At 43.0% G+C, this 72,089-nt stretch overlaps 2 protein-coding genes across 10 annotated transcripts; both read left to right on the plus strand.

The window, feature by feature from the left end:
• The first annotated feature begins 26,641 nt into the window (after positions 1 to 26,641).
• On the plus strand, positions 26,642 to 32,388 carry LOC125508060 (factor of DNA methylation 1-like). 7 transcript variants are annotated; one of them, XM_048672629.1, is made up of 9 exons: positions 26,642 to 26,801; positions 27,070 to 27,108; positions 28,604 to 28,792; positions 29,344 to 29,525; positions 29,909 to 30,058; positions 30,461 to 30,691; positions 30,809 to 31,032; positions 31,753 to 31,798; positions 32,003 to 32,388. In XM_048672629.1, the coding sequence occupies exons 3-8, from the start codon at positions 28,621 to 28,623 to the stop codon at positions 31,757 to 31,759; spliced, it is 966 nt and encodes a 321-aa protein (XP_048528586.1). In that variant the 5' UTR covers positions 26,642 to 26,801; positions 27,070 to 27,108; positions 28,604 to 28,620; the 3' UTR covers positions 31,760 to 31,798; positions 32,003 to 32,388. The 7 variants fall into 7 exon arrangements, with proteins under 7 accessions (XP_048528586.1, XP_048528583.1, XP_048528582.1 ...); XM_048672626.1 differs by having other exon boundaries at positions 28,610 to 28,792; XM_048672625.1 differs by having other exon boundaries at positions 26,643 to 26,801; positions 28,616 to 28,792.
• Positions 32,389 to 64,728: 32,340 nt separating this feature from the next.
• LOC125555728 (factor of DNA methylation 2-like) lies at positions 64,729 to 68,925 on the plus strand. 3 transcript variants are annotated; one of them, XM_048718587.1, is made up of 8 exons: positions 64,729 to 64,884; positions 65,486 to 65,546; positions 65,930 to 66,160; positions 66,250 to 66,488; positions 66,943 to 67,143; positions 67,280 to 67,489; positions 67,582 to 67,820; positions 68,555 to 68,925. In XM_048718587.1, exons 3-8 carry the CDS (start codon positions 65,935 to 65,937, stop codon positions 68,631 to 68,633), a joined length of 1,194 nt encoding a protein of 397 aa, XP_048574544.1. In that variant the 5' UTR covers positions 64,729 to 64,884; positions 65,486 to 65,546; positions 65,930 to 65,934; the 3' UTR covers positions 68,634 to 68,925. The 3 variants fall into 3 exon arrangements, with proteins under 3 accessions (XP_048574544.1, XP_048574546.1, XP_048574545.1); XM_048718589.1 differs by having other exon boundaries at positions 64,730 to 64,884; positions 66,943 to 67,119; XM_048718588.1 differs by lacking the exon at positions 64,729 to 64,884 and adding an exon at positions 64,895 to 65,065.
• Positions 68,926 to 72,089: the final 3,164 nt, after the last annotated feature.

Here is a 72,089-nt window from a genome sequence, read left to right on the forward strand (position 1 = left end):
GTTTGTCGAGATCCGATGAATTGTGGGTTTATGATCAAGATTATCTATGAACAATATTTGAATCTTCTCTGAATTCTTTTATGTATGATTGGTTATCTTTGCAAGTCTCTTCGAATTATCAGTTTGGTTTGGCCTACTAGATTGATCTTTCTTGCAATGGTAGAAGTGCTTAGCTTTGGGTTCAATCTTGCGGTGCCCTTTCCCGGTGACAGTAAGGGCAGCAAGTCACGTATTGTATTGTTGCCATCGAGGATAACAAGATGGGGTTTTCTTCATATTGCATGAGTCTATCCCTCTACATCATGTCATCTTGCTTAAGGCGTTACTCTGTTTTTTAACTTAATACTCTAGATGCATGCTGGATAGCGGTCGATGAGTGGAGTAATAGCAGTAGATGCAGGTAGGAGTCGGTCTACTTGTCTCGGACGTGATGCCTATATACATGATCATACCTAGATATTATCATAACTATGTTCAATTCTGTCAATTGCTCAACAGTAATTTGTTCACCCACCATAGAATACTTATGCTCTTGAGAGAAGCCACTAGTGAAACCTATGGCCCCCGGGTCTATCTTTATCATATCAATCTCCTACTACTTAATTATTTACTTTGTCTTTATTTTACTTTGCATCTTTATCATAAAAATACCAAAAAATATTATCTTATCATATCTATCCGATCTCACTCTCGTAAGTGGCCCTATAGGGATTGACAACCCCTATTTGCGTTGGTTGCGAGGATTTATTTGTTTTGTGCAGGTGCGAGGGACTCACGCGTAGCCTCCTACTGGATTGATACCTTGGTTCTCAAAAACTGAGGGAAATAGTTATGCTACTTTGCTGCATCATCCCTTCCTATTCGGGGAAAACCAACGCAGTGCTAAAAGAGGTAGCAAGAATCATCGTAACAAGAAAATGAAGTTTCTACGATCTAATCGCGGAGGCGAATATTTGAGTTACGAGTTTGGCCTTCATTTAGAACAATGTGGAATAGTTTCACAACTCACGCCACCTGGAACTCCACAACGTAATGGTGTGTCCGAACGTCATAAACGTACTTTATTAGAGATGGTGCGTTCTATGATGTGGCTTACCGATTTGCCTTTATCGTTTTGGGGTTATGCATTAGAGACAGCCGCATTCACGTTAAATAGGGCACCATCTAAATCCGTTGAGACGACACTGTATGAACTATGGTTTGGAAAGAAACCTAAGCTGCCATTTCTTAAAGTTTGGGGATGCGACACTTATTTCAAAAGGCATCAGCCTAATAAGCTCGAACAAAAAGCGGAGAAATGTGTCTTCATAGATACCCTAAAGAGACTATTGGGTATACCTTGTACCACAGATCCAAACGCAAAATCTTTGTTGCTAAGAATGGGTCATTTCTAGAGAAGGAGTTTCACTCAAAAGAAGTGAGTGGGAGGAAAGTGGAACTTGATGAGGTAATTGTACCTTCTCTCGAATTGGAAAGTAGCACATCAGAGAAATCCGTTCCAGTGATGCCTACACCAACTAGAGAAGAAGCTAATGATGATGATCATGAAACTTCAAATAAAGTTACTACTGAACCTCGTAGGTCGACCAGGACATGTACCACACCAGAGTGGTATGGTAATCATGTCCTGGAAGTCATGTTGTTAGACAGCGACGGACCTATCAACTATGAAGAAGCTATGATGAGCCCAGATTCTGACAAATGGCTTAAGGCCATGAAATCTGAGATAGGATCCATGTATGAGAACAAAGTGTGGACTTTGGTGGACTTGCCCGTTGATCGGCAAGCCATTGAGAATAAATGGATCTTCAAGAGGAAGACAGACGCTAATGGTAATATCACTATCTAGAAAGCTCGACTTGTCGCAAAAGGTTTTTGACAAGTTCAAGGGGTTGACTACGATGAGACTTTCTCACCCGTAGCGATGCTTAAGTCTGTTAGAATCATGTTAGCAATTACCGCATTTTATGATTATGAAATCTGGCAAATGGATGTCAAAACTGCATTCCTTAACGGGTTTCTTAAAGAAGAGTTGTATATGATGCAACCAGAAGGTTTTGTCGATCCTAAAGGAACTAACAAAGTGTGTAAACTCCAGCAATCCATCTACGGACTCGTGCAAGCATCTCGGAGTTGGAATATACGCTTTGATGAGGTGATCAAAGCATATGGTTTTATACAGACTTATGGTGAAGCCTATATTTACAAGAAAGTGAGTGGGAGCTTTGTAGCATTTCTGATATTATATGTGGATGACATATTGCTGATTGGGAATGGTATAGAATTTCTGGATAGCATAAAAGGATACTTGAATAAGAATTTTTCAATGAAAGACCTCGGTGAAGCTGCTTATATATTTGGCATCAAGATTTATAGGGATAGATCGAGACGCTTAATAGGACTTTCACAAAGCACATACCTTGACAAAGTTCTGAAGAAATTCAAAATGGACCAGTCAAAGAAAGGGTTCTTGCCTGTGTTGCAAGGTGTGAAATTGAGTCAGACTCAAAGTCCGACCACGACAGAAGATAGAGAGAGAATGAAAGTCATTCCATATGCCTCAGCCATAGGTTCTATTATGTATGCGATGTTGTGTACCAGAACTGATGTGTGCCTTGCCATAAGTTTGGCAGGGAGGTACCAAAGTAATCGAGGATTGGATTAGTGAACAGTGGTCAAGAATATCCTGAAGTACCTGAAAAGGACCAAGGATATGTTTCTCGTTTATGGAGGCAACGAAGAGCTCGTCGTAAAGGGTTATGTCGATGCTAGCTTCAACACAGATCCAGATGACTCTAAGTCGCAAACCGGATACGTGTTTATATTGAATGGTGGAACTGTCAGTTGGTGCAGTTCCAAGAAGAGCGTCGTGGCAGGATCTATGTGTGAAGCAGAGTACATAGCTGCTTCGGAAGCAGCGCATGAAGGAGTCTAGATGAAGGAGTTCATATTCGATCTGGGTGTAATACCCAGTGCATCGGGTCCAATGACAATCTTTTGTGAAAACACTAGAGCAATTGCCTTAGCCAAGGAGTCAAGTTTTCACAAGAGAACCAGACACATCAAGTGACGCTTCAACTCCATTCGTGAAAAGGTCGAGGATGGAGACATAGAAATTTGCAAAGTACATACAGATCTGAATGTGGCAGACTCGTTGACTAAACCTCTTCCGTGGGCAAAACATGATCAGCACCAAGACTCCATGAATGTTAGATTCATTACTATATAATCTAGATTATTGACTCTAGTGCAAGTGGGAGCCAGTTGGAATGCCGTACAGGCAATAATAATGTGGTTATTATTATATTTCCTTAATCATGATAAAGGTTTATTATTCATGCTAGAATTGTATTGACCGGAAACTTAAATACATGTGTGGATACATAAACAAATATTGTGTACCTAGTAAGCCTCTACTAGACTAGCTCATTGATCAAAAGATGGTTAAGGTTTCCTAACCATAGACATGTGTTGTAACTTGATAATGGGATCACATCATTAGGAGAAAGATATGATGGACAAGACCCATCCGTTAGCATAGCATATAATCGTTTAGTTTATTGCTATTGCTTTCTTAATGTCAAATACATATTCCTTCGACCGTGAGATCATGCAACTCCTGGATACCGGAGGAATACCTTGTGTGCTATCAAATGTCACAACAGAATTGGGTGATCATAAAGGTGCTCTGCATGTATCTCCAAAGGTGTCTGTTGAGTTGGCATGAATTGAGATTGGGGTTGTCACTCCGTATGACGGAGAGGTAAATCTCTGGCCCCTCTTAGTAATACAGCATCACAAGAAGCTTGCAAGCAAAGTGACTAAGGAGTTAGTTGCAAGATGATGTATTATGGAACAAGTAAGGAGACTTTACGGTAACAAGATTGAACAAGGTATGGAGATACCGACGATCGAATCTCCGGCAAGTAACATACCGACAAACAAAGGGAACTACGTATGTTGTCATAAAGGTTCGACCGATAAAGATCTTCATAGAATATGTAGGAACCAATATGGGCATCCAGCTCCGCTATTGGTTATTGACCGGAGAGCATCTCGGTCATGTCTACATCATTCTCGAACCCGCAGGGTCCGCACGCTTAACGTGCGTTGACGATATAGTACAATATGAGTTATGTATGTTGGTGACCAAATATTTTTCGGAGTCCCGAATGAGATCACGGACATGATGAGGAGCTCCGGAATGGTCCGGAGGTAAATATTGATATATAGGATGATAGTATTTGGTCTCCGAAAGGGTTTCAGAATGCACCTGAATATTATTGGATCACCGAAAGGGGTTTCGGGAGGCCTCGAGGAGTTATTGGGCCAAACATGCCAAGGGGGGAGCACACCAGCCCACAAGGGGGCTGGCGCACCCACCTCCTGGCCGCCGGCCCTATAGGAAGGAAAGGGGGCGCCCAAGGCAGGGCAGCCGCAGGCCCCTCCCCTGCCATCGCCTCCGCCCCCTAAAGAAGGAAAGTGGGAGGTGCCTAGGACAGGAGCCCAGGGCGGCTGCCGGCCCCCTTGGAGGCCTGCCTAGGCAGCCTCCCCTCCCCCTCCACCTATATGTATGTGAGGAGGGGAGGAGGGAACACACACCACGATTCCAAGCTGTGTGTCGCGCCCCCTCTCCCTCTAGTTCATCCTCCGTCCTAAATCATTGAGCTCGGCGAAGCTCTGCGGAATAGTTTCACCACCACCATCACCACACCGTCGTGCTGCCGGAACTCATCTACTACTTTGGTTCTCTTGCTGGATCGAGAAGGCGAGGACGTCATCGACCTGAACGTGTGTTGAACGCGGAGGTGCCGTACGTTCGGTACTTGATCGGGACGGATCGTGAAGGTGTAGGACTACATCAACTGTGTTGATAAACACTTCCTCTTAGCGATCTACAAGGGTATGTAGATGCTCTCCCCCTCTCGTAGTTATGCATCTCCATGGATAGATCTTGCGTGTGCGTAGAATTTTTTTGTTTTCCATGCAACGTTCCCCAACAGTAGCATCATCATAAGTATTATTCATAGCAAAAGTAGCATCATCAATTACTTGCGACATATCAGGATTAATAGCAGGTGGTGGGTAGCAAGCTTACTCAAAACAGAAGGTGAATCAAGTGTAGAGCTAGATGGCAGTTCCTTACCTCCCCTCGTTCCTGAGGGAACGATCTTGGTTGTGGTATCTTTCAGATTCTTCATAGTGATCAACAGATATAAATCCCAAGTGACTCAGCGAATATAGCTATGCTCCCCGGCAATGGCGCCAGAAAAAGGTCTTGATAACCCACAAGTATAGGGGATCGCAACAGTTTTCGAGGGTAGAGTATTCAACCCAAATTTATTGATTCGACACAAGGGGAGCCAAAGAATAATCACGAGTATTAGCAATTGAGTTGTCAATTCAACCACACCTGAAAGACTTAATATCTGCAGTAAAGTATTTAGTAGCAAAGTGGTATGATAGTAACGGCAATAGTGACAGTGGTGATTTTGTAGTGATTGTGATAGTAGCAATCGCAAAAGTAACTTAGCAAAGATCAATATGTGAACATTGTTGAGGAAATCGTTAACTGGTAGCTGCTCGGTCGGCTGGTGAGTAGGGGATTAATAGGCTAATCGGCAAGTTAATCGTCCATTTAATCAATTAATCGGACAATTTATCAGGAAATCGGCTACTCGGGGACCCTATGAGTAGGGATTAATCGGCAAGTTAACTGGTTAATCGGATGAATTCTTGAACAGGGTATGTGAAAAGCTCGTAGGCATTGGATCAATGATGGATAATTGTGTTGGATAATATTCATCATGTAGCAGTCATAACCTAGGGCGACACAGAACTAGCTCCAATTCATCGATGTAATGTAGGCATGTATTTTGTATATAGTCATACGTGCTTATGGAAAAGAACTTGCATGACATCTTTTATCCTACCCTCCCGTGGCAGCGGGGTCCATAAGGAAACTAAGGGATATTAATGCCTCCTTTTAATAGAGAACCGGAACAAAGCATCAGCACTTAGTGAATACGTGAACTCCTCAAACTACGGTAATCACCAGAAAGAATCCCAATTATTGTCACATTGGGGTATGCGGATCGTAACTCATAATAGGTGCCTACAACTTGCAATATAGGATCAAGAACACACATATATTCATTAAAACATAATAGGTTCAGATCTGAAATCATGGCACTCGGGACCTAGTGACAAGCATTAAGCATAGCAAAGTCATAGCAACATCAATCTCAGAGCATAGTGGATACTAGGGATCAATCCCTAACAAAAATAACTCGATTACATAATAAATCTCATCCAACCCATCACCGTCCAGCAAGCCTATGAAGGTATTACTCACTCCCGGTGGTGAGTATCATGAAATTGGTGATGGAGGAAGGTTGATGATGATAATGGCGACGGACTCCACCCTCTGGAGCCCGGAACGGACTACAGATCAGCACTCCCGATGAAGAACAGGAGGTGGCGGCAGCTCCATATCGTAAAACGCGATGAATCCTTCTCTTTGATTTTTTTTCTCCGTGAATAGGTATATATGGAGTTGGAGTTAGGATTGTCGAAGCTCCAGGGGGCCCACAAGTCTGGTAGGCGCGCCCTGGGGGGGTGGGCGCGCCCCCAGAGCTTGTGGCTCTTGGGTGGCCCCCCTCTAGTATCTTTTTCCGCCAGTATTTTTTATATATTCCAGAAATATTCTCCATAATTTTTCAGGTCAAACCAATACTTTTATTTCTGCACAAAAATAACACCATGGCAATTCTGCTGAAAACATCGTCAGTCCGGGTTAGTTCCATTCAAACCATGCAAATTAGAGTCCAAAACATGGGCAAAAGAGTTTGGAAAAGTAGATACGATGGACACGTATCAGTATAGCAATCAGATCAATGCACATGGCTTTAACAAGAATTTCCCCTTAAAAGCACCTTCTTTTCCCAACTGGTTATCTTCCCAAATTTGGCGATTGCATTGGCAATGTCTTTAGTGTTGAAGTTGTCAAAAGGAACCCCCACAAGTAAGAGCCAACAAACCCTATTATAGTGAACCCTCCTGCAATTTTTGCCCTCGTTGTGCTTGGTGTAAGTCAGAAACACAACCCCAAGGGCATGAGGGTTTTCCCTGATCAATCTGTCGCGGTCTCGAACATGCACGAACTGAACATATGCCTCTCCAAACGAGTAGGGTTGAACATCTCCAATAACCACATGAGCTAACTCCATGAATGTACCGCCCCGAGACCGTTGTGCCAGGTGTCCTCCAGTTATTCGATGTTGTTGCCTTGTCATTGCTTGTGTTGTCATGCATCTCATATCATGTCATCATGTGCATTGCATTTGCATTCATGTTCGTCTCATGCATCCAAGCATTTTCCCCGTTGTCCGTTTTGCATTCCGGCGCTCCTATCTTCTCCGGTGGTCATTTCTACCTTCTTTTCGTGTGTGGGGGTTAAACATTCCTGGATTGGACCAAGACTTGCCAAGCAGCCTTGGTTTACTACCGGTAGACCACCTGTCAAGTTTCGTACCTTTTTGATTTCGTTTGATGCTCCAACGGTTAACCGAGGGACCGAAAAGGCCTCGTGTGTGTTGCAGCCCAACACCCCTCCAAGTTGGCCCAAAACCCACCAAAACCTCCTCCATCATCTCAGTCGTTCAATCATGATCGCGTGGCCGAAAACCGCGCCTCATTTGGACTCTCCTAGCTCCCTCTACCTATAAATATGTGGCTCTCCCCGATTTTTCGCGCAGTCCAAAACCCTAGCGTCTTCCCACTCCGCCGCCGGACATGTCCGCGCCCGCCGAACACGTCCAGCCTCCACCTCACTCCGACCAACCAGAGGCCGCCACATCGCTCTCCCCGCCGCCGCAGCCAACCGGCCGTCGCCACCTCAGCGCCTCACCCTCTCTCTCCTCGCCCCTCCACCGCGCGGCCCGCCGAGCCCATCGCGGGCACGCGCAGGCCCGACCGCGCCGCCGCTCGCCGCGGGCTCCCTGAGCCTCGCGCGCGTCCACGCCCCGCCGCCCGCCGTGCGCCTCCGCTGCCCTCGCCGTCCGGCCGCCGCCATCGCCCTGCGCCTCGCCGCCGACCTACGCCGCGCCCCGCCAAACTCGCCGCGCCGCCCGAGAGCTCCCTTGCCGCCGCCTTGCTCGCGCCTCCCTCCGGCCACCGGAGCTCGCCGGAGCCGACCTCCGCCGGTCACCTTCCGCCGCCCCGCCGCGCCTTGCCTCCACCGGCGCCGGATCCGGCCGGAGCCGGCCTCCGCGTTGCCTCCTTCCTCCTCTCCGGCCTCACCTCCGTCATCCCCGTGAACTCCGGCCGTCTCCCCCGTCTCCGGCAAACTTCTCCGGCAAGATCCGGCCGGAATGGACCAGATCCACCAGGAGTTGAACCAAACGGCGTCATCACGTCCCGGATCTTCTCGTCCCGGGTTGACTTTTCCTGCGGGGTAAAAATTTCACTAAGTCCCCGAGATTTCCATGTTTCATATGCCCATATTCATCATGTCGTAACTCCACATCCGTAACTCCGTTTTGGGCATATAGCATATCAAAATGTTCGTCTCAGAGAGTACATCATTTCATCTCATCGCATCATTTTCATTTGAGCTCATCTTGATGCCCGAAATGCTATTGGAAGAGTGCTATTTGAGTTAATTGTCAGATCTGCTGCACCAAATAGCTATTTGTCATTTTTGCCATGATTATTGTGTGTCTGATATGCCCATGAGCTCTACATGTGTCTTGTTATATGCTTTGCCATCTTTCCAGAGGTGCCATGCATGTATTTTTGTGATGTGTGTGGTGACTAGCACAAGCTTGCAAAGTGCAGCATTCGTTAATGCTGATTTCAGGGAATTAGCAATTCCACTAAGTCCTTGATCTGTTCTTATCATTATGCCATATGTTCATGTTGTTTCCTAGTGATCCGTGCCTCTTTTGAGGATGATCAGTAAGGATGATTTGTTAATCTTGTGGTGCTCTATCCATCCATGTCTTTGTTTGCATTTATGGAGCACCCTAGCTTGAGTCAATCGAGCTCTACTTTTGCTATTTCATGAATCTAGGCAGATTGTCTACTTGTTAGCAATTTTGCCGAGGATGTTATAGTTGATCCGTGCATGCTATGCTATTGTTCTTGCCATGTCTAGATTGTATAATGTGTATTCTTGATGGGTGTGTGCTTAGATTGTCATGACTTGCTCTGTAGTGAGTGCATCGAGCTCGTAAACATGCCTACTTGATATCTGATTTTGCATGCTCCAGTTTTCACTAAGTCTGAGAACTGATTATGTTTTTGCCATGTTCACATGCTTGCAAATGTATTTTCTGATCCCTTTTGGCTCAAGGTCACTAAGGGACTTTTGTTAAGCTCTTTGAGTAGCTCCATGTCATGCTTTACTTTTCCATGTTCAGTACCTGTAGCATATAGTTTTGATGCTCCAAAGTGTGCTACCTGATCTGAAATTCCAGACAAGTGTTAATTTCAATAAGTCTGAAATCTGTTTACCAAATGCATTTTTGCCATGCTTGTTTGAACCTGTTAATGGATGAATTGGCCGTAGCTCAATGTTCCTCTTTTGTTAAGCATCATGAATGGATCCCTGCCATGTATTTTGTTGCCATGTTTGAGTGTTGTAGCATGTTCATCTTGTTGCATTTAGATGGCTACTTGTTGTATATCACAGACCGGTGCCATATTTGAATTGCTTGCCTTTTCCAAACCATAACTCCGATTCCGGTGTTCTTTATATCGTTTTCAAGCGATTTCATCTCACCTTTCCAGTGGCACACTTGGATTTCCAAGTTGAGGCCAGGTTCATTCGTTCCTTGTCAAATCATGCATATGCATCGCATACCGCATCCCGCATATCATACCATGTTCATGTGTTGGTTGTTTACTATGTTGTGTGCTTCTTTCCGGTGTTTGCTTCTTCGGGTTGGATTCGGTAACGTCGCGTTTGTGAGGACCCGTTCATCTATGTCCATTTGTCTTCTTCATGGACTCGTTCTTCTTCCTTGCGGGATTTCAGGCAAGATGATCATACCCTCGAAATCACTTCTATCTTTGCTTTGCTAGATGCTCGCTCTTTTGCTATGCCTATGATGCGATACCTACCACTTGCTTATCATGCCTCCTATATTGTTGAACCAAGCCTCTAACCCACCTTGTCCTAGCAAACCGTTGATTGGCTATGTTACCGCTTTGCTCAGCCCCTCTTATAGCGTTGTTAGTTGCAGGTAAAGATTGAAGTTTGTTCCTTGTGGGAACATGGAGATGTTGTTCCTTGTTGGAACATGTTTACTTGTTGGGATATCACAATATCTCTTATTTAATTAATGCATCTATATACTTGGTAAAGGGTGGAAGGCTCGGTCTTATGCCTGGTGTTTTGTTCCACTCTTGCCGCCCTAGTTTCCGTCATATCGGTGTTATGTTCCCGGATTTTGCGTTCCTTACGCGGTTGGGTAATAATGGGAACCCCTTGACAGTTCGCCTTGAATAAAACTCCTCCAGCAAGGCCCAACATTGGTTTTACCATTCGCCTCCTAAGCCTTTTTCCCTTGGGTTCTGCAGACTCAAGGGTCATCTTTATTTAAACCCCCGGGCCAGTGCTCCTCTGAGTGTTGGTCCAACCTAGAGCACCGTGCAGGGCCATCCCTTGGCAACTTGGGTTATGTCGGCTTCTGTACGCTTAGCTTATCTGGTGTGCCCTGAGAACGAGATATGTGCAGCTCCTATCGGGATTTGTCGGCACAGCGGGTGGTCTTGCTAGACTTGTTTTACCATTGTCGAAATGTCTTGTAACCGGGATTCCGAGTCTGATCGGGTCTTCCCGCTAGAAGGAATATCCTTCGTGACCGTGAGAGCTTGTTATGGGCTAAGTTGGGACACCCCTGCAGGGATTTGAACTTTCGAAAGTCGTGCCCGCGGTTATGGGCAGATGGGAATTTGTTAATGTCCGGTTGTAGAAAGCCTGAACTTGACCCTAATTAAAATACATCAACCGCGTGTGTTACCGTGATGGTCTCTTTCCGGCGGAGTCCGGGAAGTGAACACGGTGTTGGAGTAATGTTTGACGTAGGTTGTTCTAGGATCACTTCTTGATCATAATTTCACGATCGTGCTTTGCCTTCTCTTCTCGCTCTCATTTGCGTATGTTTAGCCACCATATATGCTAGTCGCTTGCTGCAGCTCCACCTCATACCTTTTACCTTACCCATAAGCTTAAATAGTCTTGATCGCGAGGGTGCAAGATTGCTGAGTCCCCATGGCTCACAGATACTTCCAAAACCATTTTGCAGGTGCCGATGTTACCGAGCAGGTGACGCAACCAAGCTCAGGAGGAGCTCAATGAAGATCTTTCCCCTTGTGTTGTTTCGTTCTAGTTGATCAGTAGTGGAGCCCAGTTGGGGTCGATCGGGGATCTGTGTAGCATTTGGGGTAGTCTTCTTTTATTTTGGCTCGGTAGTCGGGCCCTGATTGTATTTGGATGATGTAATGCTTTATTCATGTATTGTGTGAAGTGGCGAGTGTAAGCCAACTATGTATCTCTTTCCCTTATGTATTACATGGGTCGTGTGAAGATTACTTCACTTGCGACATTGCTTTCAATGCGGTTATGCCTCTAAGTCATGCTTCAACACGTGGGAGATATAGCCGCATCGAGGGCGTTACAATGAACTCCTTTACTACATCACGAACATTGGGGAAGTGTACCTCATCTTATAGTGGTTGAATGGTGACGATGCCCCAATCTTCATACCGGCACAGCCGATGCGGCAGAACCACTCGTGAAACCCCAATTCGGCCTTCGATGTGCTGAATCTGGAAGCCATTGGGGATGAACGATAGATGATCGATTGGTATATTGGCCATTTGCTCGAGGGAATCCTCTTGGGACGCATCTAGCTCACGAGATGAGGCAAGGACAACAGGCGATGAGCTCAACGAAGGATGAGCACTATTTCTAGCAGAGAGGAATGCGAGGAGAGGGGGGGACTCGATTAGAAGTTTGGAAAAAATCTCATAACAAGCTCCTTGAATGATGTAACTTGCCGAATCGGCTGATGCATCCTGCAAGCCTTAAACCAGTCAGCCACTACTCCATCAGCCCAAGCATATTCTGGCGGGCCTTCAAATGTGTTGAAGCCCAAAAGTGGCCAAAGCCCAGGTAGGTTGGACTCTGGGTAAAAACATGCAAAGTGGCCCAAGCCACCACCGCGGGGACTATTTATCACCTTAAGCAATTAGGTCGTTTTTCTCTCGCTGAAAGAACTTTGTTGGCGCCTACGATCGAGCCGTCCCATTGTGCGTACATTAATAAACTGAAAAGGGAGGAAACGCGGGGATCGATCCCTTGTCTCCAAGAGGATCACTAGGGCAGCTAACCACCCAGCCAGCTTCCAGTTACTAGTTAGAAGAAGGATCGGGGTCAACTAGAGGCGACTGTCGGGGATATACCCCGTGGTATGACCCGGCCGGAGTTATGACCCGGTTGGGACTTGGTATTCCATTGGTAAACCGCCCGAGGACTGACAACTCACTGATGACCCGGCCGAGCCTGTGACCCATTGGTGAGCCGGCAAACAGTGGTAAGCCTACAGACAGTGGTAAGCCGGCAGACAGTTATAACCCGGCAGACAGTTATGACCCGGAGATAGTTATAACCCGGCAGACAGAGTCGCTTGGGGTTAATAAGCCTGAGACGTTAAGAAGCCCAAGACGTTAAGAAGCCCATGGAGAGAAGCCCGTGATGAGAAGTCAGAATAGTTTAAGTCTTAACCCAACTAGGACTCTACATGTAACCCTCCCCTTCAACTTAAATAAGGAGGGGCGCGGCGCCCCAAGAGGGTCAAGTTTTTCTGGACGTCTCAATAGACAAGTTTCACAAGTTAGGGTTAGACAAACAAGTCTATAGCTTTTGAGATAGAGCACCCTTGTAATCGTGATCATCATCATCAATATCAATGAAGCAGGATGTAGGCTTTTACCTCCACCGTGAGGGGCCGAACCTGGGTAAAAACATCGTGTCTCTCGTCCCACTCAACACCTCTCAAGCTACCGCATAAATGTGTTGGCCTCATGACTAAGTCCTCGCACTAAGGACATCTGCTGTGACAAATCCATGACAGTTGGCGTCCACCATGGGGCCCGCGCACGGTGGTGTTGAGTTTTTGGAGGGATCTTTTCTAGGGTTCGAGAAGTTCACAATTTTCTGGCTCAAATCGGCATGGAAAATTCACATCATCTATAAGTTCATCAATCAAGATTGACGAAGGATTCTGCCGCGGTGGGTGTGAGATTAAGACTGTTTGAGAGTTTGGAGTTCTATTGTGCGCCACCGACGTGACGTGATCTATCGATTCTGAAGTTAAGATCAATTTTGCTGCAGTCGCTTGTCGCTAAAACCGACAGGAAGTAAGCTACAGTCGCCGTGCACTGCATCAGATCGATCAACAAGCGCGTGTGCAGGCAAGGGTCAAACTGAGGTGGTTTCGTAAAGCGATCTACTACTTTGATTATACTACTATTTTCATGGAGGCAATACTACTACGGTAATACTCCGCGGCGGTTGTTCTTACAAAGCGATCCATCCATTGATCCATCAGCACGAGAAGAAAAGTCAAACCAACAATAAATCAGAGGAGAACCCGGATATGGATTGGACTCCGAATCTGCCTCCGCCGGCTGGCATCGCCGCTACGATCCGCCTCCGCCGGCTTGCTTCTGCCATGCCCCGCCTTTGCTGCCACGCGTACGCCCCGATGGCTTCCGAGCCGTCGCCGTCGCCGTCCTCCACACCGTGGCCTACCTCCACCGCCCAGCTGCAGGCCACCGCTGCGGGCCCGCTTCGACCACTGCTGTGAAGCGCCACGGTCTCTGTCTCCGTCATCTCCAAGGCACTACCTCAACCCACCGCCTGGCCTCGGGCTCCCTCGCCCTCGCACGCCTCGTGCTTCCGCGGTCGTCTCACCCATGCGAAGAGCCCCCGCGCCACTAAGACCTTGAGCCGCCACAACAAGCCATTGCGGCCTTGCCTGCAAGCCGCCTGCCAACCCAGAGCTGCCGAAAGCTCTCCACTTCAGCCATGGCTGAGCCGCCGCCACATCTCCGCCTCGGATGCGACTTCGCTGCCCCCGTGAGCCGCCCTCTGCTCCAAGTCGCTGTAATCATGGACTGTCCGCGTCTCCGCTGTCACTCTGCACCCTTGCGTGTCCTCACTGGCTCCCAAGCTGCAGCTATGCCCGAGTCGTCGCAGACGCGACCCGCCGCCGGTTACACCTGCTGGCTCCGCCACGCCGGTTCACCGCTACGCCTGCCGGCTCTCCTGCCTCTTCTCCGGCCAGCTCCTGTGTTGTCTCCTCCACGGCTTCCCCGCATTGTGAACCACCCGCCGCTGCGTCTGGCCGGGTGTGGCCTCGGCTTACTACTCCTGAAAAAAGGGAGGGGACCTTATAGAGCCCACAAGAGAAAACCAGACGGTGGCTGATCATCAGAGTTCTCTATTTGCATCGGATGGGCCGTACATCACCAGGTTATGTACGGATGCTACATGCGGATCATCCTCGTCTGAATACATCAGCTCACGCCACGATCATCATGCGCTAGCATCTGACAGTGTCATAATACTCGGTGAATATCGGTGCAAACCGTCACCTCTGCGGCCCAGTTTACATCAACACGACACGACTGACTCGCCCGTCCATGCGGCTTACTGCGCCTACGATTGACTCGCCCGTTCACGCTGGCTTACAACACCACAGTCGGTTCATCTGTCTGCTCCCGCGGCCGACTCGGCCGTGATTGATTTCAGCTTTACCGTGGTGATCATCAACTCCGCGGTGGATAATTTCTGGCCTGACGTATCAGGTGAAATCCATCCAGTATATTTTTATATTACATATTGCTTTCTTTAAAAGAGCAATTACTCTGGCTTGCAAGTTCTCCAATGCGGGACAAGTTGTCTACTGCAAAAGGGACTATTATCACTGAGTTGTTGAATTACTCATACCGGCTTATATCACGGTCAAATATGGAGAATCTCAAGACAACTCCTCGAGTAGTCTTAAGACTTGGGGGCTACAATGACATGACTTGGTAGAATTGGCCTATATCAGTTAATCAAGAACTCCAGGTCATTAGAGGGAAAAATAACCCGGCCCCAGAGACTACTGCTATATTGATGAAAATTTAAAAGGTTGTGGAAAATTTCTGGCTCAAAATGAAGAATTCTAGTTTAAAATCCGGCTCAAGGGAAATCTGTCTCTCATGAAGCTTTGAAGCTTTCAATATCTAGTTTAAAATATCGGCTCAAAAGAATTCATCTCTCGCAAGTTCGAGTTCTCAGAAAAAATAAAGGGACCAAAGAGAGTTTGATGCACAGCACAGCTCAAACATAGGTACCCGCTAAGTACAGCTCAGAAACATATCACTTGGGGGGCTTCCTGTTCAATGAACATAGCTATATTCACCCTTTTGATTGGCTTGGACGCCAGGTGTATTCACCAAAAATCCGGGTTATCTTGCCTGTATGCAAGATGCTTCTCCACCAAGTAATCCTGGATGACCCGCCATGTCCTTAGCAGTCAATCTTTTAAATAAGACCCTGAACTTGTTAAGATTAAAAACATTGATTGGGTCATCAGAGAGCCGGCTTACGGAAATCAAGGATAAACTCAGGCTATTAAGCCGCCTTCCCTGAAACTTGGTTAAACCTGCATGTGTGCACGATGCTACTCCAACCCCGCATACTCTCGATAAGTCAATATTTTTAATAAGACCCTGAACTTATCCGGGTTAAAATGTCGATTGGGTCATGTGAGAGACGGCTCACGGAAAGCATGGATACTCCAGTGGCTATCATGCTAGTTTCATTGAAGTAGCGATTTTGGCTCGACGGCCTATGAAAGCCTCGTGTTTTCTTTTGGATTTTTCATTCAACTTGGATTTATATCACCCCTTCTTTCTTACCATATAGTTTTCCCAAGTTGGTCCAAGCAGCCCTGACTATGTCTCATATTTCGGATATTACCCCCTGCCCTGGCTATGGACTTTAAGTCGCCAGTATATTTTGGATTGCGCCATTAAAATTATGCGCTTATAAATCTTTGGGATTGACACCCTCACTGGATGTGGTGATGTAAGCCGGCAATTTGAGCTAATCTTCCAGGTATGTTTTTAAATTGTTGGATGAATATGCGAGGTTTGATAACCCGTCCTGGTTTTGGACGTTAAGTCGCCAGTATATTTTGGATTGCGCCATTGGAATCATGCGCTTATAAATCATTGGATTGTTACCTTCAGTGGGTATGGCAATGTAATCCGGGAGTATAAATCAATCCTACATGGTTATCAATTATTGATTTTCACAAAGGCTATAAGCCGCCGGGTTACAAAAATCCCGGATTACAATGGATGTGCATTACGTCGCTATCGGCCAAGAGCCACTGAGTATTTAAACTCCGGATTTACTTGTCAAGCGATAAGGTATTCAAACCTTTAATAGCCAAACTTGGCTGGATTGTCATGATGATATTGAATGATTGAGGTTTTCATACCGGATTATATTATTCAAATCTTGAATAGCCAACATGGCTGGATTTTTATTATGGTTATCAATAACCAGTATTATGATTGAGGTTTTCAAAGTCGCTCCAGTGCAATGGCTAATATTTTATCAATGATATGATTTATTCTATAATGGAAGGAATAATCCTGAGTCGCTACAGGCTTACGATCCGGCCCTTGGGGGCTACATTATTCAAGTTGAGATTACATCAAATATGCAAGTCCCATGTCACTGCCAGCATGCACCATGACACTTGGGGGCTAATGTAAAATCATTTTTTACTTGCCTTATTGAAGACCCGACTCATCACATCGTAATGAGTCGGCCCTTGGGGGCTACCAATTGCTCCTGTCAAAAATTCAAGGTACACAAGCCTTAATCCATTATATTGAAGGGTTCATTGCTCAGTTGGTAGAGTACAAAGCTCTTAACCTTATGGACGTGGGTTCGAGCCTCATGGTGGGGGTTACATCATATGATGTTATTTTCAATGAAGTATATATAAAGTACCAGCTCAGTATTATCGTACTGACCCTACCCTTGGGGGCTAAACGTTGATGTTCAAAGTTTACATGGTCATATATACAAAGTCCCTGCTCGCTATTGCATAATGACCCAACCCTTGGGGCTACACTGGTTGAAGTTTATATGAGCATAAGGCAATTACAAGTCCCAGGCTGCTGCAAGCATGACAACTCGGCACTTGGGGGCTACATATGTGGAATATTCAGTTTTGACTAGTGATTGAGATGAACAACCTGGATTTCTTTAAGATTGCAACATTTATATTGAAGCAAGTCTTAAGCTGTTACTATGCTCCCTTCTTAAGACTTGGGGGCTACAAGTGATATGCATATAAGGGAGGTATGCTTTCAAGCTTGATGTTAGCAACAATTATGACCCGGTGCCATCAATATTTATAAACCGGCAATTTTGGTAATGTTAAACCATCAAGTTCTACATATTCAAGCCGGCTGAAAATCAGATGAGTATTTCAAGGCCAATATTTCCAGAAGAAGGAAATGACAATGAGTTAAGGATGATCAGGATCGGTTTAACATGGATAAATCCAAATTAAACTGGGGGCTAATGTCGGGTATATACCCCGCGGTATGACACGGCCGGAGTTATGACCCGGCTGGGACTTGGTATTTCATTTTTAAACCGCCTGAGGACTGACAACTCACTGATGACCCGGCCGAGCCTGGTGACCCATTGGTGAGCCGGTAGACAGTTATAACCCGGCAGACAGTTATGACCCAGAGATAGTTATAACCTGGCAAACAGAGTCGCCTGGGGTTAATAAGCCCGAGACGTTAAGAAGCTCAAGACGTTAAGAAGCACATGGAGAGAAGCCCGTGATGAGAAGTCAGAATAGTTTTAAGTCTTAATCTGACTAGGACTCTACATGTAACCCGCTCCTTCAACTTATATAAGGAGGGGCACGGCGCCCCAAGAGGTCAAGTTTTTCTAGACACCTCAATAGACAAGTTTCATAAGTTAGGGTTAGACAAACAAGTCGATAGCTTTCGAGATAGAGCATCCTTGTAATCGTGATCATCATCATCAATATCAATGAAGCAGGATGTAAGATTTTACCTCCACCGTGAGGGGCCGAACCTGGGTAAAAACATGACATCTCTTGTCCTATTCAACATCTCTCAAGCTACCACATAGAAGCGTTGGCCTCGCGACTAAGTCGTCGCACTAAGGACATCTACCGTGACAAATCCGCGACAACGACTGAGCCGGACTTCTCCATTTTTTTTCTTTTTTGTATTATTTATTTTCTTCTCCGCTTTTTTCATTCATTCATTCTTCCTCTCTAAATTGTTTCATTATTTTTTGTTTTCTTTTGTTTCATTTCTTTTTCTTCTTCTCTAATTTTTTTCATTGTTTTCTTTTTCCTTCTATACATTTTTTGTTTCTTTTTTCGTTTTTTGTTTCTCATTCTACATTCTTATATACATGATCAACCTTTTTCAAATACTTGTTCAACATTCTTTTTTCTTCTCCGATTTGTTTTACATTCTACATTATTATATACATGTTCAACATTTTTCAAATACTTGTTCACAATTTATATATAGATGATCAACATTTTTCAAATACTTGTTCAACATTATTCAGATACTTGTTAAACAATTTTTTCAAATACTTGTCCAACATTATTTTCAAATACTCGTTCAAAACTTTTTAAATACTCATTTGACATTTTTCAAATACTTTTTCAACATTTTGAATAGTTATTCAACATTTTCAAATGCTTTTTGTTCAAAAAAAAATCAAATAGTCGTTCAACAGTTTTAATACTTATTAAGAAAATCAAATACTTGTTCAACAATTTTCAAATACTCCTTCAACATTCTTCAAATACTTCTTCAACATTTTGAATAGTTATTCAACATTTTCAAATATGTTTTGTTCAAAAAAATCAAATAGTCGTTCAACATTTTTTAATACGTATTCAACATTTTTCAAATACTCTTCAACATTTTCAAATACTCGTTCAACATTTTTTAAATACTTGTTCAACATTTTTAATACTTCTTCAACATTTTCAAATACTTGTTCAACATTTTCAATTACTCGTTCAGCATTTTTCAAATACTCGTTCAACATTTTTTTAATACTTATTCAATATTTTCAGATACTTATTCAACATTTTTCAAATGTGTTTTGAAGATGTTTTTTGTAATATATATATATATGTAGAATATTTTAAAGTATAAATAAAAGTACAAAAACAAAGCAAAATATGAGAATAGAAAAGAGAAAAAAACAAAAAATCAGGACCTGGTCTCCCGCATGGCTGGCCCGGCCCATCTGGGGCTGCCCCCGGCGCGAGGCTTGCCCCGCTCTCGCGTAAGGCAACAAATAGGTGTGCCGAGCCACCACATGCATAGCAAACTACTCCCTCCGTCTTTGAAAGAGTGTACTTTCAACTTTGTTGGAGGTTCAAACTATCTCAAAGTTTGTCCGAGCTTGTGCAAAAATGTGTCAATGCTTGTGAAACCAAATAGGTATATGACGAAAATATATTTTATCATGAATCTAATGCTACTAATTTGATGGCGTAAATGTTGGTATATTATTGTATAAATATGGTCAAACGTAAAAAGTTTGCCTTTCCAATAAATTTGGAAGCACACTCTTTCAAGGACGGAGGGAGTACGTCGCTCATGTGGCATGCCCTCATTAATGAGATTAGGAATAGTTGTCGTGCCCTGGTTACGTGGACATTGATATGGCAGACTTAAATGCTGAAACACTGAGGACATAGATAAACATGGAGAGAGAAATCAAGTCCCGGCAGTCCAGTCTTTTCTTCTACCAGCTCTAGTGCTAGCTTTCTCCGATCTCTCTGTAGACAGCATTAAATAGGGGTAGGTACCATATTCATAATACTAGAAGGTGATCCCTGCTTAGAGACATGACTGCGAGCTGTTTGTTACCTGATTGTCACCGAGCTTGATGCTGCTGGTCTTCCACCTCACCCATAATGTTGAGGAAACTTGACCTAAGCGGAAATGGATTGCGAAACCATTGATTCTTTCAAAACTTCGGCCTCGCCACTAAAGTCCATTTAACATCTTCCCCTTTGTAAAAAGCAAGCTCTTCTCTACGCCAATTTGGGCCACTGTGACCCCAAAGTCAAAAAATCATATCGAAATCTTTCTTCGTAACTCTACCTATGTTGTAAATTTCAAAGCCTACTGATTTGGAAGCAACAGAGAACTTGAACGATCTAAGAGACGCACCCTAAAACCTTGGGCATAACCACCAAAAGCAGCATGAAGTGCAACACTAACCGTATGAGGATTGAGCTTGAAGGTTGCACGACTGAAAGACACCACCAGGGTGAACTCCCTTTGATGAAAGCCGGGGGAGAAGACCACCGGATGGCCAAACATGCGCTTAACATCTGCTTGAAAGTCTTTGCCATGATCAAAGTTGAGGGAGAACAATGCCATGGTTGATGAGGAACCAACGTGATAAAGTGGCTGCTAGGGTTGGGGTGAGCACTGGCAAGTGAGTGGCCGTCGTGGTCGCCGGTATGGGAGGTGGCCGCCGGGGCCGGGGTGGCCACCGAAGCAAGATCGCCTAGGACCACTAACATAATCCCATCAAATGGCTTGATCTGCATCATGTGACACTTTTATGACGATTACTGTTGGGTAATTGATAGAAAAGCGCATAGTTATGACGTTATTCATGGCAATGATCATGTATATAGGCATTTCGTCTGTGACAAGTACACCGATTCGTGCCTACATCTACTACTATTACTCCACTTCAAGATCGCTTCTATGCTTGCCTCTCTACGTATTAAGTTCATAACGAACAGAGTAATGCATGAAGTATGATGACATAATGTAGACATAATAAAGCCAAGCAATATGATTAAACCCCGTTGTTTTCTCCTTAGTAGCAACAATATAATACGTGCCTCGCTACCCTTTCTATGATGAGGTGAGGACACCAAAAGATTGAACCCACTACAAAGCACCTCTCCACTAAAGATAAATCAATATAGTTTGACAAACCAAACAGATAGATCAGAGAGAAATACAAAGCTATAATAATCATGCATAATAAAGTTTAGAAAAGACTCAATTATTTTCAATGAATAATCTGATCATAAACCCACAATTCATTGGATCCCAACAAACACACAGCAAAAAAAGATTACATCGAATCGATCTCCGAAGGGAACATTGTATTGAAGATCAAAAAGATAGAAGAAACCAATTAGCTAATCATTATGAACTCGTAGGTCTGTGGTAAACTACTCACACATCATTGATGGTGTAGCAAGGATGATGTAGAAGCCCTCCGTGATCGATTCCCCCTTCGTAGAGTATCGAAAAAAGGCTCCAAATGGGATCACGGAAGAATAGAAGCTTGCGGCAATAGAAAAATGTTTCAAGTGTCTCTCTATTGGTTTGGGGATATTTGAGAATTTATAGAAGTGGAATTAGGTCAGACGGAGCCACGTGGGCCCCACAAGGCATTAGGGTGCACCTACCCGCCCAGAGCGCGCCCTCTTGCCTTGCTATCTCCTCGCTTATCGTCTGGTCTCCTCCCAAAGCTTCTAGGGTCTCTTATGTCCAAAAAAACGTCAAAAAGTTTGTAACGTTTGGACTCTGTTTGGTACAATTTTTTTGTAAAACCAAAAACAAGTAGAAAACAACAACTGGCACTAGGCACTGAGTTAATAGGTTAGTCCTAAAAATGATATAAAATTACATATAAAGTATCTAAGATTGATAATATAATAGCATGAAACAATGAAAAAATATAGATACGTTGGAGACATATCAGCCGTCAAGGCGTCGGCGGCGCCTAGCGACCGTCTCCGTGGTGGTAGAGAGATCAAGATCACCAAATCCATCTTGGAAAACGTGGAACGGTGACCGGCATCGTGCCGGTTGTACCTCACCTACTGCCTCGTCGCGCACTCCGCCTCGGATAGCATGGCCCGAGAGACAGAGGCACCGCCATAATCGCCTCCTCTGAGGTAGTGGAGGACGCGGCCACGCGCCTTTGCGATCGCGGGTGGCAACTCCTCCTTTATCGGGCGAAGCTCGCGACGTGGTGCCGACGAGGACCCGTCAATCCATGTGTAGCGGATGTGCGGCGGGGGCGACGCTGGCTCGTCCTTGATGCAACAAAGGCATTGAGGAATGCTGGCTCCTTCACGCGCCCGTCGATGTGGAGGCCGCGGTTGCACAATGGGAACGCGGGTTCATCTTTCACCTATCGGAGTGGGGATGTCGGCTCCCACTTCACGCGGACGTGCCTCGGGGACGGTGGCTCCTCCTTCATGCGCGCCGAGATGGTGGCGCCATGCCCATCTGACGAAAGCGCTCCGTCATGATCTTCATTCGTCAGAGCCGTCTCCAATAGGAATTGGGGCCACCACTGTGGCTCCTGGTCCTCCTCATCGTCGAGGAGCCCGCCGTCGTGGTTGCTGATTGTCCCGGCGAGGGCGGTGACGCTATGATCCGTGATCCGAACATATGCGGGTGATTCGAGGGTCCGCATTGGAGACGGCCTTAAGAGAAACTCCAACACGCTGATCCATACGGATGCGTGCTTTTTCCGCTTTTTGTCCGCTTGGGTCTGCCGTCTGCTCGTCGTTTACCCTGTTTTTGACTTGGGTCGGCAATGCGTCCAACGCGCTAACTCATATTCGCTCGTGTGGCCGACCTGCCGTCATTTTTCAAACAAAATACACAAAATTTACATAGTTTCACAAGCAAACAAATATAACATAGTTCCACAACCCAAATAAATATATCATAGTTTACAAGCTGAATAAAAATTAAATTATCTCAAATAAATTTAAGAAAAGATATGTATATTGGTTGCCAACAGGAGTCCACATATGCTCAACCAAATCATATTGCAGCTGAATGTAACTTTCCCAACCACTTGTTTGATGATGAAATTGGGTGAATTGTGCAAACGTTGCCCCTCCTCCATGCCCAGGCACAACATTGTCACCCTGGAACTGAAACACTTGATCATGGATACGTTTTGGGCGCTCATCATCTACGATCATATTTTGCATGATCACACAAGCAGCCATCACCTCCCACAACTTTTTGGTGCTCCAAGTTCTAGAAGGATACCGAACAATGCCCCATCGAGATTGCAGAACACCAAAGGCACGCTCGACATCCTTCCTAGCACTCTCTTGCTCTTGGGAAAATCTCCTCCTCTGCTCTCCGATGGGGTTGGGGATTGTCTTCACAATATTGATCCACTGAGGATAGATATCGTCAACTAGGTAGCATCATTTGTCGTAGTTGCGGCTGTTGATGTTAACATTCACCGGCGGGCAGTTGTGATACGTCCATTTTGCATCATGATCTCATATCGATATTTATTGCATTATGGACTGTTATTTCAATTTATAATACAATTTTATGTCTTTTCTCTATTAGTTTGCAAGTTTCGCATAAAGAGGGAGATTGCAGCCAGCTGGAATTCTGGACCGGAAAGGGCTATATCGAAGACACCTTTTCTACACAACTCGAAATGACCTAAAAATTGATGGAGATTTATTTTGGAATATATAAAAATATTGGCGAAAGAATTAACAGAAGGGGGGCGACCAGGTAGCCATAAGCCTGCCCCGCCGAGCTTGTGGGGCCCCTGTCAGGCCTCCGAAGCCCATCTTCTACTATATGATGCCATTTGACCTAGAAAAAATCAGAAGGAAGGTCTCGGGATGAAGTGCCACCGTCTCAAGGCGGAACCTGGCCGGAGCACTTTTGCTCTCTAGCGGAGGGAGGGGGAAATCGAAGCAATCATCATCACCAATCGAAGCCATTGCATTTGGTGCATCGGTTTGAGTTCTCCACGGTGGTACGTGGAAGTGAAGTTGAGAAGCTTGTTACTCTTGGGTGTTTGGGCACCCTAGAGCTTCCCTCTTGGGTGCCTTGGTTCCCTAGACGGTTGGTGTTGTCAGAGCTCAATCATTATGGTGTAAAACTCCGGGCAAGCGTCGGGGTCCCCAATTAGGTCGTGGAAATCGCCCCGAGCAATTTGACGGGTACCTGTGACCACCCCCAAGGGTTGCCAAAGTTTACGGGTTCGGTGGCCACCCCCAAGGGTTGCCATTTGTACAGGTTCGGTGACCGCCCTCAAGGGTCCCTTAGTGGAATATAGGCATCTTGCATTATGCGAGGGCGTGAGGAGATTACAGTGGCCCTAGTGGCTTCTTGGGGAGCATTGTGCCTCTACACCGCTCCAAACGGAGATTAGCATCCGCAAGGGTGTGAACTTCGGGATATACCGTCGTCTCCGCGTGCCTCGGTTATCCCTTACCCAAGCCCTTTACTTATGCAGTTTACTTTGTGATAGCCATAGTGTTTCATGTTACATATATTGCTATCACATAGTTGTTTATCTTGCTTAGCATAAGTTGTTGGTGCACATAGGTGAGCCTAGTTGTTTTAGGTTTTGTTCTTGACAAATTAAATGCTAGTTTTATTCCGCATTTGTTCAAGCCTAAACCGTAATTATTTTAAAGCGCCTATTCCCCCCCCCCCCTTTAGGCGACATCCATGATCTTTCACTTGGCATGGCCCCTATACTACCCTTGCCAAGAAGATGGCCCCTATGCTACCCTTGCCAAGCAAAAGGCCAATTCTTCCACTCCCAGTGCATGCAGTCCATGCCGCCAAGCATCCCCGGGAAGCCTCTGCTAGCATTCATCACCAGTTGTATCTTCGTCATTTGGCTCTCTCAAGTACTCAGGGCCAACACTACAATCACAACCTTGCAGAACTTGTACATGGAGTCTAGGCACGTAGACTCGCTCATACGGACGTACTGATCAATGAGATCACCAGACACTCTGTATGCAAGCATCCGGATAGCTGTGGTGCATTTATGATAAGAGGAAAAGCCAATCTTTTCAAGGGCATCCTCCTTGCACTCGAGATACTTATCGTATCCGACCACACCCTCCTGAATACGATTGAAAACATGGCTAGCCATGCGGGAATGGCGCCGAAATTGGTGATGTTTGAAGAGTGGGTCGGTGTCTCAAAGTAGTCATTCCAAAGAACGAAATGATCGCTCTCTCGGTTGCGATTCAACACTGGAGTGTGCCCCGGGATCGAGCCCCAGAACAACGGTCGTTGCCTACTAAGGTGGTCATAGACGACCAACACGACAACCACAATCTCCTCATCGTCCTATGAGGAATCATCGGAGTTGCAGAGGAAATTATGGAAAAAAAACTCGTCGACGGAGTTCATTTGTACCTTGGGGGCAAACTGTCGAACAACTTCCGGCATCGTCGAAGAAGCTGGCCGGCGAAGAGATGCGCGCCTTCCCTGGACCAGGTAGTTGGCCTAGCGGCGTCCGACGAGCGTGGCCGTGTCAGACGAAGGAGCTGACCGAGGGCGCGAGGGACGACTTTGTGCTCAAGGCGATGTCAGGGGGTGGGGGGAAGCTGCGGTGGCCCGAGGGCGAGGTGGTGGTGGTGGCGACGTGAAAGGTGGCAGCGTGCGGGGGAGGTGTATGGGCGCAGACTGCTGGCAGGGGCACTGGAATTAGGCGGTGACAGCGGCGAGGTGGGCCGGGCGAGGGCTTACTGACAATAGGGGTGGAAAAGAATGTTCTATGTGCCATTGATTGGCGGGCAGGGGGGCAGTAGGCAGGTATCGTGCGCGTCTGTTTTGTGTTCATGCGGATGCAAATGAGGCCTAAATTTGACCAGTAATAGGTCGTCGTCCGACGGACGAAAAACGAACGCGCGTTTGTTTGAGTTGGTGTGTTGGGTTAATTTTTCTGTTCACGACTATCCAAATAAATACGGGCGGGCGAAATGGGTCGGCGGGTTGGAGTTGCTCTCACCGCGGCCGCGTGAGATATTTGCGCGCCGTGCGCGCCGTTCCCTCTCTCTCCTTCTCGCCGCGTGCTCTTCGGTTCAAATCAAAAACGAAAAGAACTACTAGTACCCCGTCTCTCGGAACGTCCCGTCAAGCTGCACACACCGCCCTCTCTGCCCACTACTCGTACTGGAGCGGCAAAATTGACAAATTTGACCTATGGACAAAATTAAATCACAGAATGAACTGTCCGTGAAACTATTTCATGCGGCTGACCTTTTTGTGTGACGCCCGACACGAAGGCGTCACACTACACTGTGCAACGCCTCGTAGATAGGCGCTACACGCCTGGCCAGCGTCACACCCATGTGATCCGAAAGTTACTAAGTCAGTGTGCAGCGCCTGAGAGCTAGGCGCCACACTATACAGTGCAGCACCTAGCTCGTAGGCTCTGCACAATGACTTAGCAATTTTTAGGCAGTTTGGGGTGCAACATTGGCCAGGCGTGTAGCGCCTATCTGTGAGACGTTGCACAATGTAGTGTGACGCCTTCGTGTCGGGCGTCACACAAAAAGGTCAGCCGCATGAAATAGTTTCACGAGCAGTTTATTCTATGATTTGATTTCGTTCACAGGTCAAATTTGTCAAATTTGTCAAATTTGCCTACTGGAGCAGTATCTCTCTCTCCCCTCGTTGCTTCCTCCTGCCCTGCCGTCCCGTCGTCATCGCAGCTTCCCCAGACGCTGCTTTGCCATTAACCCCCCGGCCCGGCCGCCCCCCTCACCCCGCATTCACCAACCCATCCAGGAAAACGAAGAAAACAAGAAACTCCAAAGCTCTCTAGTCTTTGCCGTGAGCAATCGGCAGAGGTACTAGAATCCACCCGGTTGGTTGCAGATTCGACTGATGTTTTCGGTAGCAGACATTTTTTTTCCTGATATTGTTCCGTATTTTTGGACCTCCTTGATCTTGTTTTGCTCTGTTCTTCGTGGTTCCATCCCATTCGTTCTTGGTCACCGCAGATTTCTGCCTGCATTTCTTCCTGAAGCTACATTCCAGTTTTGTAGTAGTATGCTGCAATACTCGCCTACTCCCCTTTCTGTCCTTTATTGACCTGCTTGATTTTCCGCTTTGCAGATCTGTTAGGGGGGCGCTGTTGCATCCACTCCTGCTGAGGTGACGTTTTCCCTGCAACTTGTTCGTATTATTTTTTTTGTCATCAGAGAAACACCATATTTCTGGGATGGGGGAGTTCGTCAGTGTTTATCATGATAGATCTTGATGTTGTAAGCTGTAACCGTTGCTGTTTCTAGAAGAGGTAGAATAAAGAAGCACAAATTGTGCTATCCCTATTCCCCTCTTAGTATTTGGTACTACATCAAACGTAAACATTTTCGGAAAACATAAAAACGTGCTACTCAGCTAAAATAAGGGCTCTTGGACAACACTGTAAATCTACAATAAAACAGATTCGACACGGAAACTTCACATATAACTAGAGCACTTGGTACACGTGCCATTTTTTCTTGTCAAGTATGCGTGCATGTCGAACTGATTTGTGGTTACAAGATGCTCCCAAGAATCTTTTAAGCATTTTGGCTTTCGATTGTAAACCTATTCATTAATCAATAAACTCCCCAACTTTCCCACACAAAAAAAGTATACGTGCATATCGATTTGTCTAACTGATCATTTACCTGCCATTTTAGGGCGCCCAATTGCATTTTCTCTGTGACAACTCTTTTAAAATCATTACATGAGTATGCCTCACCGTGTGATGTGCAATCCAATTGTATGCTCTGACTTATTCAGAAATCGACATGATGTTTTCCTTTTACTCTGATTAACCGGTAATGACAGAGTTTTCAGATTAATTTTTATTTCCATGTCTGGTGTCTCCAGTTAGCACTTCATACAACACAAATACAGATTCGAGTTTTATTTTCCTAGGTTCCGATTTTCATTGCTGTTCTTAATTTAATGTAATGTAATTTCGAAGTTGATCCTAGTAGGGACTTTAAATTTGATCATGTCTTATGGTTGACATTTGTCACTAATTTGATCTTTCATGCCCACACATATAATTTTTTTAAAATTCTTTCATATGTGGTTGAAACTATTTCTATTTAGCAAAATAATTCAGGGAAATCAGGAGTTCTCTGTATCAAGATTTAGATTTGCATTTATTATTATGAATTTTTTAATTCTCAGAACATTTATTTGGGCGCACATTTATCGATTTACAAGTATGTTGACTTCATGCATGGTTTAGATTCCAGCTAATACTATTTAATTTTCCTTTTATATTTGGAATATGCAGACAAATGGGTTAGTAAAACTAAGATTTATGAACAAGAAATGACACCTTGGTTAATACTTCAATTACCTTTATTTTGCTCTTTAGGTAATTTATTGGCAACTGGCAGTTGTTATTTTGGCACCTCATGAACTTGTACCAAAGAAAGTTTGCGTGGATGAAGAATAAAAGTACAAAAAGGAAAAGAAAGTGCCATCTCATTAAATTTAGCGGAATAATGATACTTAAATTCTGAGGACAGTAAAGATTGTGTACTGCTTCTAACCCCTGACCACGGATATATCGGTTACTGGTTTCCACAATAATTGGTTGATAAATTAAACCCAAATGGATCTATATTCTGATATTTTATAGGTCCAGTTGCAGGCTATATGGCTGAGACAGGAGGCGCACGTTGTTTGCACGCAAGCCTTGATGTGTTGGCTTCTGATGTTCACTCCAGGCTGGAGTTCCACAAGAGTGCCTATACGGACTACGCCGGCATCAACAATGCGCTTCACTGTGTCATGGAGGAAAAAGCAAATCTTGAGCTACAACAGAATGGTAAAAACTCTTGTGTTTTAGTAGGAATTTTCATATCCTTTAGTATGTAATAATAACCGTCTAGGTGATAACTTTGAAGTGCTCGTAATTTCTACATAAGAAGATCGTATCGCAAGAGATGAATTCTGTTGCCATGACATAATAGGATCATCAGAAACACAGTACTCCCATCTGTTTGTTAAAAGATATGTTTTGTGCATGGACATGGTCTCTGCTATGCAATTTTTCTATGGTTGTCACATGAATTTGTTAATAGAAAATTGAAAATTTGTGATATAATAAATGCATTTTCTCTTACTGGTCTAATAGTATTAGTTTCAAAATAACGATACTAAATAAGTTTTCACATGGTGAGTCACAGTTAGAAATGTTTTGACTGTACACATTCTAGGATGTCATCTAATTACGACAGGGCGAGTAGTTTACTACCTTAAGCTATACAAAAATAATACCGACACTTCACACTTGAACTTTTATTGTCAGCCAAACCAAAAGATAATCCTAAAAAACTAAACTGAGCTTTGTTCTATTCTTTTTGGTACTGTGAACAGCTGTCACTGAAAAGGACAAACTGATCACTGAAAAGGACAAACTGATTGCTGAACTGAAAACAAGGAATGAAGAACAGGCAGCAGAGATTGAATCTCTAAAGGAAGAGCTGGAAGCAAGGGAGTCAAGCCATGTACTACTAGCACTGCAGGGAAGTGGTCTTCAGAGTAGCCAGTCTGGAAGAGTGAGTATTTTTCCTTGGAGCAATTGGAAATTGCATTTTGATTGCTAATCCTTGCTGTGTTGAATGAATTAGAGGGACACTACCTCTGTTCAGATTGCAGATTACAGTATAGCATCTTGATCGTTCTTTTGTTTATGGATTTTTTTATCAGATCTTCAGTTTATTAGCTGCAGTTGATCTATGTGGATCTTTATTTGCAGTAGTGCTGTCGAGTAGTTACATTTCATTGGGTCATTGACTGGTAAACTAGTATAGTGATCATTGTCTTATTCTTATTTGGAGTCATTGATCTTGGTAATTTAACAAAGTACAAAATTTTCCACTTTATTGTGTACGTGTGTTTGTCAGCGCCATGTAATGCCCTGATGAATCTTTATGCACAGAATAAACGGACACGAGAATCTGATGGCAACGGTGAAGTTGCTGATGAGCATGGTGTTATGGACAATCCTGATCAAGATGATCAAGGTTTAAGCACTGAGCTTGAGAATGCTAAAAAGGAACTTTCTGATATCCACTCTAAGCTGATCAAGGTTCGGTCACCCTCTGCTGACATTAGATTCTGCATGCATTCTGATCATTACTTTTTGAACTTTTTTTATATGGCAAACAGTGGGGAAAAGCCCCACTGCAGTTTTTATTAATAATAACTAGAAGCAGTGAAGTGTACAAGACGATAAGCAGAGTTAACCCAGAGAGCTTAATAAATGAATAAAGACCTAGTAAAAGAAAGAAAATAATATAAGACGTTTCAGGTGATACCTACTTAAAAAAAAATGAAAATCCTTGTTGAAGTTACTCAGCCATTCTTTGGAAAGTGTGGAATGTTTGCTCGTAGCTCTATGGCCAACCATGGCTTGTTTGGTCACACCATTTTAACTGTTCTGTTGAAAAATGGACACGAGGTGGAATATTGAAAATTTCTTGTGCTCCAGGGATTCATGGATATTAGTGCTACTTCAACACGGAATATTGCAATAAAGAATATAGGCGAATTGAGCTACAAGCCGTTCCAACAGGCATGCCTTAAGAAGCTGCCTCCAGAAGAAGCTTCGAAGAAAGCTTCTGAGTTTTACAACTTTTGGCAGAAGCAGCTGCTGAACCCAGAGTGGAATCCCTCCAAAACTGTCATGGAGAAAGGTAACCCTGAGGAAGGTATCTCTAAGGTACTACTGCACCGTCTTGTCTGAACCTCAAAGTTCTTTTACAGACCATAGCCTGCGTTCCTTATCATTTGGTGGAGATGATAATTTATGAGATTTTACTATTATTTGTGTGATTAGGAGATTGATGTCCATGATGCCGATCTGCTAAAGCTACGTGCTGAATGGGGTGAAGACGTGTACAAGGCTGTGGCGAATTGTTTGGTGGAAATGGAAAAATGTGGCAGGCTGACGGACAGAACCATCATACCCGTGATTTGGCATCAAAAGGCGGACAGGACAGCCACTCGCAGTGAAAGTGTTGAGTACATGTGCAGCCAAGTGAGGCGTCTGAGAACTCGCAGGTATGACAGTACGAGCTTAACATGTGTTTTCAAGTAAGAATCTTCTGCTTCTTAAAGATTGCCCTTTGATATTTGGCTAGAATCTTTTTTGTGTATAATTTAAAACAGAAACATCAGTACTGATTGGAACGCCATAATGGTATTCATAGTTTTTGATGCTTGTGAGAAATGGCAATGCAAACTAGTAGGAGTATCTCTTAGGAGCTGAGAAAGCCAAACATTTTTGGCCTTCTAATACATACTAAATAGATCTCGCATGATTTATAGTAGCCGATTTGTATTAAGTGAAAATCTTATATGAACCTATGTCCACATTTACCCCTCCATGAGTTTGTAGACTTTTGTGCTTCCAGAAATTTTGCTGAAAATCACAATGTTATAAAAATGTTAAATTTAGGTACATGTAACAAATTGTGAAAAAAAAAGAACCATATGTGCTCTGTACAAAAGATGAAGATAAGAACATGTCTTTGCTACGTAATTTGGTACCTCCTGTTTCCTTTTACAGTACACATAATCACATTCTTCAATGAATATTTGTACATGCACCTAAATTACTTCGTGCAGTACCATGAATGTTTGAGACCTTTTGATACAAACACTTGAATAAGTTAATATGAATGAGCCCACGCTCATAAAACATAAAATTTGATTTGATAAAATTAGATTATATATAGTGCCCATTAAATATATTTTGAAGACTTGTCTGGATGTATGCAGGAACTGACTTTGCAGGCGCAAGGCAGGTTGGTGGAAGAACATGGAGGTGATTTACTGTTCTTTGAATCGCTTTAATGTGAGATCCTAGAAATTCTGGACCTTATACATTTTGAGATCTGAAGGAAAAACATAAACCTAGCTGATGTTGCATGAAAAATTATTAAAATTAAACCAATACATCTGATGGTAACCTGTATAACAGTACAGTCATAATTGCCTTAGCTGACATCTTATCCTGTTTTCTGACTAGGTCTGTCGTATCAACTCCATTTTGGAAACAGGGGCAGTAGAAGTAGCAAACCTATGGTGAAGAACTGAAGACTGGAGAGTCTGATTTTGTCGAAGAACGAAACCGCAGCTGATCGTATGGCAGAACATTGTCATGATCGGTGTGTTATGTGATCGTTTAGTACTACCTAACTACCTGGAACCTTAAAATAGATTAACGCAAGCAGCCCTTTTGCCCATCGTATTTTAGCTGTCCTCTTAGTTTCAGTGTTCTTCTGGACTCTCCGGCAGCAATTCAGCGGCACCTACATTACTTTGAACTGTAAAGCTTGCTGATGAGGGGAACTTTTGCATCGTTGCACTGTCGTGCTGCACTGCAAACGTAATATATTAAACTAGCCTTTTAAATTGTCTCTTGCCTGTTTTAGTGTTTGTCTAACCTGGCCATTTTTTGAGCAAACACATTTCGGCAACTGGCTTGGTAAATCTAATTAGTTTTTGACCGCGACGACAACGACGTTATGATGGCCCACAAAATCACAACTTCAGTAAAATAAACGCTTAAAGTTTCAACTCTGAAACTGGATGAGCAAGCGACTGAGAAAATCGCAAGTTTCAAAGATTAAAACTTGAAACTTACGAAAGATTAAAACTTCAAACAAAGATTAAAACTTGAAACTTACGAAAGATTAAAACTTGGAACTTACTGTGTCCTTGTATGAGATCCAACTACTGTGTGCTCCCACACCTGCGTGCCCATATGAATTTTCGAGAACTTGGGGCAACTGCAACGCCGATCATCAAAACAGATATCACTAAATGTTCGTTTGCTCCCGCACCTGCGTGCCCATATGAATTTTCGAGAACTTAGGGCAATTACAACGCTGATCATCAAAACAGATATCACTAAATGTTCATTGTCACGCCCGGACTTCCCGTGGACAGGATAGAGGCGGAGGACATCCAACCAGAGTCACCAAATAAAAAGCAGACACTGGTCCGGTGCGTCGTTGGCCTTCACGTTCTACGCCTCGAAGAGGCGGTTTCGCTCCGTCTTGTTCACGCGGAACAACCACCTCTCACATCGGATGGTGCAGGCGCTGCACACAGTATTGAACATCGTCCGTTGCTTGTCCATGATGCTCGGATCCATCGTGACCATGGTCCGACGGCCTGGCCGGACGCCTGCTCCCCTGCGATCTAGTACTCCGCCAGCAAGTGCCCCTCGAGGAGTTGCAGGTTGTATCACTGCTCCTCATGCAGTAGCCGCAACATGGACGCCGACAATGCATGTTTATCTTGCTCCACATTCTCCATCACCCAGTTGTAGTGTTATTTCGCTTGCACCAGGGTGAACCTGTCAACCGGTGGCTCATGCACCGATGTGGGCGCCTGCTCCTCCTTCTCTGCTTCCTTCGTCGTCTCGTCCTCCTCATCGGAGCTCGGCTTATGAGAGGTCTGAGGCTGTCCCTCCGAAATGCAGGTCGTGCGTGGGGATTCCCACGCGTGCACCTCGACCACAATTTCGTGGTGGCGTCATGACGACAATTTCTTTCACCACCCAGGATGGGTCCCGACCATTGCGACAATGATGGATGAAGGAGGAAGGGGTGGTGCGCCGACGTCTCGAATGAAGGGAGATGAGGCTCGGAGGGGTAGGGTTTTGTGGCATCGCGGGCTTGCTTTAAATAGCGGGTGCCCGGGCAGTCGGCGCCGTGGCTTGAATGCGGGTGCTCGAAGTTGGCTTCTCGTTTGCCGCATCGGTCGGTCAACCGTCTTGAATGCGGTAGGAAGCCATCCCGTCGTCCCGCACGATAATGTTCTCTCTGAAAAGGCATGAATGCGGCGGGGAGAGCAAGCGGACGTGGCGGGAGAGGCGGAGCGGCGACTTGAATGCGGGAGCCCGGAGTTGGCTTCTCATTTGCCTCACCGGTGTGAATGCCAGCCGGCTTCAGTACGGTAGAAAGTTGTCCCATTGTCTTGTTCAGTCAAGTTCGTTCTAAACCGACATGAATGTGATGCGGCTTGCAAGCGGACGTGTCGCGAGAGGTGGGAGATGGGTTCTTGACATGGGCCCATGTTGTTGAAGGCATATGCAGCAGAGGACTGGGCAGCTGCAAAGATCCCTATGTTTAGTTTCGGTTTGTGGAATTTTGGACGGCCACACCGGTCCGGGCATTTTTAATGGCCGGTGCTATATGACAAAAATATATTCAAACTGTTCAATCCAGATATTGTGTAGGCCATTTGGTGGAGTTGCCCTTATGAAACAGTAGGATCATCTATATCTATATCTATATCTATCTATACCAATATAAGAAGACCTAAAAAGGCAAATCCAAATAATCTCGGTCATTAAATCATGTCAATCCAACGACCTAGACTGCTTCAATGTCGAGCGCTCAACACGTTTAGCGTGCAGTTAATTTCATGCCAAATATAGTGCTAATCACATAATAACACGCAAATAATATCCGACTTAATATCCGCATACATTTAATATACTTCTAAATTAACGTGCATTGCACGTACACATTGACTAGTTTTTAGAAGGAGATTTGTGCACTGATTTTACTGAGAAGGAGATTTCGCATGCTTTGTTTCAGATCGGGCCTCTTAAGGCACCGGGCCCGGACGGGTTTCCCGCTCGGTTTTTTCAGAGGAATTGGGGTACTGTTAAGGAGTGTATTGTGGCGGCGGTCTAGGAGTTTTTTCGGATAGGGGTAATGCCGGCAGAGGTCAACAACACTAATATAGTTCTGATCCCGAAAATCCAGAACCCTGTTAAGATTACAGATTTCCCCCCAATTAGCCTCTGCAATATAATCTACAAGGTGGTTTCTAAGCGCCTTGTTAACCGTTTGAGGCCGGTGTTGGATGGGATTATTTCTCCAACGCAAAGTGCTTTTATTCCTGGGCGAATGATAACTCTTTGATTGCTTTTGAGTGTATTTACCATATCAAGCAGGAAAAGGATCCTACAAGGAGTTTTTGTGCCTATAAGCTAGACTTATCCAAAGCTTATGATAGAGTTGATTGGAATTACCTTAAGCAAATGATGCAAAAGCTTGGCTTTTGCTACCTCTTGAGCACTGCGTTGGTTTTCCCTTGAAGAGAAAAGGGTGATGCAGCAAAGCAGCGTAAGTATTTCCCTCAGTTTTTGAGAACCAAGGTAACAATACAGTAGGTGACCATGCGCAAGTCACCTCGTACCTACACAAACAAATAAGAATCTCGCAACCAACGCGATAAAGGGGTTGTCAATCCCTTCTCGGCGACTTGCAAGAGTGAGATCTGATAGAGATAATAATAAGATAAATATTTTTGGTATTTTTATGATATAGATTGAAAGTAAAGATTGCAAAATAAAATAGATTGGAAACTTGTATGATGGAGAATAGACCCGGGGGCCATAGGTTTCACTAGTGGCTTCTCTCAAGATAGCATAAGTATTACGGTGGGTGAACAAATTATTGTCGAGCAATTGATAGAAAAGCGAATAATTATGGGAATATCTAGGTATGATCATGTATATAGGTATCACGTCCGTGACAACTTGACCGACTCCTGCCTGCATCTACTACTATTACTCCACACTGTCGGCGTTCTGGAAATGGGGGTCCCCAGACTTGCCTGCCTGCGGCCTGCGGCGTGGCTCAAGTGGGGGGCCCAGCGTGGCCCATCTTCATCAGCTCAAGCTCAAGACCCTCGCGAGGGGCCAAGCCTCGCAGGGCGGACGACAGGAAGCTTCCTCAGAGGCAGCCTCGTCAGGCAGGCTCGCGAGGAGGCGGAGAGATCAAGGCGGGGATACCTCGCGAGGAGCCCGTGACGCAAGCCATGACAATCGAGACCAGGCGGGCGCCGGCCTGTGCAGTGTCCTTGCTTCCCCTTTGGTGCAAAGGGAGCAAGCGCAGGCCAAGGCATCGGGAAAAGGTTACCATTCCGGTGCAACGAGACCAAGACCAACAGAGCGGCAGGACGGAGGTCACAGTGGAGCCCAAGACGGCGTCATCACCGGTACTTTTGGCAGCCGAAGACCACCTTTGGTCAGGATAACCTGTACTAGATGTTCCCCTTCAAAATGGCCAATTGTTGGCGCCCTTCCCGCTCATTATTTGGGAAGAGGCACAGGGCCCCTATAAATAGAGCTAGCCACCACAGAGTAGGGAGAGACATCAATCCATCGATCGGGAGAGATCTGGTAGAACCCCAGCAGAGAGAGAGAGAGGCGACTGAACTCACCCTAGCAGTTCATCGCACTAGCTCAAGAACACCTCTCGCGAGGCTGTTCTTCCCTTGTACTGTTCATCATCAGCCCCTGAGGCAATCCACCACACCACACACTGGAGTAGGGTATTACACCACAACGGTGGCCCGAACTAGTATAAACCTCGTGTCCCTTGTGTTGTTCGTTGTTTCTAGCCTAGATCACGCGAGGGGATCGGACGTAGATCGGTAGGGGAGAGATCTCCGCGCGCACCCCAGTGTTCGAACCTCAAGGGTCTGCCGGAACCCGAAATCCGACACACACATCAACCGCTATCCAGCATGCATCTAGAGTATTAAATTCATAAGAATAGAGTAACGCTTTAAGCAAGATGACATGATGTAGAGGGATAAACTCATGCAATATGATATAAACCCCTTTTTTATCCTCGATGGCAACAATACAATACGTGTCGTTTCCCTTTCTGTCACTGGGATCGAGCACCGCAAGATTGAACCCAAAGCTAAGCACTTCTCCCATTGCAAGAAAGATCAATCTAGTAGGCCAAACCAAACTGATAATTCGAAGAGACTTGCAAAGATAACCAATCATACATAAAAGAATTCAGAGAAGATTCAAATATTGTTCATAGATAATCTTGATCATAAACCCACAATTCATCGGATTTCGACAAACACACCGCAAAAGAAGATTACATCGAATAGATCTCCAAGAAGATCGAGGAGAACTTTGTATTGAGATCCAAAGAGAGAGAAGAAGCCATCTAGCTAATAACTATGGACCCGAAGGTCTGAGGTAAACTACTCACACATCATCGGAGGGGCCATGGAGTTGATGTAGAGGCCCTCCGTGATCAATGCCCCCTCTGGTGGAGCTCCGGAAAAGACCCCAAGATGGGATCTCTTGGGTACAGAAGGTTGCGACGGTGGAATTAGGTTTTCGTGGTGCCCTTCGATGTTTTCTGGGTACGTAGGTATATATAGGAGGAAGAAGTAGGTCGGTGGAGCCACGAGGGGCCCACGAGGATGGAGGGCGCGCCCCCTGCCTCGTGGCCTCCTCGTTGATTGCTTGACGTCCACTCTAAGTCCTCTGGATCACGTTTGTTCCAAAAATCACGCTCCCGAAGGTTTCATTCTGTTTGTACTCCGTTTGATATTCTTTTTCTGCGAAACACTGAAATAGGCAAAAAAACAGCTATTTGGGCTGGCCTCCGGTTAATAGGTTAGTCCCAAAATAATATAAAAGTGTATAAATAAGCCCATTAAACATCCAAAGCAGAATATATAATAGCATGGAACAATAAAAAATTGTAGATACCCTGGAGACGTATCAAGCATCCCCAAGCTTAATTCCTGCTCGTCCTCGAGTAGGTAAATGATAAAAACAGAATTTTTGATGTGGAATGCTTCCTAACATATTTCTCAATGTAATTTTTCTTTATTGTGGCATGAATGTTCAAATCCGAAAGATTCAAGATAAAAGCTTAATATTGACATAAAAATAATAATACTTCAAGCATACTAACTAAGCAATCATGTCTTCTCAAAATAACATGGCCAAAGAAAGTTCATCCCTACAAAATCATATAGTTTGGTCATGCTCCATTTTCGTCACACAAGATTGCTCTCATCATGCACAACCCCGATGACAAGCCAAGCAATTGTTTCATACTTTAGTAATCTCAAACTTTTTCAACTTTCACGCAATACATGAGCGTGAGCCATGGATATAACACTATAGTGGAATAGAATATATGAAGGGGTTATGTGGAGAAGACAAAAAAGGAGAAAGTATCACATTGACACGACTAATCAATGGGCTAGGGAGATGCCCATCAATTGATGTCAATACAAGGAGTAGGATTGTCATGCAACGGATGCACTAGAGATATAAATGTATGAAAGCTCAACAAAAGAAACTAAGTGAGTGTGCATCCAACTTGCTTGCTCACGAAGACCTAGGGAACTTGAGGAGGCCCATTGTTGGAATATACAAGCCAAGTTCTATAATGAAAAATTCCCACTAGTATATGAAAATGAGAAAACAAGAGACTCTCTATCATAAAGATCATGGTGCTACTTTGAAGCACAAGTGTGGAAAAAAGGATAGTAGCATTGCCCCTTTTTTTGGGCCTTCTTTTTTTGGCCTTTCTCTTTTTTTTCTTTTGGGACAATGCTCTATCAATGATGATCATCACACTTCTATTTATTTACAACTCAATGATTACAACTCGATACTAGAACAAGATATGACTCTATATGAATGCCTCCGGTGGTGTACCAGGATGTGCAATGACTCATGAGTAACATGTATGAAAGAATTATGAACAGTGGCTTTGCCACAAATACGATGTCCACTACATGATCATGCAAGGAAATATGACAATGATGATGCATGTCATAATAAACGGAACAGTGGAAAGTTGCATGGCAATATATCTCGGAATGGCTATGGAAATGTCATAATAGGTAGGTATGGTGGCTGTTTTGAGGAAGATATAAGGAGGTTTATGTGTGATAGAGCGTATCATATCACGGGGTTTGGATGCACCAGCAAAGTTTGCACCAACTCTCAAGGTGAGAAAGGGCAATGCACGGTACCGAAGAGGTTAGCAATGGTGGAAGGGTGAGAGTGCGTATAATCCATGGACTCAACATTAGTCATAAAGAACTCACATACTTATTGCAAAAATCTACAAGTCATCAAGAACCAAGTATTACGCGCATGCTCCTAGGGGGATAGATTGGTAGGAAAAGACCATCGCTCGTCCCCGACCGTCACTCATAAGGAAGACAATCAAATAACACCTCATGTTTCAAATTTGTTACACAACGTTTACCATACGTGCATGCTAGGGGACTTGCAAACTTCAACAAAAGTATTTCTCAAATTCACAACTACTCAACTAACATAACCTTAATATCACTATCTCCATATCTCAAAACAATCTTCAAGTATTAAACTTCTCTTAGTATTCAATGCACTTATATGAAAGTTTTTTATTATTCCTAAAAGAAAATTACCATGCTGTTCTAAAGGACTCTCAAAATAATATAAGTGAATCATGAGAGATCAATTATTTCTATAAAATGAAACCACCACCGTGCTCTAAATGATATAAGTGAAGCACTAGAGCAAAAACTATATAGCTCAAAAGATATAAGTGAAGCATATAAAGTATTCTAACAAATTCCAATTCATGCGTGTCTCTCTCAAAAGATGTGTACAGTAAGGATGATTGTGGTAAAATAAAAAGCAAAGACTCAAATCATACAAGACGCTCCAAGCAAAACACATATCATGTGGCGAATAAAAATATAGCTCCAAGTAATGTTACCGATGAACGAAGACAAAACATGGGATGCTTTCCGGGGTATCCCCAAGCTTAGGCTTTTTGGTGTCCTTGGATTTTACCTTGGGGTGCCTTGGGCATCTCCAATATTAGGCTCTTTCCACTCCTTGTTCCATAATCCATCAAATCTTTACCCAAAACTTGAAAACTTCACAACACAAAACTTAACAAGAAAATCTCGTGAGCTCCGTTAGCGAAAGAAAAAAAACACCACTTCAAGGTACTGTAATGAACTCATTCTTTATTTATATTGGTGCTAAAACTACTGTATTCCAACTTCTCTATGGTTTATAAACTTCATTACTAGCCATAGATTCATCAAAATAAGCAAACAACACACGAAAAACAGAATCTGTCAAAAATAGAACAGTCTGTAGTAATCTGTCACTAACGCAAACTTCGGGAACCCCAAAAATTCTAAAATAAATTTCTGGACGTTAGGAATTTATCTATTAATCATCTTCAAAAAGAATTAACTAAATAGCACCTTTCAAATAAAAAGGCAGTGATTCTCGTGAGCGCTAAAGTTTCTGTTTTCTACAGCAAGATCAAAAGGACTTTCCCCAAGTCTTCCCAACGGTTATACTTGGCACAAACACTAATTAAACACAAAAAACACAACCAAAACAGAGGCTAGATAAATTATTTATTACTAAACAGGAACAAAAAGCAAGGAATAAAAATAAAATTGGGTTGCCTCCCAACAAGCGCTATCGTTTAACGCCCCTAGCTAGGCATAATATTTCAACAATGCTCACACAGAAGATAGTAATTGAGACAAATAGAGCATCATGAAACATGTGACAAACACATCTAAGTCTAACATACTTCCTATGCATAGGCATCTTATAGGCAAATGAATTATCAAGGCAAGCAGAAACTAGCATGTGCAAGGAAGCGGAACGAAACAATAACAATCTCAACATAACGAGAGGCAATTTAGTAACATGAAAATTTCTACAACCATATTTTCCTCTCTCATAATAATTGCATGTAGGATCATAAGCAAATTCAACAATATAGCTATCACAAAACATATTCTTAACAAGATCCACATGTATGCAAAGTTGACACTCTTCCAAAATAGTGGGATTAACATTAACTAAAGTCATGGCCTCTCCAAACCCACTTTTATCAAAAACTTCATAAGATTGAGCATTCTCCAAATATGTGAGATCTAAAGTTGACACTCTTCCAAACCCACTTTCACTAATATTGCAAACACCATTATCAATCTCATATTCATCATGGGGCTTAAATAAATTTTCAAGATCAAAAGAAGTATCACCCCAATAATGATCATTGCAACAAATAGTAGTCATAGCAAAACTAGCATCCCAAAGCTTGAGGTTTTGCATATCATTTACACAATTGACATTAAGAGAATTTATGATAACATCATTGCAATCATGCTTTTCATCGAAGGAACTATCAAGTATGGGTGTAATAGCAACGATCTCATGTTTAACATAAGGAACTATAGCAAATTCATCTTCATAAATATTGGCATCATGGCCACAAGAATAGCAAGCATCATGTTCATCAAGGGATATTTCAATCAAATCATCGGAATCATAATTATCTATAGATTCATGCATATAATTATTCTTTTTCGAAGTAATGGTCATTTTTTCAATAAATTCTTTGACATAGACATTATGAGCATAGTTTTCATGGCAATATTTAAGTATGTCAAAATTTTCAGATTCGTAGAGAGTAACATCATACTTTTCAATCAAAGAAGCAACTTCATAAGCACCCTTAAAAGCAACAAATTCTTCAATTTGTTCGATATCATAGTAACTATAAACACCCTTTGCATAAGAAGATAAGATTTCATTATCATTAAACTCACATAGGTAGGGGAGGTGTTTTTTAGGGTTCTTATAGCAACAAGTAAGATCACAAATTTCACAAAGATTCCAAGCATAACATATCAATCTGTTTATTTGATCCCATAAGAGTATCCCTTTTTCAGACAAACGGTGACGCACAAAATGAGCATGCTCATTGCTACCTCTTGAGCACTGCGTTGGTTTTCCCTTGAAGAGGAAAGGGTGATGCAGCAAAGTAGCGTAAGTATTTCCCTCAGTTTTTGAGAACCAAGTTATCAATCCAGTAGGAGGCCACGCACAAGTCCCTCGCACCTACACAAACAAATAAAATCCTCGCAACCAACGCAATAAAGGGGTTGTCAATCCCTTCATGGTCACTTACGAAAGTGAGATCTGATAGATATGATAAGATAATATTTTTGGTATTTTTATGATAAAGATGCAAAGTAAAGAAAGCAAAATAAACAGTGCCAGAAATAGCTTGTTGACGGGAGATTAATATGATGGAAAATAGACCCGGGGGCCATAGGTTTCACTAGAGGCTTCTCTCGAGAGCATAAGTATTACGGTGGGTAAACAAATTACTGTTGAGCAATTGACAGAACTGAGCATAGTTATGAGAATATCTAGGTATGATCATGTATATAGGCATCACGTCCGCGACAATTAGACCGACTCCTGCCTGCATCTACTACTATTACTCCACACATCGACCGCTATCCAGCATGCATCTAGAGTATTAAGTTCAAAAGAACAGAGTGACGCTTTAAGTAAGATGACATGATGTAGAGGGATAAACTCATGCAATATGATATAAACCCCATCTTGTTATCCTCGATGGCAACAATACAATACGTGCCTTGCTGCCCCTATTGTCACTGGGAAAGGACACCGCAAGATTGAACCCAAAGCTAATCACTTCTCCCATTGCAAGAAAGATCAATCTAGTAGGCCAAACCAAACTGATAATTCGAAGAGACTTGCAAAGATAACCAATCATACATAAAAGAATTCAGAGAAGATTCAAATATTGTTCATAGATAAACTTGATCATAAACCCACAATTCATCGGTCTCAACAAACACACCGCAAAAGAAGATTACATCGAATAGATCTCCACGAGAATCATGGAGAACTTTGTATTGAGATCCAAAGAGAGAGAAGAAGTCATCTAGCTAATAACTATGGACCCGAATGTCTGAGGTAAACTACTCACACATCATCGGAGAGGCTATGGTGTTGATGTAGAAGCCCTCCGTGATCGATGCCCCCTCCAGCGGAGCTCCGGAAAAGGCCCCAAGATGGGATCTCACGGGTACAGAAGGTTGCAGCGGTGGAATTAGGTTTTTGGCTCCATATCTGGTAGTTTAGGAGTACGTAGGTATATATAGGAGGAAGAAGTACGTCGGTGGAGCAACAGGGGGCCCACAAGGGTGGAGGGCGCGCCTGGGGGGGGGGTAGGTGTGCCCCCTACCTCATGGCCTCCTGTTACGTGGCTTGACGTAGGGTCCAAGTCTCCTGAGTTGTATTCGATGAGAAAATCACGTTCCCGAAGGTTTCATTCCGTTTGGACTTCATTTGATATTCTTTTTCTGTGAAACTCTGAAATAGGCAAAAAACAATAATTCTGGGCTGGGCCTTCGGTTAATAGGTTAGTCCCAAAAATAATATAAAAGTGTATAATAAAGCCCAATAATGTCCAAAACAGAATATAATATAGCATGGAACAATCAAAAATTATAGATACGTTGGAGACGTATCAAGCATCCCCAAGATTAATTTCTGCTCGTCCTCGAGTAGGTAAATGATAAAAACAGAATTTTTGATGTGGAATGCTACTTGGCATAATTTCAATATAATTCTCTTAATTGTGTCATGAATATTCAGATCTGAAAGATTCAAGACAAAAGTTAATATTGACATAAAAATAATAATACTTCAAGCATACTAACTAAGCAATTATGTCTTCTCAAAATAACATGGCCAAAGAAAGTTATCCCTACAAAATCATATAGTCTGGCTATGCTCTATCTTCACCACACAAAGTATTTAAATCATGCACATCCCCGATGACAAGCCAAGCAATTGTTTCATACTTTTGGTGTTCTCAAACTTTTTCAATCTTCACGCAATACATGAGCGTGAGCCATGGACATAGCACTATATGTGGAGTAGAATGGTGGTTGTGGAGAATACAGAAAAGGAGAAGATATTCTCACATCAACTAGGCGTATCAACGAGCTATGGAGATGCCCATTAATAGATATCAATGTGAGTGAGTAGGGATTGCCATGCAATGGATGCACTAGAGTTATAAGTATATGAAAGCTCAACAAAAGGAACTAAGTGGGTGTGCATCCAACTCGCTTGCTCACGAAGACCTAGGGCATTTTGAGGAAGCCCATCATTGGAATATACAAGCCAAGTTCTATAATGTAAAATTCCCACTAGTATATGAAAGTGATATCATAGGAGACTCTCTATCATGAAGATCGTGGTGCTACTTTGAAGCACAAGTGTGGTAAAAGGATAGTAACATTGTCCCTTCTCTCTTTTTCTCTCATTTTTTTGATTTAGTCCGGAGTCCCATCCCGACTTGTGGGGGAATCATAGTCTCCATCATCCTTTCCTCACTTGGGACAATGCTCTAAAAATGATGATCATCACACTTTTATTTACTTACAACTCAACAATTACAACTCAATACTTAGAACAAAATATGACTCTATGTGAATGCCTCCGGCGGTGTCCCGGGATATGCAATGAATCAAGAGTGACATGTATGAAAGAATTATGAACGGTGGCGTTGCCACAAATACAATGTCAACTACATGATCATGCAAGCAATATGACAATGATGGAGAGTGTCATAATAAACGGAACGGTGGTAAGTTTCATGGCAATATATCTCGGAATGGCTATGGAAATGCAATAATAGGTAGGTATGGTTGCTGTTTTGAGGAAGGTATATGGTGGGTTTATGATACCGGCGAAAAGTGCGCGGTATTAGAGAGGCTAGCAATGTGGGAGGAAGAAAGTGCGTATGATCCATGGACTCAACATTAGTCATAAAGAACTCATATACTTATTGCAAAAATCTACAAGTTATCAAAGTGAAGTATTATGCGCATGCTCCTAGGGGGATAGATTGGTAGGAAAAGACCATCGCTCGTCCCCGACCACCACTCATAAGGAAGACAATCAATAAATAAATCATGCTCTGACTTCATCACATAACGGTTCAACATACATGCATGCTACGGGAATCACAAACTTTAACACAAGTATTTCTCAAATTCAAAACTACTCAACTAGCATGACTCTAATATCACCATCTTCATACCTCAAAACAATTATCTAGTATCAAACTTCTGTATTCAACACACTCATAAGAATTTTTTTTACTAACCTTGAATGCCTAACATAATTAAAGAAAATTACCACATTGTTTTGTAGGACTCTCAAAATAATATAAGTGAAGCATGAGAGAACAATAGTTTCTATAAAACAAATCCACCACCGTGCTCTAAAATATATAAGTGAAGCACTAGAGCAAAAACTATATAACTCAAAAGATATAAGTGGAGCACATAGAGTATTCTAACAATTTCCGAATCATGTGTGTTTCTCTAAAAAGGTGTGTACAGCAAGGATGATTGTGTCAAACTAAAAAATAAAGACTCAAATAATACAAGACGCTCCAAGCAAAACACATATCATGTGGTGAATAAAAATATAGCTCCAAGTAAAGTTACCGATGGAAGTAGACGAAAAGAGGGGATGCCTTCCGGGGCATCCCCAAGCTTAGTCTCTTTCCACTCCTTGTTCCATAATCCATCAAATCTTTTACCCAAAACTTGAAAACTTCACAACACAAAACTTAACAGAAAATCTCGTGAGCTCCGTTAGCGAAAGAAAACAAAACACCACTTCAAGTTACTGTAATGAACTCATTCTTTATTTATATTGGTGTTAAACCTACTGTATTCCAACTTCTCTATGGTTTATAAACTCTTTTACTAGCCATAGATTCATCAAAATAAGAAAACAACACACGAAAAACAGAATCTGTCAAAAACAGAACAGTCTGTAGTAATATGTAGCTAACGCAAGTTCTGGAACCCCAAAAATTCTAAATAAATTTCTGGACGTGAGGAATTTATATATTAATCATCTGAAAATAGAATTAACTAAATATCACCTTTCAAATAAAAATGATAGCGATTCTCGTGAGCGCTAAAGTTTCTGTTTTCTACAGCAAGATCAAAAAGACTTTCCCCAAGTCTTCCCAATGGTTCTACTTGGCACAAACACTAATTAAGCACAAAAACACAACCAAAATAGAGGCTAGATAAATTGTTTATTGAATAACAGAAAGGAAAAATATTGGGTTGTCTCCCAACAAGCGCTTTTCTTTAAAGCCTTATAGCTAGGCAAAAGATTTCAACAATGCTCACATGAAAGAGAAGAATTGAAGCACAAAGAGAGCATCATAAAACACGTGATAAGCACATCTAAGTCTAACATACTTCCTATGCATAGGCATATTATAGGCAAACAAATTATCAAGGTAAGCAAAAACTAGCATATGCAAGGAAGCGGAAAGAAACAATAGCAATCTCAACATAACGAGAGGTAATTTAGTAACATGAAAATTTCTACCACCATATTTTCCTCTCTCATAATAATTACATGTAGGATAATAAGCAAATTCAACAAAATAGCTATCACATAAAATATTTTCAACATGATCCACATGCATGCAAAGTTGACACTCTTCCAAAATAGTGGGATTAACATTAACTGAAGTCATGACCTCTCCAAACCCACTTTTATCAAAAATTCCATAAGATTGAACGTTCTCCAAATATGTGGGATCTAAAGTTGACACTCTTCCAAACCCACCTTCAATAATATTGCAAACACTATTATCAATCTCATATTCATCATGGGGCTTAAATAAATTTTCAAGATCATAAGAAGAATCACCCCAATCATGATCATTGCAACAAGTAGTAGACATAGCAAAACTAGCATCCCCAAGCTTAGGGTTTTGCATATTATAAGCACAATTGACATTAATAGAACTTATACTATCATCATTTCAATCATGCTTTCTATTCAAAGATCCATCATGAATCACTCCATAAAGTACTTCATCACAATTTTCAGATTCACGAATTTCAAGCAAAACTTCATAAAGATAATCTAGTGCACAAAACTCACTAGCAATTGGTTCATCATAAATGGATCTCTTAAAAATATTAGCAAGCGGATGAGGATCCATAGATCTTAGGTTCTTTGTTTAGCAATAAATAAACAACTATTTCAACCAAACGAGCAAACGAGCCAAGTAAGACATCAAAGCAAATGGAAAGACGAACAGAAGAAGGGCGAATAAAACGACAACAGTGAAGTGGGGGAGAGGAAAATGAGAGGCAAATGGAAAATAATGTAATGCGGGAGATAAGGGTTTGTGATGGGTACTTGGTATGTTGACTTCTGCATAGACTCCCCGGCAACGGCGCCAGAAATCCTTCTTGCTACCTCTTGAGCACTGCGTTAGTTTTCCCTTGAAGAGGAAAGGGTGATGCAGCAGAGTAGCGTAAGTATTTCCCTCAGTTTTTGAGAACCAAGGTATCAATCCAGTAGGAGGCCACACACGAGTCCCTCGCACCTACACAAACAAATAAAATCCTCGCAACCAATGCAATAAAGGGGTTGTTAATCCCTTCACGGTCACTTACGAAAGTGAGATCTGATAGATATGATAAGATAATATTTTTGGTATTTTTATGGTAAAGATGCAAAGTAAAGAAAGCAAAATAAACAGTGCCAGAAATATCTTGTTGATGGGAGATTAATATGATGGAAAATAGACCCGGGGGCCATAGGTTTCACTAGTGGCTTCTCTCGAGAGCATAAGTATTATGGTGGGTAAACAAATTACTGTTGAGAAATTGACAGAATTGAGCATAGTTATGAGAATATCTAGGTATGATCATGTATATAGGCATCACGTCCGCGACAAGTAGACCGACTCCTGCCTGCATCTACTACTATTACTCCACACATCGACCGCTATCCAGCATGCATCTATAGTATTAAGTTCAAAAGAACAGAGTAACGCTTTAAGTAAGGTGACAAGATGTAGATGGATAAACTCATGCAATATGATATAAACCCCATATTGTTATCCTCGATGGAAACAATACAATACGTGCCTTGCTGCCCCTATTGTCACTGGGAAAGGACACCGCAAGATTGAACCCAAAGCTAAGAACTTATCCCATTGCAAGAAAGATCAATCTAGTAGGCCAAACCAAACTGATAATTCAAAGAGACTTGCAAAGATAACCAATCATACATATAAGAATTCAGAGAAGATTCAAATATTGTTCATAGATAAACTTGAGCATAGACCCACAATTCATCGGTCGTAACAAACACACCGCAAAAGAAGATTACATCGAATAGATCTCCACGAGAATCATGGAGAACTTTGTATTGAGACCCGAAGAGAGAGAAGAAGCCATGTAGCTAATAACTATGGACCTGAAGGTCTGAGGTAAACTACTCACACATCATCGGAGAGGCTATGGTGTTGATGTAGAAGCCCTCTGTGATCGATGCCCCCTCCGGCGGAGCTCCGGAAAAGGCTCCAAGATGGGATCTCGCGGGTACAGAAGGTTGCGACGGTGGAATTAGGTTTTTGGCTCCATATCTGGTAGTTTGGGGTATGTAGGTATATATAGGAGGAAGAAGTACGTCGATGGAGCAACATGGGCCCCACGAGGGTGGAGGGCACGCTTGGGGGGGGGGGGGTAGGCGCGCCCCCTACCTCGTGCCTTCCTGGTAGCTTTCTTGATGTAGGGTCCAAGTCCTCTAGATCATGTTCGTTCCAAAAATCACGTTCCCGAAGGTTTCATTCCGTTTGGACTCCGTTTGATATTCTTTTTCTACGAAACTCTGAAATAGGCAAAAAAATAGCAATTCTGAGCTGGGCCTCTGGTTAATAGGTTAGTCCCAAAAATAATATAAAAGTGTATAATAAAGCCCAATAATGTCCAAAACAAGATATAATATAGCATGGAACAATTAAAAATTATAGATACGTTCGAGACGTATCACTCATCTAAAGATTTCCCATCAACTAGGCTAGTTGGGGTTTTAGCACGAGCGCATAAGGATCGAAGATGATCCAAGTAGAACACTTTAAGCGGATCCATATCAAATAGATTTTTAGCAAGCAAAGATGCAAGCAAATAGAAGGCACATGGAAACACAACAAAAAGACATACGAGAAAAAGGCGAAGAAAAGGCAAAGGTGAAGTGGGGGAGAGGAAAACGAGAGGCAAATGGCAGATAATGTAATGCGAAGGATAAGAGTTTGTGATGGGTACTTGGTATCTCTTGACTTGTGCGTAGATCTCCCCGGCAATGGCGCCAGAAATGGCTAGTTATCGGGAGATCAAATCTTGACTTGACTTTGCGTAAGCCTCCCCGGCAACGGCGCCAGAAATCCTTCTTGCTACCTCTTGAGCACTGCGTTGGTTTTCCCTTGAAGAGGAAAGGGTGATGCAGAAAAGCAACATAAGTATTTCCGTCAGTTTTTGAGAACCAAGGTATCAATCCAGTAGGAGACCACACGCAAGTCACCTCGTACCTACACAAACAAATAAGAACCTCGCAACCAACGCGATAAAGGGGTTGTCAATCCCTTCTCGGCCACTTGCAAGAGTGAGATCTGATAGAGATAATAATAATAAGATAAATATTTTTGGTATTTTTATGATATCGATTGAAAGTAAAGATTGCAAAATAAAATAGATTGGAAACTTGTAAGATGGAGAATAGACCCGGGGGCCATAGGTTTCACTAGTGGCTTCTCTCAAGATAGCATAAGTATTACGGTGGGTGAACAAATTACTGTCAAGAAATTGATAGAAAAGCGAATAATTATGAGAATATCTAGGTATGATCATGTATATAGGCACCACGTCCATGACAAGTAAACCGACTCCTGCCTGCATCTACTACTATTACTCCACACATCGACCGCTATCCAGCATGCATCTAGAGTATTAAGTTCATAAGAATGAAGTAACGCTTTAAGCAAGATGACATGATGTAGAGGGATAAACTCATGCAATATGATATAAACCCCATCTTTTTATCCTCGATGGCAACAATACAATACATGTCGTTTCCCTTTCTGTCACTGGAATCGAGCACCGCAAGATTGAACCCAAAGCTAAGCACTTCTCCCATTGCAAGAAAGATCAATCTAGTAGGCCAAACCAAACTGATAATTCGAAGAGACTTGCAAAGATAACCAATCATACATAAAAGAATTCAGAGAAGATTCAAATATTGTTCATAGATAATCTTGATCATAAACCCACAATTCATCGGATCTCGACAAACACACCACAAAAGAAGATCACATCAAATAGATCTCCAAGAAGATTGAGGAGAACTTTGTATTGAGATCCAAAGAGAGAGAAGAAGCCATCTAGCTAATAACTATGGACCCGAAGGTTTGAGATAAACTACTCACACATCATCGGAGGGGCCATGGAGTTGATGTAGAGGCCCTCCGTGATCAATGCCCCCTCCGGCAAAGCTCCGGAAAAGGCCCCAAGATGCTATCTTTTGGGTACAGAAGGTTGCGGCGATGGAATTAGGTTTTTGATACGTCTCCAACGTATCTATAATTTTTGATTGCTCTATGCTATTATATTATCTATTTTGGATGTTATTGGGTTTATTTTGCACTTTTATACTATTTTTGGGACTAACCTATTAACCGGAGGCCCAGCCCAAAATGTTGTTTTATTGCCTATTTCAGTGTTTCGAAGAAAAGGAATATCAAACGGAGTCCAAACAGAATGAAACCTTCGGGAGAGTTATTTTTGGAACGGAAGCAATCCAAGAGACTTGGAGTAGACGTTAGGGAAGCTTCAAGGAAGCCACGAGGCAGGGAGGCGCGCCCTACCCCCTGGGTGCGCCCCCACCCTCGTGGGCCCCTCGTGGCTCCCCTGACCGACTTCTTTCGCCTATATTTTATTTCCTTATATCATGATAAATGTTTATTATTCATGCTAGAATTGTATTAACCGGAAACATGATACATGTGTGAATACATAGACAAACAAAGTGTCACTAGTATGCCTCTACTTGACTAGCTCGTTGATCAAATATGGTTATGTTTCCTAGCCATATACAAAGAGTTGTCATTTGATTAACGGGATCACATCATTAGGAGAATGATGTGATTGACTTGACCCATTCCGTTAGCATAGCACTTGATCATTTAGTTTGTTGCTATTGCTTTCTTCATGACTTATACATGTTCCTATGACTATGAGATTATGCAACTCCCATTTACCGGAGGAACACTTTGTGTGCTACCAAACGTCACAACGTAACTGGGTGATTATAAAGGTGCTCTACAGGTGTCTCCGAAGGTACTTGTTGGGTTGGCGTATTTCGAGATTAGGATTTGTCACTCCGATTGTCGGAGAGGTATCTCTGGGCCCACTCGGTAATACACGTCACTATAAGCCTTGCAAGCATTGCAACTAATGAGTTAGTTGCGGGATGATGTATTACGGAACGAGTAAAGAGACTTGCCAGTAACGAGATTGAACTAGGTATTGAGATACCGACGATCGAATCTCGGGCAAGTAACATACCGATGACAAAGGGAACAACATATGTTGTTATGCGGTTTGACCGATAAAGATCTTTGTAGAATATGTAGGAGCCAATATGAGCATCCAGGTTCCGCTATTGGTTATTGACCGGAGACGTGTCTCGGTCATGTCTACATAGTTCTCGAACCCGTAGGGTCCGCACGCTTAAAGTTCGATGACGGTTATATTATGAGTTTATGTGTTTTTATGTACCGAAGGAGTTCGGAGTCCCGGATGAGATCGGGGACATGACGAGGAGTCTCAAAATGGTCGAGACGTAAAGATCGATATATTGGACGACTATATTCGGACATCGGAAAGGTTCCGAGTGATTCGGGTATTTTCGGGAGTACCGGGGAGTTACGGGAATTCGTATTGGGCCTTAATGGGCCATACGGGAAAGGAGAGAAAGGCCTCAAAGGGTGGCCGCACCCCTACCCATGGGCTGGTCCGAATTGGACTAGGGAGGGGGGCGCCCCCTTCCTTCCTTCTCCTTTTCCCTTCCCTTTCCTTTCCTCCAACTCCTACTACATGGAAGGGCTCCTAGTTCTACTAGAAAAGGGGGAATCCTACTCCCGGTGGGAGTAGGACTCCCCTAGGGCACGCCATAGAGAGGGCCGGCCCTCCCCCTCCTCCACTCCTTTATATACGGGGGCAGGGGGCACCCCAAAGACACAACAATTGATCTCTTGATCTCTTAGCCGTGTGCGGTGCCCCCCTCCACCATCATCCACCTTGATCATATCGTAGCGGTGCTTAGGCGAAGCCCTGTGTCGGTAGAACATCATCATCGTCACCACGCCGTCGTGTTGACGAAACTCTCCCTCAACACTCGGCTGGATCGGAGTTCGAGGGACGTCATCGAGCTGAACGTGTGCTGAACTCGGAGGTGCCGTGCGTTCGGTACTTGGATCGGTCGGATCGTGAAGACGTACGACTACATAAACCGCGTTGTGCTAACGCTTCCGCTTTCGGTCTACGAGGGTACGTAGACAACACTATCCCCTCTCCTTGCTATGCATCACCATGATCTTGCGTGTGCGTAGGAATTTTTTTGAAATTACTACGTTCCCCAACACGAAGGGCAGAATAGATCGGGAGTTCCGCCGCTAGAAGCCTCCGTAGCCACCGAAAACCAATCTAGACCCGTTCCGGCACCCTGCCAGAGGGGGGAATCCCTCTCCGGTGGCCATCTTCATCATCCCGGCGCTCTCCATGATGAGGAGGGAGTAGTCCACCCTCGGGGCTGAGGGTATGTACCAGTAGCTATGTGTTTGATCTCTCTCTCTCTCTCTCGTGTTCTTGAGGTGGTACAATCTTGATGTATCGCGAGCTTTGCTATTATATTTGAATCTTATGATGTTTATCCCCCTCTACTCTCTTGTGATGAATTGAGTTTTCCCTTTGAAGTTATCTTATCGGATTGAGTCTTTAAGGATTTGAGAACACTTGATGTATGTCTTGCATGTGCTTATCTGTGGTGACAATGGGATATCACGTGATCCACTTGATGTATGTTTTGGTGATCAACTTGCGAGTTCCGTGACCTCGTGAACTTATGCATAGGGGTTGGCACACGTTTTCGTCTTGACTCTCTGGTAGAATCTTTGGGGCACTCTTTGAAGTACTTTGTGTTGGTTGAATAGATGAATCTGAGATTGTGTGATGCATATCGTATAATCATACCCACAGATACTTGAGGTGACATTGGAGTATCTAGGTGACATTAGGGTTTTGGTTGTTTTATGTCTTAAGGTGTTATTCTAGTACGAACTCTATGATAGATTGAACGGAAAGAATAGCTTCAGGTTATTTTACTACGGACTCTTGAATAGATCGATCAGAAAGGATAACTTTGAGGTGGTTTCGTACCCTACCATAATCTCTTCGTTTGTTCTCCGCTATTAGTGACTTTGGAGTGACTCTTTGTTGCATGTAGAGGGATAGTTATATGATCCAATTATGTTATTATTGTTGAGAGAACTTGCACTAGTGAAAGTATGAACCCTAGGCCTTGTTTCCTAGCATTGCAATACCGTTTGTGCTCACTTTTACCACTTGCTACCTTGCTGTTTTTATATTTTCAGATTACAAAAACCATTATGTACTATCCATATTGCACTTGTATCACCATCTCTTCGCCGAACTAGTGCACCTATACAATTTACCATTGTATTAGGTGTGTTGGGGACACAAGAGACTCTTTGTTATTTGGTTGCAGGGTTGCTTGAGAGAGACCATCTTCATCCTACGCCTCCCACGGATTGATAAACCTTAGGTCATCCACTTGAGGGAAATTTGCTACTGTCCTACAAACCTCTGCACTTGGAGGCCCAACAACGTCTACAAGAAGAAGGTTGTGTAGTAGACATCAGTTTTCGTGGTGCCCTTCGATGTTTTCAGGGTACGTAGGTATATATAGGAGGAAGAAGTAGGTCGGTGGAGCCACAAGGGGCCCACGAGGGTGGAGAGCGCGCCCCTGCCTCGTGGCCTCCTCATTGATTTCTTGACGTCCACTCCAAGTCCTCTGAATCACGTTTGTTCCAAAAATCACGCTCCCGAAGGTTTCATTCCGTTTGGACTCCGTTTGATATTCTTTTTCTGCGAAACACTGAAATAGGCAAAAAACAGCAATTTGGGCTGGGTCTCCGGTTAATAGGTTAGTCCCAAAAATAATATAAAAGTGTATAAATAAGCCCATTAAACATCCAAAACAGAATATATAATAGCATGGAACAATAAAAAATTATAGATACGTTGGAGATGTATCAGCTTTGCTCATTGGTGGGTTGACTGGATTATGTCATGTGTAACCTCGGTGAGATACTCAATAAAATTTAATGTAGCCATCTCTGATTCATTTGCACCGTCATGTGGACTACGGCAAGGTGATCCTTTATCCCCATACTTATTTCTGTTTGTGGCTGATGGTCTGTCTATTTTGTTCAACAAGGGGATAGACTCAACTGATTTGTCCCCGTTGAAGATCACTTGACGAGCCCCTGGAATATCATATCTCCTATTTGCAGATGACACTCTTTTATTCTTTAAGGCCTCTAGGCAACAAACGAATACTGTCAAGCAAATTCTCAAGACTTATGAGCAAGCCACTGGCCAACTGTTGAATCCGGCAAAATCATCTATTCTTTTTGGAGAATCTTGTCTAGTAGACACTGTAACTGAAATAAAGGGCATTTTGGGGGTGGTCAGTTCTGGTTTTGAGGAGAAGTACTTGGGCTTACCAATGTCGGATGGCCGACTTACTAAGGTCAAGATTCAAAATCTGCAAGAAAAAGTCAGCAGGAGATTGTTTACTTTTGATGGGCACCCAAAACAGGCTGGGAAGGAAACTTTGATAAAGTCTCTAGCCCAAGCGATCCCTATTTTCATTATGAGTGTTTTCAAGATACCACTGGGAGTCTGTGATGATTTGAACCGCATGATCCAGAATTATTATTGGGGCTCGGAGAAAGGTAAGCAGAAAACGCATTGGTATGCTTGGGAGAAACTTTTGTGAGCAAAAGCTCAAGGAGGGCTTGGTTTTAGGGATTCCAGACTTTTCAACCAAGCGTTGCTTGCAAGGCAAGCTTGGCGATTGCTAATTCATCCTGACAGTCTTTGTGCAAGGTTACTTAAGGCTAAATATTATCCAAATGGGAGGTTGGAGGACACAGTCTTTTCAGGTAATCCCTCTCAGTCTTGGCAAGGGGTCTGTCGTGGTCTTGAACTGCTGAAGAAAGGGCTTGTGTGGCGCATAGCAAATGGGCAAAATGTGAGAATATGGCGAGACCATTGGTTGGTGCGAGGAAACACTAATTCATTTCTTTCGAGTAGAGGTCGGTGTCGTTTCAAATGGGTGTCCGAACCATAGTAGCCGGGTTCACGGGCCGATGGTGCGATCCACGTCCCGGGGTCGATCGACCCCGATCGAGGGTCGGGGACGATGACGGGTCGAGCTGGATCGATTGCCGGATCACGACCCCCATCGATGGACGCTGACCCAGATTGAGGTGCAAGATTCCAAGAGGCCAAGATGCAAGATTGACAGAAACATGTACATAGTTCATGGGGAATTGATGCTTGCTTACCAGGCAATCCACAATCGCAATACAAAATATTGAACTCCGTCGGCGACCGGCCTGCCGGAGTCCGACCTTCCGTGACCCGCTGCTCGTCTGTCGGAATTCGAGCTGTCTGCTGCCGTATGAGGCATCTCCCGTCCCGCACTCCCGCTGCCACCATTGGTTCAACCTTACGCGAGCGGCGATTCCGACGCCGATTAGGAGTTCTTCGAGGCACAAGAACGGTGGGAAGGGCAAATAGGAGTGTGTGTAGGCTGATGGTAAGAGGCTCGGAGATTGATCCTTGACGGACTTGTGATTTGAAGATGAACCGACAGAGGATGAACTGGGATTTGATACGTCTCCGTCGTATCTATCATTTTTTATTGTTCCATGCCAACATTCTACAACTTTCATATACTTTTGGCAACTTTTTATATTATTTTTGGGACTAACATATTGATCCAGTGCCCATTGCCAGTTCCTGTTTGTTGCATGTTTTATGTTTCGCAGAATATCCATATCAAACAGAATCCAAATGGGATAAAAACAGATGGAGCTTATTTTTGGAATATTTGGAAAATTCCAGAAGAAAATCAACGCGAGACGGTGCCCGAGGTGGCCACGAGGCAGGGGGGCGCGCTTGCCCCCCTGGGCGCGCCCCTGGCCCTCGTGGGCCACCCGTAAGGCGGTTGATGCCCTTCTTCAGCCGCAAGAAAGCTAATTTTTGGAAAAAAAATCACGGCGAAGGTTTTGATCCAATCGGAGTTACGGATCTCCATATATATACGAAACGGTGAAAGGGCAGCAGAATAGAACGCAGAAACAGAGAGAGACAGAGAGACATATCCAATCTCGGAGGGGCTCTTGCCCCTCCCATGCCATGGAGGCCAAGGACCAGAGGGGAAACCCTTCTCCCATCTAGGGAGGAGGTCAAGGAAGAAGAAGACGAAGGGGCCCCTCTCCCCTTCTCTTCCGGTGGCGCCGGAACGCTACCGTGGCCATCATCATCATCACCGCGATCTACACCAACACCTCCACCATCTTCACCAACATCTCCATCACCTTCCCCCCTCTATCTACAGCGGTCCACTCTCCCGCAACCCGCTGTACCCTCTACTTGAACATGGTGCTTTATGCTTCATATTATTATCCAATGATGTGTTGCCATCCTATGATGTCTGAGTAGATTTTTGTTGTCCTATCGGTGGTTGATGAATTGCTATGATTGATTTAATTTTCTTGTGGTTATGTTGCTGTCCTTTGGTGCCCATCATATGAGTGCACGCGTGGATCACACCATAGGGTTAGTTGTATGTTGATAGGACTATGTATTGGAGGGCAAGAGTGACAGAAACTTCAGACTAGCATAGAAATTGATGCATACGGGATTGATGGGGTACCAATATATCTTAATGCTATGGTTGGGTTTTACCTTAATGAACGTCAGTAGTTGTGGATGCTTGCTAATAGTTCCAATCATAAGTGCATAGAATTCCAAGTCAGGGATAACATGCTAGCAGGGGCCTCTCCCACATAATACTTGCTATCGGTCTAGTAAAGTAGTCAATTGCGTAGGGGCAATTTCGCAACTCCTACCACCACTTTTCCACACTCGCTATATTTACTTTATTGCTTCTTTACTTAAAACAACCCCTAGTTTTTATTTATGTAATCTTTATTATCTTGCAAACCTATCCAACAACACCTACAAAGTACTTCTAGTTTCATACTTGTTCCAGGTAAAGCGAACATCAAGCATGCGTAGAGTTGTATCGGTGGTCGATAGAACTTGAGGGAATATTTGTTCTGCCTTTAGCTCCTCGTTGGGTTTGACACTCTTACTTATTGAAAACTGTTGCGATCCCCTCTACTTGTGGGTTATCAAGACCTTTTCCTGGCGCCGTTGCCAGGGAGCAATAGTGTGGGGTGAATATTCTCGTGTGTGCTTGTTTGCTTTATCACTAAGTAATTTTTATTTGCTGTTCTTAGTTGTTCTTTATCTTTAGTTATGGATATGGAACACTAAATACCAAAAAATTAGGTGTACTTGCTACTCATGGAGATGGGGAACCTCCTAAAACCCTCGATGCTGGTTATGTGAAAGATATTATGTACTACTTTAATAATCCTGAGAAAACCCCATCCAATTATGTAATGGGAGTAACATTGGATCAACGTGAATACTTTAGGGATTATCTCTTGACACAAAAAGGGAAACTATTATGGGATCAAATTCATATATTGAATTAGTATGCTAGGCAACTATGCTTGAGATATGATTATACTTGTTGCTCTAGGATGAAGGCTCCACACCTTCCCTTTTATGTGAATTTAATGATAATGAAACCTTAGCTTCTTATGCTAATGGTATATATATGATTACTATGATGTGGAACAAATAGAAGAATTTGTTGCTTTTATGGTTGCTTATGAAATTGAATCTATGTTTAAAGAGTTTGAAGATTTTGATGATGATGTTTATAAGCCTGAAAATTTAGCTATCTTAAAATATTGCTATGATAATTATGAATATAATTCCTATATTAATGCGCTTATTGAGAAAGTCTCCGCTGTCCAAGAAGAGATTAATATTTTGCAGGAGTCTATGGAAGAAGAAATTGATGAAATTGTGAGCTCATTGGATGAAAAAGATGAGGAGGAGAGCGAAGAACAAAAGGAGGAAGAGCGGATTAGCTACCCGTTCCCACCTTCTAATGAGAGTAACTCTTCAACTCATACATTGTTTAATTCCCCTTCGTGCTTACCGAAGGATGATTGCTATGATGATTGTTATGATCCCGTTGATTCTCTTGAAATATCCCTTTTTGATGATACTTGCTATGCTTGTGGCCAAGATGCCAATATGAATTATGCTTATAGAGATGAACTTGCTATAGTTCCTTATGTTTAACATGAAATTGTTGCTATTGCACCCACACATGATAGTCCTATTATCTTTTTGAATTCTCCAAACTACACTATATCGGAGAAGTTTGCCCTTATTAAGAATTATATTAATGGGTTGCCTTATACCGTTGCACATGATGATTTTGATGAATATAATATGCATGTGCTTGCTGCTCCTACTTGCAATTATTATGAAAGAGGAACTACATCTCCGACTCTTTATGTTTCCAACACGATAAAATTGCAAGAAACTGTTTATACTATGCATTGGCCTTTACTATGTGTGCATGAATTGTTCTTTTATGACATGCTGATGCATATGAAGAGAGTTAGACTTCGTTTACATGATATATGTTGCTTTGTGCTCACTACTAAATTACAAATCATTGTTAATTAAAATTGGCTTTGATATACCTTGGGATCCGGGTGGATTCACTACTTGAGCACTATATGCCTAGCTTACTGGCTTTAAAGAAAGCGCTGCCAGGGAGACAACCCGGAAGTTTTAGAGAGTCATTTATTTCTATTGATTGCTTTTATATAGTTTAAAAACAATAAATAAAGAGGGGAACCCAAAACTTTTTCAAAAAGGAAAGTGAAAGTGAGAAAGACAAGCATTGTTGAAGTGGGAGAGCTCCTTGAACTTTGTTCATGCTCACGGCAACTTTGTAAATCTTGATTACAGAAACTTTTCAACAAAAATAATTATCCCCTTGTACAATTCTATTGTATTATAAAAATAATGTGCCAAGGTTTGCCTTTAGGATGTTTACAAAGCTTGTTGGTCTGTACGGTGTAGGACAGAAACTTTGGCTGTAGTGCGCGATTTTACATTTTTAGCTAGAACGTCAAATGGTTCTTATTATTTTTGCAGTGTCTTTATATAATTTTTTTTATTTTTCCTAATTTTGGTAGAATTTTTCAAGTATCAGAAGTATGGTGAATGTTCAGATTATTACAGACTGTTCTATTTTAGACAAATTCTGTTTTTGATGCATAGTTTGCTTGTTTTGATGAAACTATCAAATTTATTTCAGTGGATTAAGCCATGAAAAAGTTATATTACAGTAGACACAATGCAAAAACAAAATATGAATTGGTTTGCAACAGTACTTAGAATAATGATTTGCTTTATTATACTAACAGATCTTATCGAGTTTTCTGTTGAAGTTTTGTGTGGATGAAGTGTTCGATGATCGAGAAGGTCTCGATGTGAGAAGAAGGAAGAGAGGCAAGAGCTCAAGCTTGGGGATGCCCGAGGAACCCCAAGTAAATATTCAAGGAGACTCAAGCGTCTAAGCTTGGGGATGCCCCGGAAGGCATCCCCTCTTTCTTCAACAAGTATCGGTATGTTTTCGGATTCGTTTCGTTCATGCGATATGTGCAAATCTTGGAGCGTCTTTTGCATTTAGTTTTCATTTTTCTTTTATGCACCATGCTGGTATGAGATAGTCCTTGGTTGATTTATAGAATGCTCTTTGCACTTCACTTATATCTTTTGAGTATGGCTTTATAGAATGCTTCATGTGCTTCACTTATATCATTTGAAGTTTGGATTGCCTGTTTCTCTTCACTTAGACAACCGCCATTTGTAGAATGCTCTTTTGCTTCACTTATATTTGTTAGAGCGTGGGCATATCTTTTGTAGAAAGAATTAAACTCTCTTGCTTCACTTATATCTATTTAGAGAGATGACAGGAATTGGTCATTCACATGATTAGTCATAAAATCCTACATAAAACTTGTAGATCACTGAATATGATATGTTTGATTCCTTACAATAGTTTTGCGATATAAAGATGGTGATATTAGAGTCATGCTAGTGGGTAGTTGTGGATTAGTAGAAATACTTGTGTTGAGGTTTGTGATTCCCGTATCATGCACGTATGGTGAACCGTTATGTAACGAAGTCGGAGCATGATGTATTTATTGATTATCTTCCTTATGAGTGGCGGTCGGGGACGAGCGATGGTCTTTTCCTACCAATCTATCCCCCTAGGGGCATGCGTAGTAGTACTTTGCTTCGAGGGCTAATAAACTTTTGCAATAAGTATGTGAGTTCTTTATGACTAATGTTGAGTCCATGGATTATACGCACTCTCACCCTTCCATCATTGCTAGCCTCTCTAGTATCGCGCAACTTTCGCCGGTACCATAAACCCACCATATACCTTCCTCAAAACAGCCACCATACCTACCTATCATGGCATTTCCATAGCCATTCCGAGATATATTGCCATGCAACTTCCATCATCATCATATACATGACTTGAGCATTCATTGTCATATTGATTTGCATGATCGTAAGATAGCTAGCATGATGTTTTCATGGCTTGTCCGTTTTTTGATGTCATTGCTACGCTAGATCATTGCACATCCCGGTACACTGCCGGAGGCATTCATATAGAGTCATATCTTTGTTCTAGATATCGAGTTATAATATTGAGTTGTAAGTAAATAAAAGTGTGATGATCATCATTATTAGAGCATTGCCCCAAGAAAAAAAAAGAGAGGCCAAAGAAGCCTAAATAAAAAAGGGGGCCAAGAAGCCCACAAAAAAAGAGAAAGGGGGGCAATGTTACTATCCTTTTACCACACTTGTGCTTCAAAGTAGCACCATGTTCTTCATATAGAGAATCTCTTGAGTTATCACTTTCATATACTAGTGGGAATTTTCATTATAGAACTTGGCTTGTATATTCCAACGATGGGCTTCCTCAAATGCCCTAGGTCTTCATGAGCAAGCAAGTTGGATGCACACCCACTTAGTTTCAGTTCGAGCTTTCATATACTTATAGCTCTAGTGCATCCGTTGCATGGCAATCCCTACTCACTCACATTGATATCTATTGATGGGCATCTCCATAGCCCGTTGATACGCCTAGTTGATGTGAGACTATCTTCTCCTTTTTTGTCTTCTCCACAACCACCATTCTATTCCACCTATAGTGCTATGTCCATGGCTCACGCTCATGTATTGTGTGAGGGTTGAAAATGCTGAAGCGCGTTAAAAAGTATGAACCAATTGCTCGGTTTGTCATCGGGGTTGTGCATGATGTGAATATTTTGTGTGGTGAAGATGGAGCATAGCCAGACTATATGATTTTGTAGGGATAGCTTTCTTTGGCTTTGTTATTTTGAAAAGACATGATTGCTTTATTAGTGGGCTTGAAGTATTATTGTTTTTATGTCAAATGATAGACTATTGCTTTGAATCACTCGTTTCTTAATATTCATGCCATGATTATATATGTGATCAAGATTATGCTAGGTAGCATTCCACATCAAAAATTATTTTTTTATCATTTACCTACTCGAGGACGAGCAGGAATTAAGCTTGGGGATGCTGATACGTCTCCGTCGTATCTATAATTTTTGATTGTTCCATGCCAATATTCTACAACTTTCATATACTTTTGGCAACTTTTTATATTATTTTTGGGACTAACATATTGATCCAGTGCCCAGTGCCAGTTCCTGTTTGTTGCATGTTTTATGTTTCGCAGAATATCCATATCAAACGGAATCCAAACGGGATAAAAACGAACGGAGCTTATTTTTGGAATATTTGGAAAATTCCGGAAGAAAATCAACGCGAGACGGTGCCCGAGGTGGCCACGAGGCAGGGGGCACGCCTGCCCCCCTGGGCGCGCCCCTGGCCCTCCTGGGCCACCCATAAGGCGGTTGATGCCCTTCTTTGGCCGCAAGAAAACTAATTTTTGGAAAAAAATCACGGTGAAGGTTTCGATCCAATCGGAGTTACGGATCTCCATATATATACGAAACGGTGAAATGGCAGCAGAACAGAACGCAGAAACAGAGAGAGACAGAGAGACAGATCCAATCTCGGAGGGGCTCTCGCCCCTCCCATGCCATGGAGGCCAAGGACCAGAGGGGAAACCCTTCTCCCATCTAGGGAGGAGGTCAAGAAAGAAGAAGACGAAGGGCCCCCCTCTCCCCTTCTCTTCCGGTGGCGCCGGAACGCTGCCGTGGCCATCATCATCATCACTGCGATCTACACCAACACCTCCGCCATCTTCACCAACATCTCCATCACCTTCCCCCTCTATCTACAGCGGTCCACTCTCCCGCAACCCGCTGTACCCTCTACTTGAACATGGTGCTTTATGCTTCATATTATTATCCAATGATGTGTTGCCATCCTATGATGTCTGAGTAGATTTTTGTTGTCCTATTGGTGGTTGATGAATTGCTATGATTGATTTAATTTGCTTGTGGTTATGTTGCTGTCCTTTGGTACCCATCATATGAGTGCGCGCGTGGATCACACCATAGGGTTAGTTGTATGTTGATATGACTATGTATTGGAGGGCAAGAGTGACAGAAACTTCAGACTAGCATAGAAATTGATGCATACGGGATTGAAGGGGGACCAATATATCTTAATGCTATGGTTGGGTTTTACCTTAATGAACATTAGTAGTTGCAGATGCTTGCTAATAGTTCCAATCATAAGTGCATAGAATTCCAAGTCAGGGATAACATGCTAGCAGTGGCCTCTCCCACATAATACTTGTTATCGGTCTAGTAAAGTAGTCAATTGCTTAGGGGCAATTTCGTAACTCCTACCACCACTTTTCCACATTCACTATATTTACTTTATTGCTTCTTTACTTAAAACAGCCCCTAGTTTTATTTACGTAATCTTTATTAACTTGCAAACCTATCCAACAACACCTACGAAGTACTTCTAGTTTTATACTTGTTCTAGGTAAAGCGAACATCAAGCGTGTGTAGAGTTGTATCGATGGTCGATAGAACTTGAGGGAATATTTGTTCTGCCTTTAGCTCCTCATTGGGTTCGACACTCTTACTTATCGAAAACTGTTGCGATCCCCTATACTTGTGGGTTATCATGATTTGGGGATAATTGGTCGAGCATATTGTTCGTGGGAAAGTAATAATGGCAGATGAAAAGAAAATCACGTCATAAGGGCCAACTTGTGGCCCCATTTTGTCATCTGTTTTGTGAAGTAGTATCAGGCGGGATTTCCCACCTCCGTAATATAAGGAAATACATCATTGCATATCGTAAAGATCTTTCTTTCCCTCAACTTCATCAGGCTGTATCGTACCGGGGTCATTGACCCGAAACCTTTTGGATCGTGATCCACGTCTTGGATTAGCGTCCCGAAGATGTATACCCCTTGTCGAACCACGTTCCGGAGGGGTGTCGACCCGCGACCCTCGACCCCATTCCTCGACCTGGGTGATCCGGATTCCTGGCAACTATGGTCCGAACTACTTGATCACAATGGTAATTGGGACATGCAGAGGCTACAACGGTTCTTTTTGCCGGTTGATGTGGCATAGATCTGCAAGATAAAACTCTCGCCCCGGCTTGGTGAAGATTTTCTGTCATGGGTGCCAGAACGGAGTGGAATTTTCTCGGTTAAGAGTGCTTACTGGCTTGCTGCAAATGAAATTCTTGAACCATCTATTCCTTCGTCGAGTTCTTCCCTAGATAGCAGCAGGGACGTGTGGAAGCTTATTTGGTCTTGTCCGGCTCCGCCAAAGGTTCAGTCGTTTGCCTGGCGAGTAGCAATGAATTCCCTGGCAACCTGGAAGAATAAGAAGCGGAGAACCTTAGAGGAACGGGACACTTTCCCTATCTGTGGTATAGAAGTGGAGGACTCATTTCATGTCCTATGTGCATGTGATAACGTGCAACAACTATGGAATGCGATGGCGCGGGTCTGGGACCTGCCTAAACTTACTGATATAAAACAACATGATGACTGGTTTATCCAGGTGGTGTGTGAAGCCGAAGAACAGCAACGTGTCCGGTTACTTATGCTTCTATGGAGGATTTGGCATGTCAGAAACGAAGTTGTGCATTCAAAGCCGGCTCCTCCTGTTGATGCATCAGTCCAGTTTCTTGAGAGTTATTTTAATTCCTTGGCAAACTTGAGTGCCGGCCCAGATGCTTATTACGTCAAAGGCAAGATGGTTCCTGCCCAGTGCTTTCCAGAACCGAGAGTGGTCGGTGCTGTACCAATACAAAGCAGTAGCCCTTGGGTCCCCCAAGCGAAGGACGTGTAAAACTAAATACTGATGGATTTGTCTTGAATGGGAGTGCTGGAACTGGCATGGTCTTGCGGGATCATGGTGGTAACATTATCTTCAGCGCTTGCAGATTTGTTTATGATTGCGAGGACGTGCTCGAGTCTGAGTTTTTGGCTATCTAGGAGGGTCTCAGTTTGGCGTTGCAATGGAGCTCACTTTCTATAGATGTTGAGTCTGATTGTGTTGAGGCTGTTGCAATGGCAAAAGACGCGGGTCACAATTTTTCAAGATATGCTTTCTGATTGGAGAGATTAAGCTAAGTATGGGAGAATGAGACTCTTCTATTACTCATATCCGTCATTCGGGCAATTGTGTTAGTCATGCCATGGCTAGTTTTGGTAGAAGGCAGGGCCGAACCATGGTTTGGCTCGGCTCAGCTCTAGATGAAGTCTTATGTATTGCCTCGCGAGAATGTAATCACTAATAATTGAGTAATATAAGAGTTATTTCGCAAAAAAGACTAGTTTTTAGAAATGTGACTAGCATAAAGCTCCTTTGCAGCACACAGAAGACCCCGCCCGTTGCCTGCCTAGTGGTGCGAAGCGTGCCTGGCACGTGCGGCGCAGCCGGCTACATCCCTCGGGTCTCGTCCTCTACTCCTCTTCCCCGTTGCAACGGCGCGCTTCAGCTCCTCACGCGCCATTCCGTTTCCGTCCCCTGGCCCTCCTTCCCCTCCTTGGTATTCTTCCTCCCATGTGCTGATGCGCGAGAAGGGAAAAGCCCCGAAGCTCCGGTACCGCATTCACTTTACCCTCCCCTCCCCTTGCTATTCCCGTTCGTTCTCTGTGCTCCGGGTGTATTCTCGTCGCCTCCGTGTTCTTGTTTGTGCTTAAGCCTCCGTGGACGTTTCTTTGTGGATTCCTGACAGGGCTGAAGGGAGGTTCTTGTCTGTGTGCCAAGAGCCTTTGCTCTCGGTTCGTCAAAATTTCCCACTTCTTGTGTTGTTCTTCTTTCTTTCTTGGAGGGGAGGAAAGGACTGGACCACAGTGTTTCCCCTTACCCAGTCCTTCGCCGCAATTTGGTCTCTTTTTGCAGGTTCCGAACAAATGTTTATTCCGTAACTTGTGTTTTCAACTCTCTTATTTCGGAATCGGAAGCCTAAATTTGTGATTTTGGGATTCATGCCCGGAAGAACAGTTTCTGATCTTGCAACCTTTTTTTGTACGTCCTTTTCGGAAGTTGGAGGAAATGTGTTGCTGCTCTGTTTCCTGGGTTTCTTCCTGGATCATCCCCATCCTATTTTGTTCGTAGATTCGAAATTCAGTTTTTGTGTTTCCTAAAGCCCTAAACCCCTTCAGTCTTTCAGTCACCTAATCGATTGTTTCCCTCTGCAGATCAGTTTGAGGCCGGACCGGCGGTAGTGGAGGCAGCATCTTGGCTGAACCATTTGTAAAGGTGAGGTTTTTTCCTCATCATCTTGGATCGCATGAGCGCATGGCTGTTCCTTCACCTTGGATGATATAACACTTGTGTGTCTGTTTCCTGTGTTTTCCCAATCATAAATTGTGTGAGCTGAAAATGAGGAACATGCCAAGGGGGGCGATTTATGAACTTTAGTGAGAGGGGTGTCTTGTGCTTATTTTCCTATGATGGGTGTTTCTTATCCATTCTATTACTATGTTCATACTGCATATCAATGAGCTATTTTGGTTCATAAAAGCACTTTTAGTTACAAACTAAGCCACAGGTAACCACCACAGCGGCACTAGCACTAGTAGTAGTATAATGTGGTGTAATGTGACTATGTTTGTGATATTCTGTTAGCCATGAACTTGCAGGCTACATGGCAAACAGCAGAGGAAGGGATGTCTCTATTGATGCTTTGACTTCAAAGCTTGAATCCAAGATATACTACCATAGGGATGCCGCTGTCGAGTACCTGGATATCAAGACTATGGTTGATAAAGTTGTAGAAGAAAAGAATAAGCTCTTGGCTGAGAACACCGAATTCCTGAATACTATTGATAAGGTCGTGGAAGAAAAGGAAAAACTCCAGCATGATCATGAAGGTCTGTGAACTTTCATGTTGTTTGAGTTCTGATTCTAAACCAGTTTTGTTAGGATCCTGATGTTTGATGCTGCACTCATTTGGTGGCAGTGATTAATGCGCTGGTGGCACCAATGGCGGAGCAGCTTGAAATGGTAAAGAAGGAGCTTAAAGAAATAAAATATGAGCATGTGGGAGCAAAGGAGGAGCTTGCTGTGGCAAAAGAGCAACTTGCTCAGAAGAACAAAGACCTGAAGGTTCTAAGGAAGAAGCTTCAGGAGAGTGAAGCCATGCACACTCAACATGAGCAGCAAATTGGAAGTGCTTCTGAGCCTGCTCGTTCCAAAATGGTAAACACTAAAAGCCATTTACCACAACTATTTAGAATTTGGATCTTCGGTGGCCTCATAATTTTAATCTTGCAGCATCATCAGCCATTCACCACAACTATTTAGAATTTGGAGCTTCTGACTTAATTCTTCATTTTCTAGATGCACTAACACCTTAATGGTTTTCTATTACTCTATAAACTGACTACCTCTGAACCTTTCCACGTGTTTAGTTTTTTCGCTAGTATTCTACCAAAGCCGATGAAATATCTCTCTTTTTTGGAATCAGTGGCATAAATGCAATGAACAATCATGGAGCACAGAATTTCCTCTGTTTTATTTATGTAGTTTTTTCATTCTTAAACATTGTCGAACTTCTAGGCTGATTCTCTGTCCTTGATAGAATAGCCTCATGTTTGGTATTTTTTCTTGTTGGTCTATGTTTATGATTATAGGAGTCTCTCTGTGTAAGCAGGTAACAAGATTATCACATAAACGGGCTATCTTGCTCCAAGGATCATCGGACAATGACACAGACAGACATCGCTGTAAAAAACAGAGGTCCTATCCGCAGGTGCCAAATGACCCAACCGCTGGCCAGCATTCAGGCAGAGATGACGACCAGGAGGTGGTTAGACAAAAGCTGATCAAGGTTTTCTCATACAAACTTGAACTGGTATATTGCATACATTTTAGGTCCATGATCTTGCAGTGAGGATATGCATATACGCTACATATATAGGTGCTAAATTTGTAAATTTGAGGTGCGTGAGAGCTGGTCGATTAATGTTATATCCAAATTGATATTTCAGGGGTTCTCTGAAATTGATGGTGGACAGTTTATTGGGATAAAGAAAATGGGGAAACTAAATGAGAAGCCATTCCGGGATGCTTGTGCTGTCAAGCTGGCCCCTAAATATGCTGGCGCGAAATCTTCTGAACTGTACACCCTGTGGCAGGAACTACTCGCTAGTCCAAACTGGAAACCCTTCAAATCTGTCATAGTTGATGGCAATCATCAGGTAACTCGTTTACTGAAAGCATCGTTGTAACTTGCAGCATGTGCTTCATTAGTTCTTAAGGTTAACAGATTTTGTGTGGCTTACGTGACTAGGAGGAGGTCATAGATGTTGATGATGATAAGCTGCAAGGACTGAAGATGGCATGGGGAGAAGGACCCTACAATGCTGTCATTAGTGCATTGGTTGAGAGGAAAGAGTACAACACTGATGGAACAGATGATGCCTTCGAGCTATGGAACTATAAGGAAGGGAGGAAGGCCACTCTTGGGGAGTGTGTTGACTGTATCTTGGACAATGTAAAGAAACTCAAGCGGGTCCATCTGACATACAGGTATGGTGTCGGTGATTATAAATTTGTTACAGCCTTGGTAGATGCATCTTGCTGATTTTGTTGTGTATTTTTTTATATGTGCATGTCATGGATCCTTGTTGGAGCATCAGAATTTGTGTTTCAGTTGTGGGCTTGTGGCAGTCACATGTGTCGCGGTCACTGCTTTTGCCTTAAGCATTAGCTTATCTTTAATCATTTAAGGCATCAAAATGTTACTTATTACCATTTGTTAGATTCATGCATATTCTGTTTAGACATCCAGTGTGCTCTGCTGAACTCTGTGTGTTAATGAAAAGTCAGACAGGAAAACACTTCATTTCAAAAATATGTTCAGCCACCCTAAAGGGGAGATGACTATTTGGTATTTATCCTGCTCAGTAAAATAGGACAGTGTTTGTGTCGCTGCAGGGCATGATGACTAGGTCTAGGTGGCTGAAACAACACAACTGACACAACTAAATTTGAATTGCTCATGTGAAATTTCGAGATTCCTTTTAGTGCGGTTTTAACTCAGAAAGGAAGCGGCATGTGGAATCGAAAGGAAGCGGCACGCAGACCTTGCCTCCTCTGATCTAAAACTCATAACATGACGCGTCTATGCAAATATGCATTGTGGATTTCTCTTACATTATCAAAACCATAAACATATTTATCCTTGAGAATCAAGTTTCTACGTTGCCACTGTTTTCCACGTCGAGCTCATGCTTACGGTCTGTTCCTGGCTTCTTGCGTAGGTCCAGGAGAACAATGTGTACTGCCACTGTGAGCATGCATGACCCAGTGAAAGATCTGTCGGCAGCAAGTAATGAATGAAGTCATCAGAGGGAAGTCATGATCTTAGCAGGCTTTTATTTTGCGCAACCATTTCATGCGTCTGATTAGAACTCTGTTGTATCAATATGTCGCTGCTTCGGTGTTACCTTGGTTTCAACTTCTGACAAGAACTCTGATGCATGAATATGTTACTGACTTTGGTGCCATTTTCATTTCACGCTTCTTCTTCAATGTTCTAGTGTTCTCCTTGGAGTGGCTTTTCTTTCTGTTTGATACCTGGTTAGTGAAGAATAATAGCTTGGTCTCAGAATGCTAGTGCGCCCTTGGTTTATTTGACTACGGCAGTAACATTGCTGTCTAGATTGTGGAATGTATCTGAAGGACCTCTTCTTCTATAGTCTTCAGACACACCGGTGGTTACTGCTGAATTTCATTTGTGTGTGTGTGAAATTAATATAGAAGGGAGCCTATTTTTATTGAAAAATATTATCACCATGCATTGTAGGCAATAATTTTTTTATATCATTGTAGACAATAAAGTTTGTGTCAGAGCCCTTACTCTTGCTGTGTGTACACCATCCAACTATTAAAACTGATGCAGAATTCATTAGACCTTTGCTCGCTGATCCATACATGTCCACATGGATGCTATGGCCAACATAATTTATGCTCGTAAATACCACTTCCTCAGTTTCAAAATAATTTAAGTTCTAGCTTTCTCTTGAACTTCTTTAAGTCTGACCAAACCCATAGAAAAATATATTAACATATAGAACACCAAATTAGTGCCATGAAATTACTTATAAATTATATTTTCATATTATGTGTGTATGGTGATGGTGTTGTTGATCTTAGCATATTTTCCTATGTGACTTATGACCAAACTAGAACTTCAATTATTTTAAAATAGAGGTAGTAAAATACAAATCACCAAAAATTGAGATAGCATAGGCGAGGTGAGATTTACTACATTTTTGGGTTAGAAAAGCGGCACACCCGCTAAATCCATCTGCTATTTCAAGGTGGGCTAAGTCATCATAAAAAAAAGGGCTACAATTGCTTTTGACTGATCTTGACTGTGACATGGGCACAAGTGGCGCGTCGCTTGCATCCCTAGTGCAAAGGACCTTGAGTGGAAAGTACAATGGAAACAAAGAAGTAGTCTGATAAAAAAAGGTGGGCGAAGAAGTAGCCTATGGAGTTGGATGTAATTTCTGGTATTTCTGGTATTTCTCGAGTGAGTTCTTTTTTCACATGTTTCGATGACTTTCCAAATCACTTCCACAATTATGTATGAAAGTACACTTGAATTTATATGGTTGTGCGAAACCATGTTTTATGTGTGGTGTTTAAAAAAAAGAATCATATTAGCAAATATAGTTTGGTACTATGCTATTTTTATCAGACGCATGAAATGGTTGCGCAAAAAAAACTCATCGTTCCCCAATACTCTACTAGTCGCATTAAGTTGCATAGGCTGAACTTTATGTCTAACTCTGCATTGGCTCTAATATTGTCAAACGTACAAAACAAATCCCAAATTTATAAGCATTTCTATTCTAGACCGTTCACTAACCTCAATGAGGGTTTCATTATTGTCGCTTCCAAGCATAGTGGTTCTACTAATGTGGTTGCCACATGGATTTGAGGTGCAAATTCATTGATAGTACAATGTGGGTGAAGAAGAAAAGGTAGCTAATGAAAACTTTAGAGTTTGTAGATACATGCCTTGTAAACATTAAGGAAAAAATAAGATTTGTTTGAAAGTTTTTTTCTTCTAATTTGGGATCATGGGAACATGCGATGAATGAGACCACCGGATATATTCTGCCCTGTTCCGAGGCGCATGTGCAGTGTGAGCGACGGCGTCGCCGGCGTTCGGCCGTGCGAGAGAGAGAGAACAAAGGAGGGGGGAGGAGCACGGGAGAGAGTGAGAGGGCCGGGGGAGGTGCGTGTCGACGTCCAGAGAGGCCAGAGCGTCGAGGAGGAGGGGCAGGCAGGCAGGTGGCGTGGCACCCTCGCGCGCGCTGTGCCCTCCCTCGCCTCTGCCTTCCTTCTGGCAGAGGTTGGGGATTACTGGCACGGGCCAGCACAATGCTGGGCCGACACAGTGGCAGGCCAATAGTGCCAGGTAAGTCGGCCCAGGTTAGTGTTTTCCTATTTCTTTCTGTTTTTCTAATTATTTGACTTTGTTTTGATTTAGTTTTCAAACTAAACCATTTTATATGCTTTTGAAAATAGTTATGTGGTTAGATGTAAAATATCTAGAACCACATATAAAGTTTCAGAATTATTGGACATATATTTAATATATAATAAATATAAATCCAATGCAAATATTTACTGAATTAACTCAAATGCCCAAAATAAATATTTCTGAGCTCCCAAAAAATATTGGTTTGAATTTTACCTCTTGCCAATATATTCAAAGAAAAACAGGAACATTTTCTTGGACTTATTTGAAGCAATTTTTATCTTGATCATTTTAAAAAAATGATTTCCGAGGCTTTCAAATATCCCCATTTCAAATATAGTTGAGATTTAAACATGATGCAAACATGACTAGCTAGAATGGAGCATTACCAGAAGCTAGGGATGTCACAACTCGCCTCCACTAAACAAGAATCTCGTCCCAAGATTCAAGCGTAGGGTAAAAGGAAGAGGGGGCTCAAACTATCACAATCTTCATGATCCAAGTGCCCTTCTCAAAGATGTTGATTATTGCATCATATTGATCTTCACGTCTTTGCTTTTGAAATCTTCATTCAACATGATGAGGACAGAAAGAAACTTTACAGGAATCGATCTTCTTGAAGACCGAGCAACTCAAGATTAACTCATGGAGTGAGACGTAAGAACACCTCTTGAGTTGAGACACAAATCACACGTAGGGAGGGGTCGAGAGGAATAGATGACGAAAGTTCATTTTGGTAGGCAACAATTCCACGCTTGAGTAAGATGGTACATGAGTTCAAAGTAGCGAGGAAATAATTGCGATGCTTCCATAACGGGGCACCTTAGGGGAGGTGACTCATAGAATTATTCCCCTAAATGGCAAAAAGAATTACTTTTGATACAGAGATCATTGAACCTCTTCGTACCAGTCTAAGGCAATCTGCAAAAGATTGATTAAAGGAGTTTTGAAGAAATGGCATACTCAGCTCGGAAAGGAAACTACAATTATAGAACAACTCGGCAAATGGAAGGCACATTCCAATTGATACCGAGTGTATAACCTAGTGTCTTAGCATGCTCTCAAGATCTTGAGCATTTCCATATTCGTCAGGGTTTTACCAACATCTGTACCAAAGATCTTGGTGACACCTCGTACTACCATGATGAATAATGAGGGAGAATGCAGATGTAAAGGAAGGCAACACTTCCTCAGATTTCCTCAGATTTCACCTTGACTGGGCCAAGGAAACGAAATCTGGATGATCGACCGAGAGACATTTAGCACCCTGCTTCTAATGTTCTCCGTGATGTACTAGTCAC

Source organism: Triticum urartu, chromosome 5, assembly GCF_003073215.2.
Source record: "Triticum urartu cultivar G1812 chromosome 5, Tu2.1, whole genome shotgun sequence".
NCBI classification, from domain to species: Eukaryota; Viridiplantae; Streptophyta; class Magnoliopsida; order Poales; family Poaceae; genus Triticum; species Triticum urartu.

Bases quoted from the DNA above. Each gene is read 5' to 3' on its own strand.
- LOC125508060 (XM_048672629.1), top strand. From the start codon at position 28,621: ATGGCTGAGACAGGAGGCGCACGTTGTTTGCACGCAAGCCTTGATGTG. The intron at 29,526-29,908 runs GTGAGTATTTTT...CTTTATGCACAG, and splicing joins AGAGTAGCCAGTCTGGAAGA to AATAAACGGACACGAGAATC. The intron at 30,059-30,460 runs GTTCGGTCACCC...CTTGTGCTCCAG, and splicing joins TCCACTCTAAGCTGATCAAG to GGATTCATGGATATTAGTGC.
- LOC125555728 (XM_048718587.1), top strand. From the start codon at position 65,935: ATGGCAAACAGCAGAGGAAGGGATGTCTCTATTGATGCTTTGACTTCA. The intron at 66,161-66,249 runs GTCTGTGAACTT...ATTTGGTGGCAG, and splicing joins ACTCCAGCATGATCATGAAG to TGATTAATGCGCTGGTGGCA. The intron at 67,144-67,279 runs GTATATTGCATA...TTGATATTTCAG, and splicing joins TCTCATACAAACTTGAACTG to GGGTTCTCTGAAATTGATGG.